The sequence below is a fragment of the Dendropsophus ebraccatus genome, chromosome 12 (assembly GCF_027789765.1).
Source record: "Dendropsophus ebraccatus isolate aDenEbr1 chromosome 12, aDenEbr1.pat, whole genome shotgun sequence".
Classification (NCBI taxonomy): domain Eukaryota; kingdom Metazoa; phylum Chordata; class Amphibia; order Anura; family Hylidae; genus Dendropsophus; species Dendropsophus ebraccatus.
In genome coordinates this window covers 12,795,003-12,866,760 of record NC_091465.1, presented here as the reverse complement: position 1 = coordinate 12,866,760, position 71,758 = coordinate 12,795,003, and the positions used below count along the sequence as shown (strand labels likewise).

At 43.7% G+C, this 71,758-nt stretch overlaps 4 protein-coding genes across 4 annotated transcripts; all 4 read left to right on the top strand.

Annotated features, from left to right (window-relative positions):
* The first annotated feature begins 6,570 nt into the window (after positions 1-6,570).
* LOC138769792 (nicotinamide N-methyltransferase-like) lies at positions 6,571-17,716 on the top strand. Its single transcript, XM_069948477.1, has 3 exons — positions 6,571-6,728; positions 8,496-8,703; positions 17,159-17,716. Exons 1-3 carry the CDS (start codon positions 6,578-6,580, stop codon positions 17,580-17,582), a joined length of 783 nt encoding a protein of 260 aa, XP_069804578.1. The 5' UTR covers positions 6,571-6,577; the 3' UTR covers positions 17,583-17,716.
* Positions 17,717-20,845: 3,129 nt separating this feature from the next.
* On the top strand, positions 20,846-23,915 carry LOC138768630 (indolethylamine N-methyltransferase-like). The gene is made up of 3 exons (XM_069946580.1): positions 20,846-21,014; positions 21,549-21,756; positions 23,492-23,915. Exons 1-3 carry the CDS (start codon positions 20,846-20,848, stop codon positions 23,913-23,915), a joined length of 801 nt encoding a protein of 266 aa, XP_069802681.1.
* A 5,984-nt stretch (positions 23,916-29,899) lies between these two features.
* Positions 29,900-36,184, top strand: LOC138769598 (indolethylamine N-methyltransferase-like). Its single transcript, XM_069948171.1, has 3 exons — positions 29,900-30,064; positions 32,249-32,456; positions 35,072-36,184. Exons 1-3 carry the CDS (start codon positions 29,914-29,916, stop codon positions 35,493-35,495), a joined length of 783 nt encoding a protein of 260 aa, XP_069804272.1. The 5' UTR covers positions 29,900-29,913; the 3' UTR covers positions 35,496-36,184.
* Positions 36,185-48,289: 12,105 nt separating this feature from the next.
* On the top strand, positions 48,290-58,968 carry LOC138769472 (nicotinamide N-methyltransferase-like). Its single transcript, XM_069947979.1, has 3 exons — positions 48,290-48,442; positions 53,746-53,953; positions 57,981-58,968. The coding sequence occupies exons 1-3, from the start codon at positions 48,304-48,306 to the stop codon at positions 58,402-58,404; spliced, it is 771 nt and encodes a 256-aa protein (XP_069804080.1). The 5' UTR covers positions 48,290-48,303; the 3' UTR covers positions 58,405-58,968.
* The last annotated feature ends 12,790 nt before the right edge of the window (positions 58,969-71,758 follow it).

Here is a 71,758-nt window from a genome sequence, read left to right as displayed (position 1 = left end):
TGTCATTGGTCATTTGCTAAAAATTCGCAGATCGCTTCGTGTAAACAGTCTTTCACATATTCATCCTATGTGTGAGATGGGCTTAAGCAATCTTAAAACAATCACAATAACGATTTTATTCTAATGATTCATCTCTTCGTCTATACGCTGTTCATTTTAAAAACCAAACTGTTGCTTCAACAATCGATTGGGCAAATTATCGCTCCGCGCAAACAGACCATTACCTGATGAAGCTGCTATGCCTGCAACCAACATAGATGCTATGTAGCAGGATCTCCCAGTCCCTTCACAGCTTCTTTATTGGCTGATTAATGCCACCAAACATGCGGGAAGGCGACTATCATTTTCATCCGGGCACCACGCAGTATTCGTTCGAGTATCGACTACTTTTGAGTACCATGATACTCAAGCGAATAGTGAGCTCTAATGGGTATACTCATCCCTAATGATTTGCACTCAATACAGAAGATGTCTATGCTGTAGGACAGTAAATCAGTTAAAGTGACTCTGCACCCACAATCTGACCCCCCCAAACCACTTGTACCTTCAGATAGCTGCTTTTAATGCAAGATCTGTCCTGGGGTCCGTTCAGCAGGTGATGTAGTTATTGTCCTAAAAAACTACTTTTAAATTTGCAGCCCCGTGCCCAACGGTCGGGGCTTAGAGTATCTGTGCCCTAACTTTGCACCACCCCTCAATCCCTACTCCCCACCCTCTTCATCATTAGGAATGCCACTGAAACATTTTCTCCTTTCTGAATATTGCACAGGTGCCTTAACAATCCAGCCCATGTGCAGTATTCACACAGCTGATGAATAGGAGACAATCTACCTGGAGCATTCCTAATGATTAAGAGGGCGGGGAGGAGGGACAAAGAGGTTGTCCCAGCCTAATGCATACACAATCTAAGCCCCAGCAGTTGGGCACTGGGCTGCCAGTTTAAAAGTTGTTTTTTAGGACAATAACTCCATCGCCTTCTGAATGGACCCCAGGACAGATCTTGGATTAAAAGCAGCTATCCCAAGGTGCAGGTGGTTTGGGGGGGGGGGGGGGGGGTCATATTGAGGGTACAGAGTTACTTTAAAGTGAACACCACAATGTTGGATCTGTTTTTTTGGGCATTTTATCTTGTGCCTTGATACCACTGCAGAGGTTAATGGCTTGTGAGTGTCGCTCTCCCTTGTGATCACCGTGTAGCAGTAGCGGTTGATGGGTTTTCACAATCCTCATAGGCAGTCGGTGTCATTCCTATTGACAAAGAAATCACAAGGACTTTGCAGATAACATGAGGCTGCTTCATCCGTTTTTTATATTAACTAATTCAACTACTGTTCAAACAAGTGAAAGAATATTTGGAGTCACCAAGCTGAGAGAATGTTTATCCATAGATCCATAGATTTAAAGGGCTTATCCAGCGGTGCAAAAACATGGCCACTTTCCTCCAGTGGCAGACCCACTCTTGTATTAAGGGTTAAAGACATGTCAGTGATGGAAGGGACCAGTTGGTAATCATTTAATTTGTGGTAATAAAGGGCGTCTTTTCTCTTTTTTCCATGCTGTGTGAACATAGGGGGAGATTTATCAAACTGGTGTAAAGTAGAACTGGCCCAGTTGCCCCTAGCAACCAATCAGATTCCAGCTTTCATCCCTCACAGACTCTTTGGAAAATGAAAGGCGGAATCTGATTGGTTGCTAGGGGCAACTGGGCCAGTTCTACTTTACACCAGTTTGATAAATCTCCCCCATAGCCCGTATTACACAATAAGACGCTTCAGGGCTCTATTCCTTTGGTTTGATGGGATAAGTTCTCTATTTAAATTGCTGACACATGCTCACATGATTGTATCATAAAGATAATATGAGAAGTTATTACGCAATCTCCTACTTTTATATATAAATCCGAGTCACGAATCTGTGATACAAGATTACACAATGGCTTCCAGCCCCTATAAGTTTTATTGTGTACACGGCACGGATTCCAGACAACATCTGGAGCATTATTTTTCAGATAGACCTGACAGGGACTTTGAGGAGGATTTCTTGGTATTTTCCATTGAAACTCTTGCAATAACCTTTGCAGATGGTAAGCATGCTTTCTCCAGGTCACATTAAGGCTATGTTCACACTGCGTATATGTCCGGCCGCATATTCTCGCGGCCGGACATATACGCGGTAAACTCCGGCAGGGGATTTACGCTACTTGCGGCCGGCTTCGTATGGAGAGCGAACTTACGTCTATAGTCTACTTACGCTTCCCGAGCGCCCTACGTAGCGATCTGACAGTGGTCTTTTACTTGGAAACCTTCGCCTAGCCCCGGACGCCCCACAGAACCTTTTGGATCGGCACAAAAAGATGGCAAAATGAAGAAATCACCACTACGTACGGGACCGCATGTTACGCTACGGGCGTAAGTTACGGCATTTTCGTCCTCAAACAATGGTCTGGTTCATTTTTTACGGCGCCACGTACGATCCTTGCGTAAGTTCTTACATAGTGTGAACTGTGCCGCCATATATCGTATACTTTCCATTGTACGCAAACTACGTAAGTCTCCGGCCGCTTATTCACAGAACGCGCTACGTCCGGAAACTTACGTAGTGTGAACATAGCCCCCAGGAGTTTTCAAACACATCATTCATAATCCTCAAGGTAAAAGACAGATGCATCCTGGAACTAAAAAGATGGCTGAACACACGGACAGGAACATTTGAGTGGGGACCTGCCACAAGGATTCATGTCAACATAGAGGGGAAGAGGGGAAGTATATGTGCACGTTTTAAGGGAAACTCACTGTTTCTGCTATATGAAAGATAAGAGGCAGATCTGGGAAATGTTCAAACAGTACTGTATATCTTCTATTTATCCTATTCTTTCCAACTCTAGACTATTCACTATTAACCCCTTCTGGACCGGGCTAATTTTCATTTTTGCGTTTTCGTTTTTTTCCTCCTTGTGCTTAAAAGGCCATAGCAGTTGAATTTTTCCACCTACAGACCCACATGAGCCCTTATTTTTTGTGTCACTAATTGTACTTTGCAATGACAAGAATTTTAGCACAAAATATGCTGTGAAACCAGTCAGGGACAAAGAAACTGTGCCATGTACTGTCCTAAGGCCCTATTCTACGGAACGATTATCTTCATAACTTCGCTCCAACAACCGCTCGTTAACAATAATCGCTTTGTGGAATTGGTGTAAATGTGCAAACGACAAAGGTGAAGTTGTTATATTGTCCTTCAAAATAGTTTTTCAGCATGTCGAAAAAAAAATGTTGGTCTTTGAAAGATAATTCGCTAATCTGTTTGTAGAATTAGAAATCTTTTAGTCGTTTGTAAAAAGGTTTAAAAATGTAGGTGTGTTGTATGGTCATGGTCACCCCGGCGAACGTTTTAAACAACCATCTAACGACCACAAAATAATCACGTTCCCATGTGTGTTATAAGTAATCGTTTGCTAAAAAAAAATCGTTAAGTGATCGTTTATGAATGATAATTGTTTCGTGGAATAGGGCCTTTATATATGTTATAAATGACTTACAGAAAGCCCACCTGATTCCAGCGTCCCACCGTGGCTGCACCGACCAGAAGTGCCCTCTGTACCGGAAGTGACGTGTGGCACATGGGTAGTAGTGTGCTACCTCGCGGCTCAATATCCAAAAAGAAATTTCTCTCTATACTGCTCCTGGCGCTATAATAACAATATAACAAAGTTTCCATACTCGATGGGCCAAAATATAGCCATGTTGCGCCAGTGCCGGTATGGATGTTTGTCGACAGCCAACAGAGCTATGGATAATGCATCCGTTGCTCTGCATGATGTCAAACTGGATGGATATAATACACTGATGCTAGTAGATGTGGAGGTACTAAGAGAACCAAATACACTGAGACGAAGCTTCTGAGCAGGCGCAATAAGGTATACACGGAGACTTAGCTCTCACGCAGGCGCATAAAGGAGCCGTCCCCTGGAGGTTCATTATGTATATTACTAAGTGCCCACGCATGCCCAGGGACGGCTCGAAGCTGATCCGAAAGCTAACTAGTGCGCGTGTGTGGCCATGATTGGGAGTGCCGACGAGGCGCTTGACAAGCGCATGCGTGGAGATGGTAAAATGTGATGATCCACTACTGAAATCCGCGGACACCTGCACATGCCATGAGTATCGGACCGCCCTCTATGTTTGCATCAGACGGCTTACTTCGATGTCAGTAAGTAATTGGACTACACTCTCCCACGCCACAGGGGGAGTTTATTGTTGTTTATAGGAGTCATTTGTATTGGCTGTTGTTCGTCCCGCCCCCCCAGTGACGTCTGAAAAGGGGGAGATAAAAGAGGGCGCCGTCCCAGGACACGCCGCCATCTGCTCTATGCTTGAAGACGCCTGTGTTAGGGCAAAACTAGTCACAGGGGCAGCGTTTGTCATTTTTAACAAGCAGCAGAGGACAAGTTTAAATCAGAAAATCCCCTTTAAGGGAACTGCTCATAAACCAATACCCACAAAAGTCAATGAACGGAAAGTGTAATTGTCATTATAACTGTGTTTCGTAAGTTTAACATACCCTCGTCCTCCCCCTGTGGATAGGGGACAAGTAAGGTAAATGGGAAAAAAACCCTGTGCTCCTGCCGCAGCACTGTAACTATGCAGCCACTTTGGGCATTAAGGACCAAGAAAAATTTTTCGTCCTCACTGAGGCATATACATGGCGGAAGACCCCCAGCTGCCATGTAGCCTCATCGGTAGACAGTGATCTCTTTGTTGGACTTGTTATGACTTGATAGTGGCATGTAATGGTCTAAACTACCCAGGGTGAAACATTCCCCTGCAATTCTGATGTGGGAGCTTGCATCAACTTATTCTGTCCCCATCATAAAAATAGACTTATTGGTTGGAATAAAGCCCATTAGTGACCACCATAAAAAAGCGCATTGGAGATCACTCAATGCTTAATATGGTGTTTCTCCGGAAATAAGACTTACCCCAAAAATAAGATCTAGCTTTTGTAGGTTTTGGAGAAGACTTTAACCCCTACAGGACCATGCAAAATTTTGTTTTTGTGCTTTAGTTTTTTTTTCTCCTTGCGTTTAAAAGGCCTTAGCACTTCCTTTTTTTCACCTACAGACCCACACAAACCCTCATGTTTTGTGTCACTAATTGTACTTTGCAATGACAGACTTAATTTTTCCATAAAATTTGCTGCGAAACCGAAAAAAAATTACCAGGCTTATAACACTTTTATCCTTTGGTCTATGGGACTGGTTGAGGTGTTATTTTTTGCGCCATGACCTGTACTTTCTAGTGGTACCTTGTTTGCGTATATTGAACTTTTTGGTCGCTTTTTATTACAATTTTCTGGATTTGTTGTGACTAAAAATGAGCAATTGTGCGCTTTGGCAGATTTTTGCGTTTGCACCATTTACCGTGTGAGATCAATAATGTGATAGTTTAATAGTTTGGGCGATTATGCACGTGGCGATACCCAATATGTTTATTTATTTATTTTTATTTATAAAATGGGAAAAGGGGGGGTGATTCAAGTTTTTATTAGGGGAGGGGATTTTTTATTAATGAAAAATCTTTATTTATTTTTTTTACACAGTAATAAGAGGTCCCCTGGGGGACTTTTATATACACAGCATTGATCTCCCATTGAGGTCAATGCTGCGTATGTAATAGAGCACCGATCCATTAGATCAGTGCTCTATTGGTCTGGTTTGCTGCAGACCAGATCAACAGAATACCGAGCTGGGCCCAGCATCATTCCGACACAGAGGCACGGCTGATTAAGTTAAACGGATTGCCCTTCCGCAATCGCATTGCGGGAGAGCGATCTGCCCACTAGAAACCGGGGATGGGGAGAAATAGCAATTTAGATGCAGCCGTCAGCCATGAATAGCGGCCACAGTGAATATGCTCCGGACGCGATTCCATTCATTGCAACAGAACCTGTGTTTTGCATAATTCATGGCCGTTGATGCAACAATGGTCGCGATTTACACAAAACATACGTTGTGTGAACATACCTGAAAAGTGCTTCTAGTAGGCCAATTTTTTTTTTTTTTTTTACTACTGTGGTGAATTTTTTCTATTTCTTACTGGCTTAGTAGTGAAGCAACCTAATAAACAGCAACCATTACTAAGGAAGGGGTTAGTCCACTTATCTTTCCCAGGTACCAGCCACCACTGTTACCGGTAAGGGTGATTCTTGCATCAAATAATATTAATATTACTGGTCGGTGTACTCAATCTTACATTTATTCTATTGGTCATGGCCAAGCCAGGGCAGCTCACAATAGATCCTTACTGTACAGCTGAGCATATGTTGTTTTGAAAAGTTATTGCAGACTAACAAGATAGAGTATATTTTTCCCATGTTCCATTTAAAATATAATAGTTTTATTATACAGTTTTTTTTTTACAATATAAAGTGTTTATTCAAAGATTAGTAACGTTCCCAGTAATTTCATAACACATATTCCAATGACGGCATCATAAGTGACTCGGCAAGAACTTCTGGTAATTATATAAAGTCAATGAACGTAGAGGCAGTCACCCTATCTGTGGCAGAAGATTACACAATGGATTCCAGCAGCCATAAGCTCTATCATCTACACGGCATGGATTCCAGACAACATCTGGAGCATTACTTTTCAGATAAACCCGATATGGTCTTTGAAGAGGATTTCTTGATTTTTCTCATTGAAAATTTTACAAAAACTTTCTCTGCGGGTAAGTTCATTTTGATGTTTTTAATTTTGTATTTTTTATATTTTTATTGTAAAACAGTGTATACCTTTTTAAATTAAAGGGGTTGGCCACTTTATAGTAAAATTGCTCAGTGTACAGTATTAGTAAGTGTACTCACTGTATATACTGACAGCAGCTCCCTGTGTACCTCATAGAGCTAACATCAGACTCCCCTTCTCCATCCTGTGCTGCCCTGCTCTGTGGGGTTTTGGTCCATAAGATTGCTGACATGGAGGAGCATGTGACCAGGCCCCGCCCCCCCAGTGTCCACCACACAGCCTATATATGTCTATGAAGGACACAGTGGACAGGGCATGGTCACATGCTCCTCCATGTCGGCCATTTTGTGGACTGAAACAAAACAGAGCAGGGCACCCCAGCCTGGTGAAGGGGAGTCTGATTTTAGCTCATCCGGGATGGTCTTTTCAGAGAACGGCCATTCCATGACCCGGCCGGGTCACGGAACGGCTGGTCTCATACGAGGTCTGAACATGGCCTGATGGTGGGTAGGGAGTGCAACTGCTTGAGGACGTTAATGTTTTATCAGAGGAGAGTGAAGGCTACATGTGTGCACAGCTGATCCATGAATTATTTATGAATGCTGCTGGAGATAGCTGATCACTGTACTCGGCTTTTGGCTACCTCCGGCAGCTCCTATAGCGAATGAATAGAGTGGAAGTATGCACATTTGTAACCGTTACTCCATTCTGAGATTAAACGTGTTGTACATTAAAAAAAAAAAAAAAAACCTTTAAAATCAACTGGTGCCAGTAAGTGCCAAATCTTGTGTCTTTCAGTACTTTCAGCTGCTGTAGTGATGTATTGTTTCCAGTCTGACACAGTGCTCTCTGCTGACACCTCTGTACATGTCAGGAACTGTACAGAGCAGCGACAAATCCCCATAGAAAACCTCTTCTCCTCTCCAGACTGAAAAGTATACACCACTTCCTGCAGGACATACAGCAGTTGATAAATACTGGAAGACTGGAGATTTTTTAATAGAAGCAAATTACAAATCTTTCTGGCACATGTTGATTTGAAAGAATCGTTTTTTTTTTTTCTTTTTTTCTTTTTTTTTCTGAACTGTCGCCACCCGCGGTGTAGAGGGCAGCCCTGCAGTTACAGAACTACACAACCATTAAGGGTGCATCCACACGTACAGGATCCGCAGCAGATTTGATGGTGGAGATAATGGAGATTCAAAACAAATCAAATCTGGGCCATCAAATCTGCTGCGGATCTGTTACGGATCCTGTACGTGTCCACCCTAAGGCTATTCACTGAATAGAGGCAGCAGAAAACTGATATGGTCTCTAGCCAGGATTCCTTCAGCCTGCAGCACTACCTACGTAAGTTCCGTGGAAATCACGGCAGTTGTTTCAATGGCCGTGATTTCCACAGAACTTACATAGTGTGAACATAGCCTAAAGCAACATATTAGCAAAAAAAGAAAAAGAAAAGAAAGAAAAGTCCCCAGAATAGCCCTTTAATTAATGCTTTTTGTCCAGATGAGGCTAAGGGGTTTGTGTGACTGAGAAATTGCTAGGGAACCTCTGTGGACACATGAACACATAGTATATTATGTGGAGAAGCCTGCCATGTGATGGACAGGTAATGGCCACTATCTGACAGCTCCTACATAGATGCTGACTTCCTCAGCATGCCCATGGTCTATGATATTGTGTGTTTAGAACATGTATAGCACATTATCCTAATAGATGGTTTAATATTCAAAAAATCCTTCTGCAGGTCATATTAGAGGAGATGTCCTGATTGACCTCAGCATTGGTTCCATGATTCATCATCTCTATGCGCCCAGTGAGTTTTTCAAAGCCATTATCATCCTCAAGGTTCGAGACAGATGCATCCTGGAGCTGAAGAGATGGCTGAACACACGGACAGGAGCATTTGAATGGGGACATGCTACACAGCTTCATGTCGACTTGGAAGGAAAGAGGTGAAATTTTTCTCCTAGTTTTAGGGGAATCCCTTATATTTACAATTAACATTAAAGGGGTTCCATCGGTGGGCCCCGTATCGCAGCTCTCCGGTCGCCGGCCACTTCCAGGTGTCTGATGTGGGCCCGAGACGATACGTCTCAGGTCCGCTAACCCAGTCAGTGACAGGTGGGATCTGAGCGGACTTGAAAAGCATCCCGCCTCCTTAACTTACTGGCTGAGCGGATCTGAAACGTCACGTCTCGAGCCCGCGTCAGACACCAGGAAACGTCCGGGAACTGGGGACCGAAGCGCTGTGATGCGGGACCCGCCGCTGGAACCGAGGAGGTGAGTGGACGTCTTTTCCCTCAGCCACCTCCTCCCTGGTCCCAGCAAAAAAGTGCCCCCCCCGCTGGAGTACCCCTTTAAGGCATCATCTTACCACCTAATTCCTAAAATTCTAGGCTCAGCCTACATCAAATTACTCTCTAAATAACCCAAGTTAACGCTCCATGTCATGCTATAGTACTATGAAGCTATTTAAGCAGCTGAGCTCCCTTCAGAGATGGTGAGTTTCAGCTGTTATCAGTGGTCAATGACTAAAAGCAGAAATTCTGATGGTCATTTTTTACCCCCTAAAATACCACAATCTATCGCAATTGTAGTGTTCAAGTGTGTCGGTGACAACAGCAGCTCCTGTCACTGACCGATTGGAACCCCTGTTGTGTGACTGCTGGGGTCCTGATAGGTTTTCCTTACAGCCACATGGTACATTTTTAGATCTGTTCTGTCCGATTGGCAATCTGTTACTAGAGTCTGCCTGGAATAGCATTGACCAGTATAAGCAATCTAATGATTGCATAGAAAAACCCACTAGAGGGATTAATAAAGAATAAAATAATATCACAATAAAAGCTGAAATCACTTCCTTTTTCCATTTTGCAAATAAAAATGTAAAAAAGAAAATAAATAAATAGTCATATTTGGTATCATAATAGAATAGTATTGATCAGTATAAGCAATCTTATGATTGCTTATAAAAGCCCCTAAAGGAAACTAAAAAAAAAAAAATTCTAAATCCCCCCACCAAAAAAGTTAACATATTTGGTAATATAGTACGCACAATTTTCCGAATCATAGGTATAACAATATATATATATATATATATATATATATCAATCAAAATAAGTAAAAAGTGATTGAAAATTCCAATTTTAATTATATTACAAAAAAGAAAAAGAGATGTTACTGTAAAATAGAAAATCTATATAAACAGAAGTATCATTTAAATCGGATTGACCAGATGATCTGCCGGCCTTCCTGATGTCACTGGACCTTCCCCAAATAACTCTGCCTGACTGGGACCCGCTGTTGCCACTGCCTATTGGCCGCCCGGTCCGTCCAAGCGGAGCCTCGGCTCCGGATGATTGAGGTCGCTACGAGGCTCCACACCGTCGTGTTCTACAGTGCCTTCCCTACTTGAGATGTATCTTTTTCTCCTAATGTTGGCTGGTTGCTTCATTTTGGTTTTGCTTTTTTTTGCAGCTGCATTGTGTTTATTATGTTCGCATTATGTGGTTGCTGACAGAATGTAGTTGGTTTTAGGATTTATTCTGTAGCATAGTCTGCTGCCTCCACGAGGAGGATTCCACGGCCTTCCTTGGCCGCCACCAGGGGGTGTTTTGTTATTTTTGCGCTTACTGTTTGTTCCAGAAAGGGGTGTTGCTTACTAAGATTTTTCATTTTTGGTGCCCTGTCACGGACTCGCAGACCTCATCTGTTAGTCCGTCCCTCACTAGGTTAAGACGCTCTAGGCGTCGTTGCACCCATTTGGGTTTTTCTGGGTAGTGTAGCTCCTACTTGGATTTGGAGGTTTCCCCCTTGGAAACCTTCTATTTCTGACTGCAGGCTCAGTCCTCTGCTCTGGTCCTTCCCATCTTTCATTTCTCTCTTCTTTCTTTCTACCCTAGTCTCTTCTCTCTCCCTCTTTCTAGGGCCTCCCTTTGAGGGTGTGGGGGCGGCGGGGATGGACATCAGGCTGGCGTCTCTCAACGTCAGGGGACTGAATGTCCCACAAAAACGATCGCAAATCATTTACTCCATGCACAGGCAAAAAGTCCATATCCTGCTACTGCAGGAAACGCATTTTAAGACCTCTCAGACTCCTCGCATGAGACTTAATTACTATAATGTCTGGTCCCATAGCACTAATCCCGCTGCCAAATCCAAAGGTGTTTCTATTGCTTTGCATAAATCCCTGCCACACACTCCCTACCAACCAAGGTAGCACTCTGCGTACGATCCTTAGGGCTGCTTCTACTTTTATTGATGGCTTGCTGATCTTAGGGGGCGACTTTAATCTGGTCATGGACCCCTCCCTGGATACCTCCTCCGGCAGAACTGCTGTGCCACGTTTAGAGTATGTGTTGGCACGATCGCTCCTGAGTATGCACACTCTAGTTGACATCTGGAGAATCCTTCATCCTGCGGATAAGGATTTTACTCACTATTCTGACGCGCACCGTACCTATGGCAGACTAGACATGTTCATGGTGGCGCAGTTTGCATTGACCCTTCATCCCACGGCCCACATAGGCACCGCTCTATGGTCAGATCACGCTCCGATCTTTATGTCTTTGCGGCTGCCGGGGCTGGTACCCAGGGAGTGGTCGTGGAGACTGAATGAGACACTAATCCGGGATGTGGCATGTAAGGCGGCCGTGTCCCAGACTATACAGGACTTTATCCGGGACCATGTTTCAGATGATACTGCTTTGCCTTTGCAATGGGAGGCTCTCAAGTGTGTGGTCAGGGGGACCTTGATTCAGCATGGGGCCAGGCTTAAGAGGGAGAGAGGTGCGAAAATTGTTGCACTGCTGGGTCGGGTCGAAGCACTTTCCACGGCCCATAAACGTAATGCCACCACTGAGACCTTGACGGAGCTGACCCTGGCTAGGGAACAGCTCAAGGATTGTCTTGCTAAGTCCTCTTCCTCTCAGCAGGAACGGTATCGTAGCTTCCTATATGAACACGCTAACAAAAGCGGCAGAACGTTGGCTCGGCTAATTCATCCGAGGACGCGGTTCACACACATACCTGGTCTCCTTGACCATCGCGGCAAAGAGGTACATAATCCTAAAGGGATCACTGCTCTTTTCTGCTCCTATTTCTCCTCTTTATACAACATTAAAAGTCGCTTTTCAGAGTTGCCGGTGGAGGAAAGGGAGACTAGGGTGTCTGTTTATCTGCTCGATACGGCACTACCTACCGTTCCTGTGGAGTCGGCTGAGGAGTTGGAGACCCCCTTCACTGAAGGAGAGTTTCAGTCGGCCATCACTGAGGCCAAAGGGGGCAAGAGTCCGGGGCCGGACGGCTTCACTGCCGGATTCTTCAAAACTTTCAAAGAGTTGTTAGTGCCATTCATGACCAAATGCTTCAACAGCGTTTCCATGACCTGTCCCTTCCCTCGCCAATCCCTAGAGGCACATGTGGTGGTCTTGCCCAAACCTGGTAAAGACCCTAAATATTGCAAAAATTACCGCCCTATCTCCCTTATCAATTGCGATCTCAAACTTTATGCCAAGGTATTGGCCTCTCGTTTGAGCCCCCTCATCTCTCAAATCATCCATGTTGACCAGGTCGGTTTTGTTCCTGGTAGGGAGGCAAGGGACAACACCCTTAGGACGCTCTCGCTACTGTCATGGGCTGGCCGTACGGGATCTCCCTTGTGCTTGCTCTCCATTGATGCTGAAAAGGCTTTTGATAGAGTGCATTGGGGATTCCTGCGGTCGGTCCTGGCGGGGGTGGGGTTGGGCCCGCACTTTGTGGAAAGAATCATGGCGTTGTATTCTTGCCCGTCAGCCCGGGTGCGGGCCAATGGCGTACTCTCTAGTCCGTTTGCAATCCACAACGGTACGCGCCAGGGCTGTCCCTTGTCTTCCATGCTTTATATCCTCACGATGGAACACCTAGCTGTAGCCCTTCGGCAGAATCTAGCGATCAAAGGGGCGATATTTGGGCGGGATCACCACAAATTGGCTCTCTATGCAGACGATCTTCTTCTGTACATATCTTCCCCCATCACTTCTCTCCCCTCTATTCTACAGGAATTCCAACGGTTCGGTGTCCTTAGTAATTTCAAGGTTAATCTGTCCAAAACTGAGGGTCTTAACATCTCAATCCCACCCGATGTCTTTAGCACGGTCAAGGCCTCCTTCCCCTTTCAGTGGCGGGAGGACTCTCTCATCTACTTAGGTGTTAGAATCCCTTCTGCTCTTAGCTCTCTCTTCTCTTTGAATTACACCCCCATGCTGAACAAGGTCCTTTCGGAGATGTCCTCATACTTCTTGAAATCGGCTTCCTGGTTTGGGCGGATGGCTATTGTGAAAATGGACATTCTCCCCAAACTACTGTACATTTTCCAGACCGTCCCCATTGTTGTGCCGGTGGCCTTTTTCAGGACTCTACGTCGAGCTGTCTCGAAATTTGTGTGGGGCAAGAGCAGGCCACGGATTAAACATGCAGTTCTCACGCAGTCCAAATCTTTGGGCGGCATGGGTCTGCCTGATTTGCGCTTCTACCACGAAGCGGCGGTTATGCGTGGAGTCCTGGACTGGGTGCGCTATAGAGGCCTGAAAAGGTGGGTAGACGTGATGTTTTCTTTGTGTCCGGTTAGCCCCTCCGCTCTCCCCTGGATACCCCCCGGGGACCGATCCGTTCTTCCAAGCCTTCCTTTTCTAGTGTCACATACGCTCTGCGTCTGGGATAGATGGGTCACTAAACGGGGGTTATCCACTGTCCCTGGGCCGCTCTCCCCAATACTTTAAAACTCGAAATTCCGGCCCGGATGGCAGGCACACACGTTCCTGTTGTGGGACCAGTTTACATGTCCTAGAGTACGGGATTGCATGACGGGTGGAGCTGTATCATCCTTGGCCTCCCTTCAAGCCCAGTCTACAAGGGGCCTGCTATCCTGGCTGGAATATGGTCAGTTGGTTTCTTTCATCCGGGCCCTCTTTCCGCGGGGCACCCACATACCTGCGCTCACTGATTTTGACAACCTGGCTGTCTCTGCTTCTCCGATCCCACATTGCATTTCGGTTATCTATCAGATCCTGATCAGTACTGTCAGTCCCGATAGAGCCCCCTTCTTTGCTAAATGGGATGCCGACCTTGCTACCTCGTTTGATGCTCAGTCTGTCCGGAAGATGTGCGAACTGACTCATGGTATCTCAAAGTCTGCTAAGGCTAAAGAAAAAAACTACAAAATCATCTCTCGGTGGTATTACTGTCCGGCCACCTTGCATAAAATGTTCCCTGAGACATCTGATCGCTGCTGGCGATGTCTGACGGACGCTGGTGACATGTTGCACATCTGGTGGGCCTGCCCGGGAATCCATGATTTTTGGGACAAGGTCTTAGGAATATATAGCGCATATTCTGGACAGACTGTCGTCAATTCGCCTCAGTTAGCCTTGCTGTCTAAAATTCCCGGCTCTCTTTCTAAGGCCAAAAAGGGAATCCTGCGACATTTTCTGACCGCTGCACGCTTAGTTATCCCCCGACATTGGAAATCCCCCCTTGTGCCCACCATAGCAGAGTGGATAGGTGAACTCAGGGACCTTGGCAGAATGGAGGAATTGGTGGCTGAGGCCCATGATAGATCAGACAAATTCGAAAAAGTGTCGTTTCCTTGGCGCCTATACATGGACTCTGAGGAGTTTCTGGCTCTTATTCGATAGCCCCTGGCGTGCAGGGGCTCTGGGTTTTAAGGCTGCTAAGCTGAGCCAGCGATGGTGTCCATTCCCCCACCCCATGCCCTCTTCTTCTCCCTCTCCACTTTACCCTTATCTCTTGCCTTCCTTTCTTACATTCTCTAACCTTTTTCTTGGAGTTTGCATTTCTATAGTTGTTATTTTATGCTGTTGCCTTATGGTGTCTTTGGGCACCCTGCCTTGTTCTTATGACTGTTGACGGTTTCTACAAATTCCTTTTGTTATAATGAAAACTTGACACCGTGTGACTTGCAGGTCACGTTTTGTTGCTTGATTACTGAACCTGTATCTGTTACCTGTGCACGATTGTCAATAAAATCAGATTACACATAAATCGGATTGACCTATAGAATAAGGTTTTACTATAAACTGCATTACATTGCAGTGAGACCCCCTAATATTACTTAAATTCTTCACTTTTTTCGAGGCTTATCCCAGAAATAATATTTTTTTGGGTTTGAGCATACATTTCATAGTAGATTGAAAGGAGTCATTACAAACTCCAATTGTTCCAGAAAAAAACAAGCCAGAGACCGCAGCTAGTAGCGGGCATGGTCCAATTGCCGTGCTCGCCAATTAGCTTTTTAAATGCAGCTGTCAAAGTTGACAGCAGCATTTTAAAAGCTTCTTTTCCGGTCCCCGGTCTAGTGGGGGGGTGGTCTAGCGGTGGTCTTTACCCGGCCAGGGTCTGCGCCATAATGACGCTGATCCCAGCTCGGCTTTCTATTGCTCTCGGCTGCAGCAGCCGGGAGTGATAGAACACAGATCTCATTGATCTATGCAGTATATTTATACTGCATAGATCTCAATGAGAGATCAAAATAATAATACTAGAATTCCCCCAGCAGGAATAACTCTAACCTCAGGGGGAAAAACCCTAACCCCAGGAGGAATAACCCTAACCCCAGGGGGACTTCTAGTATGTGTATGTATTGTTTCACCCCCCCCCCTTCCCCATTTTATAAAAAAAAATAATAATAAATAAATAAATAAACCTATTTTGTATTGCCCAAACTATTAATTTATTTAATTCCTGAACTCTCATGGTAAATGTCCTAAGCGTAAAAAAAAAAAAATTCAAAGTGCAAAATTGCACATTTTTTTGCAATCAAGGTACCATTAGAAAGAACACATCATGGCGCAAAAAATGACACCTCACATGGGCCCATAGACCAAAGCCTAAAAGCGTTATAAGCATGGGAATAGAGCAATTTTAAGGAACATATTTTTTAACAGGTTTTAATTTTCTGAAAGCCATCAAATTAAATAAAAGTTGCACAAGTTACATATCGTTGTAATTGTAACAACTTGAGGAACATGCATAACAAGTCAGTTTTACCCTAGGGCAAACTACGTAAACACGAAACCTCCCCAAATTAAAAAAAAAAAAATGTTTTTGTTTTTTTTTTAATTTTACCACACATTTAAAAATTTTTTCTGGTTTTGCAGTGTACTTTATGCAAAAATTAAGCCTGTCAATGCAAAGTAAAATTAGTGGTGCAAAAAATAAGGGCTCATGCGAGTTTCTAGGTGAAAAAATGCAAGTCCTATTGCCTTTTATACACAAGGAGGAAAAAACGCAAACATTTTAATTGTTTCCAGTCCTTAAGGGGTTAAGGGATTAATGGGGTCAGTGCAAATGATAACGTATAAGCAGGTGCTTTGCTGAAGGATTGAGATGACTGAAACTTGTGCACGCTCTGGTTCATCCGAATCTGAGAATCTACGGCATTTAATTACAGGTGGCTAAAAAAGTTGGATTCAGCCATAGGGAGTTCTTGAAAACATAGATACAGATTATGTTTTCTAGAGCTAGAGCTATAGAGCTATATTTAACCTTAGAGCTACATCCAACTTCTTCAGCCACCGGTATAAAAATGCGACACTCTAATATCCGGATGAACCTGAGCGTGCTCAAGTTTTGCTCCACTCTATAGTTCTGCAAAGCACATGCTTATATTTTTTCATTTGGACTGAATGTTCTATTAGCTGTGGTAAAAACAATTCAATTCCTCAATACAGTTCAATTCTTCCTAATGTACAGTAAAATGTGTGTTTGGAGAAAAGCAATCCTCTGTTAGTGAAGACTTCAAAAGAGAAGGATTTAGGGTTGGTAATTTATGACACCTCACAATGAGTCACCAGTGCAGCCAGGCAGTAGGGGAAGCTAATCGTATGCTGGGCTGTATAGCTAGAGGTAAAACCAGTAGGAAGAGGGAGATTGTCTATGTAAGGAGCAGCTACCGGCACTGCCACCTCATGCGGTCTGGTTCATGCGTAGGAAGATAGGAGTTGTATTAATGGTAATTGTACAGCTCTGGTGGCGCTCACTTTGCGAGTTGCAGTATAGCAAGTTTGTAATCATTGAAAAGAGAAGTATGCCAGGGTACTCACCAGTAAACGTGCTGTAATGTTTATTATATGAAATTCATTGCAGGTTAAAAAGCAGGCAGCAGAGAGGACACAGCACCCTCAGCAGACTGCTGTTTCACGTTTCCACGCTTCGTCAGTCACTGACGAAGCGTGGAAACGCGAAACAGCTGTCTGCGACACACAGCTAGCTCAGCCCATCAAAATATTTTATTCTTCTTTGATTCAATGCAAGTTTATCCAAAACTACTGGTGGCCAATTGTACGGGTCTAACTGTCCTTGTTATGTTGATTGTTCAAGAATCTCTTCATTTTTTCACCTTATTTTCAGTGCCGAGTTACAGGACAAAGAAGGAAAAGTGAGAGAAGCGGCTCAACATGTTGCAAAATGTGACCTTAATAAACAAAATATAATGGATCCAGTGGTCTTACCGCCAGCCGATTGTATCATCAGCTGTTGGCTCCTAGATGCCATCTGCGAAGATCAAAATGATTACATCAGATATATCAGGAAGTTCTCAGAATTGCTGAAACCTGGAGGACATCTCATAATATTTGGGTGTTTAAATGTAACATATTACACAGTGGGGAGAGACAGGCTCCGTGCTCTCACATATGATGAGGATTTTGTCAGGAAAGCTCTAGTTGGAGAAGGATTCGTCATTGATAAGTGTGTAACTAAGAAGAGAACGGGTATCAGTGACCTTATTGACCATACAGGTGTCATATTCGCTGCAGCTCACAAGGAGAAGTAGGTCGTAGTGATGAGTGAATAGTGAGATATTCGAATATTCAATATTCGTACGAATATCACGCGAATATTCGAATATTCGATCGAATATTCGATCCCTTTAAAGTCTATGGGAACAAGTATTTGATCAGTGAAAAACATCTAACAAAACCGGAAGCTAGGGGATTTGAACGCATATCAAATATTTATCGAATATTCACGGGATATTCGTACGAATATTCGAATATCTCACTATTCGATCGAATATCTATTCTATCGAACAGTATTCGCTCATCACTAGTAGGTCGGAATGGAAACTTACTAGTCTGTATGTCAAGACTTTATATGTAAAGCTTTAAATGGCCTTTATGATCTTAGTTACGAAGGCTGTCTGTAGACAATCTGGTTAATTTAATTATTTGTGTTTAGTGCCTGCTAGAAGTAAATACAGAAATCTATAAATGTTAGTATTAATGGATGGTGTATCATGTATGCCAGAAGAGATTTTTAAATTAAATAACTCATATCACTTGTCACTCCCAGAGTTTGTGGTCCAGACTCGACTACTTTTTGTCCTCTGATGTTCTGCTCAGAAAAAAATAAGTGAATAGCAGACATAGTAGTCACTAACCATTCACCAGTCTTAATAGAGGTAGAGGAAAACGCCCCGTGAGGCACAAATTTATACAAATTTCATAAAAAGCAACACAGAGGCCATCAAATCCGCATGGGTGACTGCAACGGCAACATATAATTTGTGGCTAGAGTGTCTATAAGGCTTCTACAGAGATAGGGTTGCCACATAATACTTTAGACATGGTAATAATACAGGCAAACCGCTGGTGTTTTTGGCAAAGGGTAGAAAGGCTCCCCAACATATTTTTAAAATGCAAGATGATAGAAGGCAAATCCACAAAACATCGGACAAGATAAACAGACTTTTGAGACAGTATTCTAAGCAGCTGTATTCTCAGAATACAATAGACATCACCAGAGGGGTTACTTTCCTAGACAGAGTGCGTATGACAGAGATGTCTGAGGAGGATAAAGCAATTCTTAATGTGACAATAAAGAAGATACAGAACAATATATGAAAAAGTAGCATTATCAAAAAGCACAAGGACCGGATGGATATCCTAGTGAATTTTATAGATAGAAGAGATCCCATCAGTACTAGAAAAACTGTTTAAAGGAGAAGTCCGGCCAAAACTATTTTTTAATATGTTATTACTTACGGAAAGTTGGACAAATTTCTAATGTATATTAATTATGGGAAATGCACATATACGGCTATTTCCCTTAATTTAGTAGATCAGGGAGACTTCAGATTCTCTAAAATACCGTGACGTCACAAATCGGGGGTGTAATTACAATGGAGTGTCCAGCAGGGGCGCACTATATATAGAAGTCAATGAGTACCATTGACTTCTATATATAGTGCGTCCCTGCTGGACACTCCATTGGAATTACAATGGATGTGTATGTAAATGTAATATACAGTGTTTTTGATTGAATACATTTATGAAATATTTTGGGGAGCAAGTGTCCTTGCTCCCCAAAATATTCCATAAATGTAATCAATCACTACATTTGGATACTGTAAGCCCGCCGAACCGCTGCTGTCGCTCTGGACTACACTGAACTACTACTCCCATTACCTGCTCATAGCATGCGCAGGTGATGGGAGGTGTAGTAGCTTTGTTATGGCTATGAGATCATCGCCGCCGCCACCACTGATGCTGCCGGGCGCCGCTCATCACTGCAGCCATCATCCCCCTCCGCTCCCCCCTCCTGCTTCTTCTGGGATCCGGCAACTTTTCACTATCTGATGGCTGACTCCCTGCCCGGCCGCCGCTCTCCGATCACACATACCGGGTCCGGGTGCTTCCTGGTGTCCCCGGCCAGAACTTGTGATCGGAGAGTGGCGGCCGGGCAGGGAGTCAGCCATGAGATAGTGTAAAGTTGCCGGATCCCGGAAGAAGCAGGAGGGGGGAGCGGAGGGGGATGATGGCTGCAGTGATGAGTGTATGAGGCTATTATGTAGTTTAAGTTAAATGCACTGTAGTGCAGGAAAGGCGACAATGTCCGGGAAATAATTAAGGGCTTTTATATGCCCGACATGGTGTATTTATGGGGTACTGGTACTGGTTGCCGGTTACCATCCTCTGAGTCAAGGGATCATCTATAATGTTATGAGCATCACGTCTATCCCCCATCCCAGGAAGTAAAATCCCCCCTCCCATGTCCCAGTTTAAGAAGGGGAAATACACCATGATGCTATACACTAATGCAGGCATGTCCAAACTTTTTTTGAAGAGTGCCAAATTTGATGAAGTGAACATGTGCGAGGGCCGACCATTTTACATGCTACATGCTATATGCTTTATAACACAGGCAGATAATAGCAAGCTGGATACCTGGGGGGCCGTAAAAGTTCGGAACGCGGGCCGCAAATGGCCCTCCGGACGGACTTTGGACATGCCTGCACTAATGTATTTATTAATTCTATATAGTTACAGTCTGAGTGATTTGCTATGTTCAGACGCTGTATGAGACCGGCTGTTTCGTATTCCGGCCGATACTGCAGTACCGGCCAGATGATCTTTAGCGCTGCTGAGTCCTGATGCGGGCGCATCCATGCGCCCCTGCATCTGAACTCTCCACTTAAGTACCGGCCGGATTATCTTTCCGGCTGGATGATCTTTCCGGCCGCAGAGCTCTGATGCTGGGGCATCAGCGCGCGCCCACATCAGAGCTTCCCATAGCACACAGTGAACCGAGTGGCCGGAGCCGCTAGCTTCACTGTGTGAACTGACAGGGTTTCCTACGGCCACAATTCATTGAATTGCGGCCGCAGAAAACTGACATGTCAGTTATTTGCGGCGCTGCACGGATCCCGGCCGGACTGTATACGATGTGTATACGCTCCGTCCGGGATCCCATAAAGAAACAGGCAATGTTCACATGCGCATAAAGTACGGCCGTTGTTGCCAATGGCAACAATGGCCGTACTTATACGTAGTGTGAACATAGCCTAACAGTGGACGGCCATCCATTTCAACAGTATGTGAACATGGCTTTTCTGTGTTTTCAATCCACTCCTGGTTTTGGTTAAACAATACTGGCCATAATACTGAGCAAAAATACTGTGTGGGAATGGAGACTTAGGTCACATATACACAGTGTATTTGGTCGTTAAACAGTGGCTGTTGTTGCAGAGTGCAACAACGGCAATTGTTTAACAGCACTTCTTCTGTCAGGAGCCAGCCATGATGCTCAGCTCCCGACATGGCCGGGTGCAGGGAGTACGCCGACAGCATCCCTAGCTACCGGCTACCCGCTAGGGACACGTGGGCTAATGTCTGGTATCTTGCCGTGGCTGGGGCTTACCTGTCCCCAGCCGAGCAGCTTAGGTGTATTAAATTAGTGATCATGCAGATAACAGCCAGCACTTCTAGTTAGCTTCAGTCTATGCTGCAGGGCTGAAGTCTCAGTCCCCAATCATGGGGCCTGGGGCTGGGACTCCGGCTTCTGTAAAACCACTTTATGAAACCATATCCCTTTGCCTGCGATAGAGCTTTATACATGAGTTTACTCTTGACCTAACACTTGTTCCTGATTTGTATTCCTGGTTTCCCAAATTTTAAGCTTTTGACTGTTTGACTAGCTCCGTGGATTACGTTCTTGTACCGCACTGACAGCTAGTTGCTTACCCGGACCTCTGACCACATGTTTTTGTGTTTGTTTGTCCTGTCCTTGTTCAGTGTCGCACCTGCATAGGTTAGGGACTTTCAAACAGTTGTCCACTGCGGCTTAGGGCAGTCGAGCCAATTAGGGATAGCGGGGCGGGTGTCAGTGCCAGGGTATCACCTGTGCAGTGTCGTCCAGTTCCCTAGTCTTTCTAGCAGCTTCATTATGTCTTTTTTTTTTTTTTTTTAACACGTATCGCATTTTATCCTAGTAGTTTAATATTCATAAATTATATTTGCAGGTAACATTAAAGGAGATGTCCTGATTGACCTCAGTGCTGGTTCCTTTGTTCATCATCTCTATGCGCCCAGTGAGTTTTTTAAACACATCATAGTGTTGAAGGTCAATGACAGATGCATTATGGAGCTGAAGAGATGGCTGGACACACGGACAGGAGAGTTTGAATGGGGACATGCCACAAAGATTCATGTAGAAATAGAAGGAAAGAGGTGAAGTATTTCTCCAATTCGCGTTCAAACCTGCCAACACTGTTATCTAGCTAGGAGACGTAAAGAGTCAAAAGGGGGTGTAAACTTAGGCCACACCCCCTTTCCCCCGGCCGAATTCCCTAAGAGGTGCACACCGAATTCGGACAGCCGGGAGCCCCAACCTGCACCCAGCGTACCAAATCTACACCTGCTTTTTGTGAGCAGGTGTAAATCATGACAACTGAGGTGCGGGAGGAGGCCTTGCCGCTCCTTCTCCCTGGCATACGCCCCTGCCATACCTTTCATAAGTGTCCCCCAAAGAGTCTTTCTTGATCTCCTGAGGTGCAGCAAGCTGTAACACCTACTTGTCCCCCCTCCGATATATGAACCTGCTTGGGACTTCCAGAAGTCAAGAAAGCAGGGATGGGGGAGAGAGAGGAGGCATTATAGCCTGCTGCAGATCAGGAGCTTTAGGCTATGTTCACACAACAACTTTCAACGGTCGCCAAACAGTGCCAAACAACGGACATTATTTAACATAACCGGCCATTCTTTAACATTCTTTGGCAGCCATAACATAATTTTGGCAACAATGACGGCTTTTGTTACATTAATTAGGTTTAGGTTGAATGATTGTCACCTTCAACACCCTTGGGTGTGACTATTTTTGAAGGTAAAATGAATTTTGTAGAAAAGATGGTGAAAGGACGGCTAAAAATAAAAAAATAAATATGCATAAACAAATTAAAATAACGGTCATTGTTTGCTAAAAATTGGCCCCCAATAAATGTCCTGAGAAGAAGAAGGATTACTACTGTACTTAAAGAGGACCTGCCACCCCCTGTGCCGGGGTGACAGGCTCCCTACCGGGAGCGGGACTCGTCCAGATGAGATAGGTATAAGGGCATCTAGCTGGGGGTTGGGAGCCTGTCACCCTTTTTCTGTTCATTGATGTGTAATAGTGTGTAATAGGGTTGATATTCCCAAAAGTTTTTGTAAAAATAAAAAATAATTTAGTTTTACTAGATAAGTAAAAAAAAGAAAAGGGCAGCTTAATGTCTCCAAATGTAATCGAATTTCATTAAAACAGCCCAAACTGTAGTAGTTACCTAACTGGGATTATTACAGAAGGGTGAATTTGTTTACGCATGTTGTTGTAAAAGTGTCAAAAATGTAAAAAAACACAATAAAAAAAGTCAATCAGCCAGTCACTCACGCAATTTCCGCCATTCTCTGTCCCTATATCACTCTGTTAGTCTCTCCCTGCTCTGCTGTAACTGCCGGCTGCCATCCTGCTCTCTCCTCCACACACAGCCGACTGGCCACCTCCGTAAACGAACCGCCTTATATAGAGGGGGAGGTGCTGACATCACAGAGGGGCCTGCAGCTGATTGGACGGGCACCAGGGATTATGGTAATCCCCTTCTCCCACCCAGTAATACTCCAGACAGCATGTGCGGTCGCCAAATTTTTATTTATTTTTATTTTTTGCCCATTTTCTTAACAAATTTGGGTGAATTTGCTTTACAGAATGAACTAAATTGACAGCAAGATTCACAGAGAATCTTGATTCACCAGATTCGCTTCGCTTACCTCTAGCAGTTGCTTCTCCCCTACAGATGTCAAAATTGAACACTACTTTTCTGTTCTTATTTGGTTAAATTCATCTTTATTGTTGTCTATTTGTTGAGTTTCCATGCTGTCATATTCATGTTAACTATGGAACAGTCTGGTAATTTTTTTCCATTTTTTTCAGTGCCGAGTTACAGGACAAAGAAGGAAAAGTGAGAGAAGCGGCTCAACATGTAGTGAAATGTGACCTTAATAAACAAAATATCATGGATCCGATAGTCTTACCACCAGCCGATTGTATCATCAGTGTTTGTTTTCTAGAAGTTATCTGCAAAGACCAAGATGATTACATCCGATACATCAGGACGTTTTCAGAATTGCTGAAACCCGGAGGACACCTCCTATTATTTGGGGCTACAGATATGACATATTTCACAGTCGGGAATGACAGGATCCATACTTTCCCATATACTGAGGATTTTGTCAGGAAAGTTCTAGTTGGAGAAGGATTTGTCATTGATAAATGTGTAACTAAGGAAGCGACAGGTATAAGCGACCTTATTGACCATAAAGGTGTCCTATTCATTGCAGCTCACAAGGAGAAGTAGGTTGGAATAAAAACTTACATGATAAGGCTAGGTTCACACTGCGTATGAGTCAGCTAGCTTTTTTCGTAGCGATCTAAAATATGTCATTTACTTGGAAATCTTCGCCCAGCCCAATAAAACTCACAGAACATTTTTGATCCAAAAATCAAGTTCAATTTGACTGAAATAAATACTTTGTATGGGACCGCACTGAAATCCACGGCCGTGAGTTTCAACATTTCCGTCCTCAAACAATGGTCTTGTTCATTTTTCACGGCGCCGTATACGATCCGTCCGTAAGCTCATACGTAGTGTGCACTGTGCGGGCGTATATCGTATACTTCCCAGCTAACGCATCAACCTCGAAACTACGTGCGTATATTCGCGGTTCGCACTACGGACGGAAACATACGTAGTGTGAATGTAACCTAAGTCAATATGACAATAGTTTATATGAGATCAGTAAAATAAATACCTCCAAGGACCCACATACATTAGATTACATGTTATGAATACGCATCCCTATAATTACTTTAGACCTTTAATGGCTCAGAGAACAGTGCAATAAAATGAAGCACATTGCATTTAACTGTTTGTGTTCCTTATGTGGGTGGGAGATTTATCACCTGATACTGTATCTGTGGTAAATTAAACATATTGGGGGACATTTATGAAAGTATCAGCTGAGGTGTACACGAGGGAGAAGGTGCAGATTCAACCCTTCTCCCTAGCGTATGCCTGCCTGTTGGTTGGGCAGGAGGGGCTCGGGGGGGTGTAATGGGTGGCAAGTCAGGGAGGAGGCTGGCAGGCGTAAATCATGATCCTGGAAGCAGGTGTAGATTTAGTACGCAGGGCGCAGGTTCGGGCACCCAGTCAGCAGGATTCACAAAGAAGCATGCGCCTCTTAGTATATACTGACGTGGAGAAGGGGGAGGGCCCGATTTACTACCAGTGTACGAGTACGCCGGTCTTCATAAATCCCCCCCATTGAGCATTTCATATAATATTTAACATTTACTACAAGCAGTGACCAAAACCAGACCATATTAAATGAGGTTTGGGGCAGATATCTGGGGCAGATAGCACCTGACACAGACTTTTGTGCCTTAAAAGGGGCCAATCACTTATAACAGATCCTATATACTGCTCGCCATTTCAATTCTTTCGGCAGGCTGTGAAATCCTCCTGACCATAGAATGGAGTCTATGGCACGGGCGGAGATTAGAGCTGATCTGTTTGAGAAAAGTTGGTTCGAGTCATATATCTGCTGCAGAACATCTTTGGGAGCAAACCTGTCAATCACTTGAGACACCGCTGACACACACACACACACACACACACACACGCACATATACACCAGTGTTACAGACACTACAGTATATACTGTATAGCCACAGATACATGCACACACTGACATATATCCACAGATACAAACATACACTCACTGACATATACATATATACACAGACACATACTGTATGTAAACTCACTGACATATACATATACCCACAGATAGATACATACATACATACATACATACACTCACTGACATATACATATACCCACAGATACATACATACATACATACATACATACATACACTCACTGACATATACATATATACACAGACACATATGTACACACACTGACACACATACACAGCACTAACAGCTCCCAGGGTAGAAACTAGAATGGAGTGTCCAGAAGGAGGTGGAAAGGACCTTTCATGACGTTATGCCCATCCTTACACAGAGGTATTGAGGACCTTTGGGTCATTTGATAAGGTCCTTTATCCTTCTCTTTCTGTGTGTACAGGACCTGGCAGGTCCTGCTCCTCTGTCCCTCTCCTGTCCCTGGGGCTGAAAAGTACAGTGCCGGGTCCTTCTTCCTATGCGGGAGCGGGGATGCGGTGGTGGGCTGTCAGTGGCATACCTAACATGAAGGCAGAGCAGGGCTTTCTGGGGCCCCCTTCTTGCAAGGGCCCCATAGCAGTCGCCTTCCCTACCTTCATGGTAGCTACGCCACTGACTCCTAGCGGCCTGCGAATTTATCATAAGTCACACAGATAGGTAAAGTGCTGTGGAATCTGTGTGCGCTATACAAATAAAAGCATTATTATTGTTAAGGCCATGTTCACACTATGTGAGAGATCGGCTTTTCCGTGACCCGGCCGGTCTCTACAAAGATCATCCGGATGATCTTTCCGGCACAGTCTTCTGATGCAGGCGCATCAGCATGCGTTCGCATCAGAACTCTCGTAGCACACAATTAAGCAAGAGCCCGAAGCTGCTCACTTCATTGTGTGAACTGACATGTCAGTTGTTTATGGCGCCGTATGTGCATACGCTCCGGCCGGGATCCCATACAAGAACATTGATTCTAAAGTGCACATTACACCCTAAGGCCTTGTTAACATGGCGTAAGATACCGGCCGTTCCGTGACAGAATGGCCGGAGTCAGAGAAGATCATCCAAGCCGTTACTGCAGTATTGGCTGGATGATCTTCACTCCTCATGAATTGGGATGCGAGCGCATCCATGCGGGCAACTCAATTTGCCTCTACACACAATAGAGTGCGCAGCTGGAGTTGCACGCTCCATTGTGTGTGCACTTACATGTTTTCTGCGGCAGAAAACTGACATGTCAGTTTTTTAAAGTGCCCCTAGGGATCCTGGCTGGAGTGCATAGAGTCCAAAGATGGCAGCACTACGTACAGTAAGTTCCGTAGTAATCACGGCCGTAGTAATAATGTTGCTAGCACTGTAGAAGAAGCTAATTTTTCGGTAGAGTTAGACATAGTGGAGGAGATAGCTGATGGCCCAAAGATAATGAAAATATCGGCTATCACAGTACATTTAGCATCACAGGAGTCTAATAGTGATGAGCGAGTACTAAAATGCTTGGGTGCTCGTTACTCGAGACAAAAATTTCCCAATACTAGAGTGCTCGTTTCGAGTAACGAACTCCATTGAAGTCAAAGGGAGACTCGAGCATTTTTGCAGGAAACTCAAGTTCGGTTGAGGGAAGGTCGTGTGAAAAGCTGTCAACCTCAGAAATAAATGGAAACACCACGGAAACAGCAGGGACAGCATGTATGCATGCCTCTGAGGCTGCCTAATGTACCATTATGCCTAATTCTGGGCAACAGCCAAGGTTAAAACAGAGGGACAGCAATGCATTCTGGAACCTGTAGTACTGAGTACATCTGCTCAACCAGGAAATATAGACACACAAAACAGAACAAAAAACACAAAACAAATGGATTTATGGTAGTTTCAAAACTGGGATAGATAGGTAATAAATAATGCTATATGCTTCTGCAGAAGTTTCATTTTTTCTTGCCTCGATCCAGAGTTCCCCTTTAAGAAAAAATAAGAAAATATTAAATTAAGAAAAAAGTACAATATATCTATACATGGTGTCTCAGTAAGGAGTGGTGTGGTACATCATAGTGCAAATGTTTGGGGAAGAAAGCACACATCCTTCTAAACTATCAAGTGGTAAGTGGTAAAAGTAAACTCAAACTGTGCAATCAAACAACAACAAGCAATGAAAGTGTAGAACTTTAAACTTTTACAATGTGAACTATGAACTGAAAACAGTCACCCAACAATAGTGACATCCCATTCCCTAGTTGACTAATGTGACAATTCTAAGTGCTAACTGGTTTAAGTGCTAAAAAACAAGCATGAGCACAGCTAGATAGATTTCTCTCTCATACTATGCAAACTTACAATATGTATATATCCCAACAAATTAAACTGAAGGGTAACCATCATTTCCAAATTTCTGACATGTCACCAAACTTGTTAGGGTCCAATGGCTGGCCCTAACCCTACTTGCTTAAGTAGGGGGCAGAGGGCCCTCAGCAAAGTGCGGCATATGTTCCTTCCTGATCATCACTTCCCGGATAGACAAACAGAAACAAAAAAATGACAACCTGACCACCTCTGCCCTATTTTGGAAAGTGTTGGGGGTAAGGAGGCTGACATGTCAATATGAAAGTTATAGTCAGGTCAATCGTTCTATAAAGTGATAGTTACCCTCCCCTTTAAGGCACAAACAGCAATAATAAACCATTAACTGTGGCTGTGTGTATCCTAAACGTCATTTTTGTCAACTCCATTTCCTCACTCTCCTCCTCACTTTGAGTTACATCCATGACAACAACCTCACTGTCTGACAACCGGGTCTCATCGTCATCATCAGACACCTCTTCCAGCCCCGCTTGTAAGTCCCCACTCTCCCAAATCACCCACTGACTGCGTGAGCTGCATAGTTTGGGCATCAGGACAGATCGACTGCTCCGGTTGCTCTGACTCAGGGAAGGGTCCAGAAAATAGTTCCTGGGAGCATGATGGTGATGGTGGTGGATCTGAATCCCTTCTTTCCTTGGAGGGGCCAGGCTGTGGGGAAGGAGGCTGAGCTAATGGCTGGACCTAGATACACGCTGTGATACCCCCTTACAATGAGCAGTGAAGTTCTATGCAGGATGTACTACAAATCCCAGCAATACAGTGTAGTACCCATTAGTTTAGGGGGGGGCTGTACGGTACTATCTGGTACTGGCTGGACCTAGATACATGCTGTGATACCCCCTTACAATGAGCAGTAAAATTTTATAAAGGTGTACTACAAATCCCAGCAATACAATGTAGTACAGCAGGACCACCAGCCTCAAAATCAAAAAAGAGTACACTGAGCACTTCTTAGGGGTCTGTATGCAACACCTAATGTCCCCTTTCTGCCAGCAGTCGATCACCACAGTTTGCTGGTTAAATCATGGTAGCAGCACTGCAAGTCCCAGCCAGCAGTCTGTATTAATACAATTAAAAAACGCTTTTAAGCCCTGAAAAGGGCTGTTTGTTTGTATTGCTAGTATATACCGTGCCTACTGGAACGCTAAATCCTACACTGACACTCTCCCTGACCACCAGCAGCTCTGTCCCTGATCTCTTCCAGCACACGTCTGAAGCGAGTACTGCCGGTGCTTTATATGGCCGGGTCATCTGATCTGGCCAACCAATTGCTGCTATCGACATGTATGGGTCCCACATGATCGCAGGATGTACCAAAGAGTCTCCTGCATGTTTATTGGCTGAGAAATAGCGCCCAAACTTACAGGAAACGGATGATGAGATTTCCTCGAGTATCGTGAGGTGCTCGTCCGAGTAACGAGTACCATTGAGTACCCTAATACTTGATCTCGGACGAACATGCTCGCTCATCACAGGAGCCTAATACATCACCATTACAGGTTGAGGATGAATCTCTGGAAACACAAGACCCCTTAACCCATTCTCCTGATGAGTTTTTTTTTTTTTAGCGTTCCCTCCCTTGCAGAGGGACCTCAGTGACACCTGTAGAACAGATTCTACCTCAAAAGAATACTATTTTATGATATCTAAACCGAGGGTCACAACGAAAAAGAAGGGGGGAAAGAGAGGGTGTAGAGGAGGACGTGGGATCATCGGGTTTGCACAACTATCCCAGGCGAGAGTTTCCAACTTCTCCACTTGCAAAGATTGGAGCCATATGGTTTTACACTATGGAGCGCTCTTTATCATTTCAATATTAAACACAATGGGGCATTGCTCTGTTCATAGTTTCCGGGAGGATTTTCAAGCTGAAATTAAGAAAACCTAAATAGGTGAGTGGGTTAAAGCATATCCTTGCACCTTGTATCCCCACCCCCACCCCGATACTTACCATACTGCACCCAGAAGTGCCCGTGTTTGTTGTTTTTTGTTTTGTTTTAAGATTGTAGAGTGGAGAGTATGTTGCCTCTAAGAAGCTATTTTAGACCACCAGAACATGATTTTGTTTTCACCCATTGTTCCTTTTACAATACAACAGAGTTTTCTGAAGATAATTAACTTTTCATGTAAAGTATTCCCACAGCTGTCCCATAACTTGTGACAATCACTCATGATCACTGACGTGATTGTGAATTGTAATTATATAAACTGTAGCATCCAGTGTAGAGGCAGTCACCCTTTCTGAGAAAGAAGATTACACAATGGCTTCTTGTACCCGTAAGCTCTATCATGTCCATGGCTTTGATCCAAGACAGCATCTGGAGCATTACTTTTCAGATAAACCTGATATGGTCTTTGAAGAGGATTTCTTGATATTTCCAATTGAAAATCTTACAAAAACTTTCTTGGAGGGTATGTACGCTTTGGTGTGTTTAAATGGGCACTGTCGTTATTTTTTTTAAATTTATTACATGTCAGAGAGACATTTCTACAATCTTCAAAAATTTGCTGAGGTTGATGGTCATTCCAAAAATGTTGTTTACCAGTTTGTATTACCATCGTTTCTTGACCTCTTTCAACTTTGTTGTGATAAATTGGAACTGAAAGGGATTATCCAGTGCTACAAAAACATGGTCGTTTTCTTCCAGAGACAACACCACTCTGTTCTCTGGAAAAATGTGGCCATGTTTTTGTAGCGCTGGATAACCCCTTTGAAGGGATTGTGTGGGGAGAAGAAAATGGCTCAAGCCTTCTGCTTTCTACAGGTGCACTTTTTGTAAGTATAACTTCTGAGACAGGAGGGGACAAGTGTGTATCCTGATCATCATGCATGGATGAAACCATGCCCGTTTGTGATGACCAATAACCGCATGATGTTGCCGCACAATCTGCAATATTGTGCAGCTACTGGACGTTGCATTTGACTGTGGCTTTGCCGAAAACCAACAGTTTAAATATACACTCTCTTCCTCTCCTTCCGCCCACTATGTATAGCTCCCTGTCCGCTCCCAACTGTCCCGGACTCACCTGTCCGCCGGTCCCATCAGATCCTCTCCCAGCAGAGCGCGCACTCCCATCATCCTCCGGCGCGGGCAGCGGGGTACAGAGACGCAGACTGTGCCAGATGTGCTCTGCACCCCGCTGCCCGCACCAGAGGATGATGGGAGTGCGCACTCTGCCGGGAGAGGAGCAGCTGGGACCGGCGAACAGGTGAGTTACTGCTTTGTTGTTTTTCTGGTTGGGCCACACTATATGAGGCATTGGCTACTATGTGGGGCACTATATGGGGGCATTGGCTACTATGTGGGGCACTATATGGGGGCATTGACTACTATGTGGGACACTATAATGGGGGATTGGATACTATGTGGGGCTGGAGGGGGCGATGGAGGGGGCAGGCTGGACGAGCGGAGGGGATTCAAAATATTTTTTTTCTATTTTACTCCCCTAAAATCAAGGGGTGCGTCTTATCAAAAGGTGCGTCCTATAAAGCGAAAAATACGGTAATTCAAAAACACCAGGATTGCTGATTTATACTTAATTATATGTTAGAAGAAAAAAAATATAAAAAGCAATCAGTGTTTCTTTTACTTCAATAAAAATAATAATAATAATAATAATAATAATAATAATAATAATAATAATAATAATAATAATAATAATAAAAAATTGAGATCATGGCACAATAAAATAACACCCCAACCAGCCCTGTAGGTGGAAAAATAAAAGCACTATGGCTCTTAGAAGGACATCTGGGCACCAATTACCTCGGTCATAAGGGGTTAATGCTATTTGGCAGAATTAAGAAAGATTACTAGAGAGGAAGAGTTAAAAAAAAAAATAGCAAGATCCAGGGAAAGCTGAAGGTAAGCTGATGCATAGGGAAAGAGGCTGAGAAATCAAGAGATAGGGAGAGATTGGCATCTAAATAAAAAAAAGGAGATATAGAGAGAGTTAGGGAGATAAAAAAAAAATAGGGAGAGAAAACTTAGAAAAGAGTCAGGACAGGTAGCATTGAACCAGCTCCTGTCCCGTGACTGAGAATAAACGCTACACGTTTCTGCTCTGCTAGGTGCCGTCAACCCTGTTTAGCCGCAACCAAATAACCAAATCAATATTTTTTTTCACTATTTTTGCACTTTTATTCACTATATTTTATTATTATTATTACTATTATTATTTTTCATTTTTCATTTTTTTTTTATTCTTTTTTTTTTCATTATTTTTGGACTTTGACTTTTTCCACTTTTTTTCATTGCAATAGAAACTGCAACTAAAAAAAACTATACCCTATCACACTCCCACTATTGTAGCGGCAATTATTCAGCCGTTATAGCAAGGTTCGTTTTAGGTTCGGTTCGGACGAAGCCGAACTTCATGAAAGTTTGCCGGATCAACCTTTTCAAAAGTTCGCTCCTCCCTAGTTGTTGTTGTTATTATTATTATTATTATTATTATTATTATTATTCCACCATATCTAACACCCAAAGAACATTTCAATATTATTTATGCTTTCCTTCTTATTTTATATCTTGATAGATCTAATACTGATTTTACCAACTTGTATCACAGTTTATCTATAATTTATGTTTGCAGGTCATATTAGAGGAGATGTCCTGATTGACCTCAGCCTTGGTTCCATGATTCATCATCTCTATGCGCCCAGTGAGTTCTTTAAAAATATCATAATCCTCAAGGTCAGAGACAGATGCATCCTGGAGCTGAAGAGATGGCTGAACACACGGACAGGAGCATTTGAGTGGGGACATGCTACACAGCTTCATATCAACATAGAAGGAAAAAGGTAAAATATTTCCCCAGGTCTATGGGGAATCCATTGTCCTTGTTTCTATTATAATGTTATAAGCTAATGAAGGAATTGTTAAGGTATCATCGTCCTGCCTAATTCTTACAATTCTAGTCTTAGCCCAGATCAAATAAATGGGGGGCAGTGCTGAGTATAATCATATGCTCGACTAAAGGATGTGTATCAGAGGCTGTTGTCAATGGTGTTTATTCTCAGCAGGAGGTGGTTACAAGTGGTGGCAAAAAGGATATGTATTAGGTCATATTCTTTATAATATGCAGTGGTGTAGCTACCATAGAGGCAGGGTAAGCAATTGCTAAAGAGCCCCTGCAGGAGGGGGGCCCGGGGAAAAGGTAAGAGCATGTGTACTTCTGCTTAACCCCTTATGTTCTGCAGTGTGTTATTGACCCAGTGTTTACTTACATGCTGCAACACAAAAAAAGGGTTACAAAGCAAAAGACAAAGAGATCTCCTCTGATAACCTCTGACCTCTGTTCTTCAGCGGCAAGTAGGAAAATGTGCAGAGCTCCATGCAGAGGTAAGGGGTTATCAGTGCACCGGCAGTAAAGCAGAGATATCCTTCTCTTCTGAACATTGGGTCACTTTCACACGGCAGTACATAAGGGGTTAAGCAGAAGGTAGTCCCCTCATGCAGGTAAAAACAGTGGACTGTCATAGCAAGTAGCCATTGGCTCTCTGCTCTGCCAGTCACTCTTGTGGCTACAGCCAGGATTCTGCCTCTGGCCACAAGAGATTTTATTTTTTGGCCACATCAGAGCATATACAGTGGTGCCTTGGATTACGAGCATAATTAGTTCAGGGACCGCACTTGTAATCCACTCTTAAACTAAATCAAATTTTCCCATAAGAAATCATTTAAATGCAGACAATTGGTTTCACACCCCAAAAATAATGATTTTATATTCTGAATAACATGTAAAACAAATGAAACAAACAATGAGAAACAGCCGCAGTTAGATACAGGATAGAACTGCAGATCTCCATAATGCAGGAAGAATAAAGAGACTGCAGGGAGTATGAAGGAATGAGCAGGGCAGATGTTGGCACATACATGCAGCGCTCTCTGTCCGGGGAGAGAGCTTCGTTACAGCTATGGAGAGATTACCTCCACAGTCCTGTCCCCTGATGCAAGCCACAGCCTGAAGTGGATCTACTATGATTTGGAAGTTGGGGGAGACTTCCTGGGTCAGAGTACAGGGCTGTAGACTTCACTATTCAGACCATGCCCCTTCTCCATTCGCGCTCCCACCCACTACAGGGAGCTCTTAAACCAAAGCAATGCTCTTAAACCAAGTCACAATTTTAAAAAACTCTGAGCTCTTAAACCAAAACGCTCTTAAACCAAGGTGATATGCTTGGCTTTATATATATAATGATATGCTGGGCTTTATATATATATAATGATATGCTAGGCTGTGTATATATATATTATGGTATGCTGGGCTGTATAGCTAGTGGTATAACCAGTAGGAAGAGGGAGATTGTGATCCAGCTTTATAGAGCTCTAGTGAAACCAAAACTGTCTGTTTTGACCCACTCACAGCAACCAATCCCAACTCAAAATTTATGTCTTAACTTGCTTCTGCAAATAAAAGTTGAGCTGTAATTGGTTGCTGCGGGTGGGTCAAAACAGAAAGTGTTGATTTCAGGCAGATTGATAAATCTCTGCCGATGTGTCCAGTTCTAGAAATGTCACCTACAAAAAGATATTCATAAGCTCGAAGGTCCAAAGACGAGCTACAAAACTAGCGTTAAGTAAAAACTTTCCCTTAGTCTAGAAGAAAACGTTAGTCTTGAAGAAATAAAGGAATATGATTGTTAGTTGGTCTGTCATATCCCATGCAATACTATCTATATATTAATACTGGGGGATTGTTGTAATAAACTTACCAAACTGCCATTCCACGTTTGCCATAATGGCGACATTGGCATAGGGTGGTTTGCTGTCATGGGACACGTTGCCCAGTTGGAATCTGCCATTTAGGGAAGATTGGCAGTGACGGTTGTACTCCAATTTTCTATTCTCCTTTGGTTAATGAAATTCAAATAATCACCATTATAATCTACAGGGTACTATTACATGGAACAATAATCGTCTCCATGTAATAAATACAATGATCAGCGGAGGACAACGATCATCAGCTGATCGTTGATATAGGTTAGAACCTATATTCGTCAGGCGCCAACCGCGCATCGCTACGTGTAATAGCGGTGCGTGGCTGGCGACTTACAATATACATTACCTATCCACTCTCCAGGGCTGCTCCTGCGGTCCGCTTCTCCCTGGGTCCCGTGTGCTCTAGCTTCAGAACGGCCTGTAACAGGCCGCTCAGCCAATCACAGGCCGCGGTGGTCCCGGCCTGTACTTGGCTGAACGGCCTGTCAGCTGAACGCCCACTATGACATCGGTAACGATGTCCTTGCAGTCCCTGTTAAATGATTATCTGGCCGTGTAATAGGCCCAGTAAACGAGCGCCGATCTAGCAGATCGGCGCTCATTTACTGCTATTATCGGGCCCCCATCGACCCGTGTAATACCACCCTATGTCTAGCTGTTGAGTTTCCATGCTCACTTTTTCCCTTTCTTTCAGTGCTGAGTTACAGGACAAAGAAGGAAAAGTGAGAGAAGCCGCTCAACATGTTGCAAAGTGTGACCTTGATAAACAAAATATAATGGATCCAGTGGTCTTACCGCCAGCCGATTGTATCATCAGTGTTTTCCTCCTAGATTGCATCTGCAAAGACCAAGATGATTACGTCAGATATATCAGGAAGTTCTCAGAATTGTTGAAGCCTGGCGGACACCTCATATTGATTGGAGTTATAAATATGACATATTTCACAGTTGGGAAAGACAAGATCCATGGTTTTGCATATGATCAGGATCTTGCCAGAAAAACTGTAGCTGCGGAAGGATTTGTTATTGATAAATGTGTTACTAAGAAGGCAACTGGTATCAGTGACCTTGTTGACCATAAAGGTGTCTTATTCATTGCTTCTCACAAGGAGAAGTAGGTCTGTGTAAAACGTACAAAAGTTAAGGCTATGTTCATACAACGTACATTTTATGACAAGAACAGGCATTGTTTTCAATTAAAACAATGGCCGTTCTTTTCATAATGAAATGGGTTGCTTTGAAGTCAATGCAAACAACGGCCATAGTATGATACGGCTGTCAAAGTAATGAGCATGTCAATTATTTTTGGCTGTTGTAAATTGATTTCAATGCAAATTTCACTGTCGTTGTTTGCTCGTTGTGTCAACATAGCCTAAGTCTGCAAGTCAAGAGCCTATCTATCTAGCCAGCTAGCTATCTTTAGAAATGATATAATAATTATATCAGACCGTCTTCTATGGTCTTATTTACCTAGATTTTTTTATAGACTAGACAATCTGGTTGATTTAAAGCGACTCTGTACCCACAATCTGACACCCTCCCCCCCAAACCACTTGTACCTTTGGATAGCTGCTTTTAATCCAAGATCTGTCCTGCGGTCTGTTGGCAGGTGATGCAGTTATTGTCATAAAAAATTAATTTTAAAATTGCAGCTCCGAGCCCCTATTATTGCTTTGGACTTTTAATGACCCTGAGATCTAGCTTGTTCACTATGGACTCATAAGAGCCTGAAGTTTAGGGATCAGTTACTTTTGCATTATTCTTCTTCTCCTTTAATGCTTTATATGAATAGTGCAATAAAGTGAAGCATATAGCATTTAACTGTGTTCTTTATTAGCACAAAAGCTTTAACACTTGATATATCTGAAGTATTAAACACTTTAAGTGGGATGTTCAATGTAATATTTAACATTTACTACAAGTAGTAACCAATTCATACCACATCAGTGTGTTGGCAGGTATCTGCTTTTGCATCTGGAACAATATTTTGTGCAAGAAAAGGGACAAAAAAGCTACAGCAGATTCTGTATTTAGCTAAAATTTATAAAACACTTTTCAGTTAATCTCAAACATCCTTCAGTTCCTGTATAACCTCCATCGACCATTGGTAACATTGTAAATTATTGGATCACATGTTATGACATCAATCTAGTTTCCATATTTTAAAAAGTAAACCTAACAAAAATAGTTATTTAAAAATCAATATAGGAAAGGTTTATGATTAGTGATGAGCGAGTACTAAAATGCTCGGGTGCTTGTTACTCGAGACGAGTATTTCCCGATACTCTAGTGCTCATTTTGAGTAACGAACCCTATTGAAGTCAATGGGAGACTCAAACTTTTTTGCAGGAGACTCAAGTTTGGTAGAGAGAAGGTCGTGTGAAAAACTGTCAACCTCAGAAATTGATGGAAACACCACGGAAATGGACAGGAAACAGCAGGGGCATCATGTATGCATGCCCCTGAGGCTGCCTAATGGCACTATTATGCCAAATTCTGTGCAACAGCCTAGTTAAAACAGAGGTAGGCATAGGGACCACCCAAAAACTCAGCCTGACACAGCATGGCAGTGAGGACACAGGGAACCATTAAAACAGAGGTAGCATATTATGAAACAGCCAAAAATTCAGCCTGACACAGCATAGCGGTGAGAACAGAGTTAACAAGGTAGAAGCGATAGCCAGTCAGCCTTCCAAAAATTATACCAGACCTAGCATGGCAGTGAGCACACAGAGAACCATTAAAAGTGAGTGAGGAAGCAAGTGAGCCTCCACAAAATTAGGCCAAACACTGCATGGCATTGAGCACACAGAGAACTCCTGGGAGCAGCAGTAGCCAACATGCAGGCCAGGCAGGAGCAACAGTAACCAACATGGAGGCCAGGCAGGAGCAACAGTAACCAACATGGAGGCCAGGCAGGAGCAACAGTAGTTAACATGGAGGCCAGGCAGGATCAGCAGTAGTCAACATGGAGGCAAGGGCAGGCAAACCAGTAGTCAGCAGTAGTCAACATGGATGCCAGTTAAGGCCCAGCAGTAGCCAACATGGAAGCAAGGGCAGGCACAGCAGTAGTCAACATGGATGCCAGTTAGGGCAAAGCAGTAGCCAACATGGAGGCAAGGGCAGGCACCACAGTAGTCAGCAGTAGTCAACATGGATGCCAGTAAAGGCCCAGCAGTAGTCAACATGGATGCCAGTTAAGGCCAAGCAGTAGCCAACATGGAGGAAAGGGCAGGTACCACAGTAGTCAGCAGTAGTCAACATGGATGCCAGTAAAGGCCCAGCAGTAGTCAACATGGATGCCAGTTAAAGCCAAGCAGTTGCCAACATGGAGGCAAGGGCAGGCACACCAGTAGTCAGCAGTAGTCAACATGGATGCCAGTTAAGCCCAGCAGTCGCCAACATGGAGGCAAGGGAAGGCACAACAGTAGTCAACATGGATGCCAGTAAAGGCCCAGCAGTAGTCTAAATGGATGCCAGTTAAGGCCCAGCACTAGCCAACATGGAGGCAAGGGCAGGCACACCAGTAGTCAACATGGATGCCAGTTAAGGCCAAGCAGTGGGCAACATGTAGGCAAGGGCAGGCACACCAGTAGTCAGCAGTAGTCAACATGGATGCCAGTTAAGGCCCAGCTGTAGCCAATATGGAGGTAAGGGCAGGCATACCAGTAGTCAGCAGTAGTCAACATGGATGCCATTTAAGGCCCAGCAAAATGGAGGCAAGGGCAGGCCTAGTAGTAGTTAACATGGATGCCAGTAAAGGCCCAGCAGTAGTCAACATGGATGCCAGTTAAGGCACAGCAGTAGCCAACATGGAGGCAAGGGCAGGCACACCAGTAGTTAGCAGTAGTCAATATGGATGCCAGTTAAGGCACAGCAGTAGCCAACATGGAGGCAAGGGAAGGCCCAGCAGTAGTCAACATGGATGCCAGTAAAGGCCCAGCAGTAGTCAACATGGATGCCAGTTAAGGCACAGCAGTAGCCAACATGGAGGCAAGGGCAGGCACGCCAGTAGTCAACATGGATGCTAGTTAAGGCCAAGCAGTGGCCAACATGTAGGCAAGGGCAGACACACCAGTAGTCAGCAGTAGTCAACATGGATGCCAGTTAAGGCCCAGCAGTAGCCAAAACATTCCCTGTATTATATGACTCCCCACTCCCCCCCCCCCCCCCCCCGTTGTTTTGAGTTTGAATTGGACTTTGAATTGGACTGTAGCAGTTGGGGTCAGTTTAACTGGTTGACTTGCGGAAATGCGCACAGATGCGGCCCACATTGTTGAGCAAGTCAGCCCCATTGGGGTAAGTTTTATGGAACCGCAGCAACATTAGGTTGAAGACGTGGGACAGGCATGGTACATGTGTGAGGCTGTCAAGTTGCAGAGCTGCCACCAGGTTTGGTTCCTTGTCACACGCAACCAAGCTCACCGCTAATTACACACGAACCTGGGTGATGACAACTAACTGGCTAGGCCAGCTGTCAGTCACCATCAAGGGTACACCTAATGCCTCTCGACCGGTGGTGGTGAGGCCCCTGGCCACAGCTAGACCAAAAAAAATAAAATAAATAAAACAGCTGGCTGGTTGGCGGGGGCGCGATTGGCGGGCCCCCGGTAACCAGTCCCGTTACTTCGCAGATGTAGTGTGACGTCAGAGCATGGCAGTGAGAAGAACTATTAAAAGTAAGTGAGGAAGCAAGTGAGCCTCCCAAAAATTAGGCCAGACATAGCATGGCAGTGAGCACACAGAGAACCATTACAAGTCAGTGAGGAAGCAATTGAGCCTCCCAAAAATTAGGCCAGACACAGCAGGGCCTTGAACACACAGATAACCATTACAAGTCAGTGAGGAAGCAAGTGAGCCTCCAAAAAATTGGAGTGAGTCCAGGGGCTGGGATATGTAGTGGACATGAACCCGGGTGCTGACAGCTAACTGGCTAGGCCAGTTGTCAGTCAGCACTCACCATCAAGGATACACTTAATGCCTCTCGACCGGGGGTGGTGAGGTCCCGGCTACACAAAAAAATTAAAATAAAACAGCAGGCTGGTTGGTGGGGCGTGATCGGCGGGCCCCCGGCAACCAGTCCCGCTCCTCCACAGACATAGTGTGACGTCAGAGCATGGCAGTGAGGACACAGAGAACAATACAGTCTTCTCAAGAGGCCACGGAATTTGAGCGAATACACTTTCAATTTTTTAAAGGGTCTCTAAGAGACAGCAAGTGCGGTAGCCTGTGTATTAAAAAGACCTGGTCAATCCTGCCTTCAAAAAGGCTACTATAACATCCAAGGAAGGTAGAAGGTGCTGTTCAGCAGTTTGAGCACCGCCTGTTGACGCTTACCCACAGCAGTGCTGCTGTGCCTAAAACTAAAATAGCCGGATTATGGCTAGATTTAGCCTCACATCCTCATGCAGTTGTGCGTGAGAGGCATCTCTTTGGAGGTAGGGAAGAACAATAACAATACAGTCTTCTTAAGAGGCCCCAAGCTAAAAAATGAAAGGACGGCAGAGAACACCCGCAAGTTGACATCCACAGATTATATGGTACGAAATGAACAACACAAGGATGCTAAATTAGGATCCACCTTTATCACTGTCTGTTCCTTTGAACAGTGGCGTGTATCTTGGAGATACAATAGATGACCAGACAGCCCTGCAAAATTGAGCTTGAATTGAAGTCGATTTGATTTTAAAATTTAAATTGAAGGTTAGAAAATAAAAAAACATAAAGTGGCCATTAGCAGCCTTTAGATGAGGCAGGTGTGGAACCTCACAAAAAATAGGCCTGACACAGTAGAGTAAGAGTAAAAAAAAAAAAACTAAAACAAGTGGCTGGTTGGCGGGGGCGCGATCGGCGGGCCCCCGGCTACCAGTGCCTCTCCTCCGCAGAAGTAGTGTGACGTCAGAGCATGGTAGTGAGGACACAGAGAACCATTAAAAGTGAGGCAGCAAGTGAGCCATCCAAAAATTAGGCCTGTCACAGCATGGCAGTGAGGACACAGAGTTTCATTAAAGCAGAGTTAGCATTTGAACCAACCCAAAATTTAACCTGACACAGCATGGTGGTGAGAACACATGGAACCATTCAAACACCGGTAGTATATGGACCACCCAAAAACTTAGCCTGACACCACAGACCCAGACCAAGATGGACAATACAATTATGGCTAGATTTAGCCTCACACCCACATGCAGTTGTGCGTGAGAGGCGTATCTTTGGAGGCAGGGACAATAATAACAATACAGTCTTCTTAAGAGGAATTTGATTTGAATGAATGAATACACTTTCAATCCTTTAAAGAGTCTCTAAGAGAGGGCAAGTGTCTATTAAAAAGACTTGGTCAATCCTGCCTTCAAAACGGCTACAACATCGAAAAAAGGTAGAAGGTACTGGTGAAAGGATGGCAGAGGACACCCCTAAGATAAGATGACATCCACAGATAATATGGTTCGAAATGGACAAGACAAGGAAGGTAAATTGAATTTGACTATGAAATTGACTCTAGCAGTTGGGGTAACATTCCCTGCATCATGTGACTCCCCACTTCTCCCCCCACCGTTGTTTTGAGTTTGACCTCGTCCTCGACCCTTACCCCTGGGGTTCACCATTTTATGTTCACTGCACAGTATGGAACTTAGATAGGCCTTGCGTATAAAATACAGAAATCAGGAAAAATACTTGTGCTCCCACGAGTTTAGGGGGGCTGTACGGTAAAATCTGGTACTAGCTGGACCTAGATACACACTGTGACACCCCCTTATAATGAGCAGTGAAGTTCTATGCAGGATGTACTACATATCCCAGAAATACAGTATAGTCCCCACGAGTTTAGGGGGGGGCTGTACGGTACAATCTGGTACTGGCTGGACCTAGATACACGCTGTGATGCCCCCTTACAATGTGCAGTGAAGTTCTATGCAGGATGTACTACAAATCCCAGCAATACAGTGTAGTCCCCACGAGTTTAGGGCGGGGCTGTACGGTACAATCTGGTATTGGCCAGAACTATACACACACTTTCTGACACCCCCTTACAATGAGCAGTGAAGTTCTATGCAGGATGTACTACAAATCCCAGCAATACAGTGTAGTCCCCACGAGTTTAGGGGGGGGGGGGCTGTACGGTACAATCTGGTATTGGCCAGAACTATACACACACTTTCTGACACCCCCTTACAATGAGCAGTGAAGTTCTATGCAGGATGTACTACAAATCCCAGCAATACAGTGTAGTCCCCACGAGTTTAGGGGGGGGGGGGGGGGCTGTACGGTACAATCTGGTATTGGCCAGAACTATACACACACTTTCTGACACCCCCTTACAATGAGCAGTGAAGTTCTATGCAGGATGTACTACAAATCCCAGCAATACAGTGTAGTCCCCACGAGTTTAGGGGGGCTGTATGGTACAATCTGGTACTGGCTGGACCTAGATACACGCTGTGATACCCCCTTACAATGAGCAGTGAAGTTCTATGCATGATGTACTACAAATCCCAGCAATACAATTCACTGTGCCGCTATCTGTGCACCATTTTCTCCTCATTCAGCGTGGTTTATGGACAGTTATCTCAGTGTACCTCAGTGTACCATCGTCTGCCTGCATGCTGCCAGTTTGATTAGTCGCTGTGCAGTGTTCTGGACGCCATTGTCTCCTCACTCACTCACTCACTCACTCACTCGCTAACACAGTGTATCATTTCCCTGCATGCTGCCATTTCGATTAGTCCCTATGCTGCTTTCTGGACACCATTGTTTCCTCACTCACTTTTCTGTACAGACAGCTATCTGACAAGCAGTGAGATTAGTGATATTACATAGATATGCATTGAGATTAAGGAGATTAGTGGGGTGTTTATCAAGGTTACACTAGCATATTTGCAACAAGCATTTTCCTGTCCATATAAACCATTGCAGCCACAGCAATACTTAGCTTTGGGATTGAAGGCTGTATATTGGATTTGCCATTACAGACTTAATTTTTGCATAAAATATGCTGTGAAACCAGAAAAAAATTATATGTGCGGTAAAATTCAAAATAAAAAGTAATATTTTTTTATTTAGCTGGGGTGGGGGTGGGGGGGATGGGGGTTGGCTGGTTCGCCCTATGGTAAAACTGACATAATACCTATGTTTGTCAAGTCGGTACAAATACAATGGTCTGTATTTTGCATAACTTTTATTTTATTTCACAACTTTAAAAATTCAAACCATTTAAAAAAAACTAAATGTTCCTTAAAATTGCTCTATTCCCATCCTTAAACGCTTTTATCCTTTGGTCTACTGGGCTGTGTGAGGTGTTATTTTTTGTGCCATGATCTGTACTCTCTATCGGTACCTTACCTGCATGTATGCGACTTTTTGATCTCTTTTTATCTCAATTTTTCTGGATTTGATACAACCAAAAATGCATAATTTTGCACTTGTTGGCTTTTGATTTAATAAATAGTTTTGTGGTGAGTGTACCAGGGTAGCAGCAGCAAAGCGGGGGGAAAGTTGGCTAAGTTGGAAGCACCCCTTGGGCACTTGTCATGGTTAGCCAGGAGTGGGACCAGCTGGGGGAGAACACATTGGGGGAGGCATTTCTATGGGGAGAGTACATGGGGAAGGCATTACTATGGGATGATATCATGGGGGGATTACTATAGGGAGTGCTTATGGGCAGGGGCATTATTATGGGGAGAGCGGAGTGGGAGGGGGTATTACTATAGGGAGAGCACATGGGGAGGGGGCATTACTATGGGGAGAGCACATGGGTGAGGAATTACTAAGGGGAGAGCACATGGGGGATTACTATGGGGAGGGGCATTACTATGGGGAGAGCAGATGGAGAGGGGGTATTAGTATGGTGAGAGCACATGGGGAGGCGTTACTATGGGGATAGCACATGGGGAGCATTACTATGAGGAGAGAACATGGGGAGGAGGCATTACTAAGGGTAGAGCACATGGGGATGGGACATTACTATAGGGAGAGCACATGGGGGAGGCATTACTATGGGGAGAGCACATGGGGCAGGCATTACTATAGGACAGCACCTCTGGGAGGCATTACTATGGGGAGAGCACATGGGGGCAGTCATTACTATGGGGAGAGCACATGGGAGCCTTAGTATAGGGAGAGCATATGGGGCAGGCATTACTATGGGGAGAACACATGGGGCAGGCATTACTATGGGGAGAGCACATGGGAGCATTAGTATAGGGAGAGCACATGGGGCGGCATTACTATGGGGAGAGCACATGGGAGCATTACTATGGGGAGAGCACATGGGGCAGGCATTACTATGGGGGAGAGCAGTCCCAACAACACATATACAGAAATTAAAGTGGGCACTTCGACATGGTCTTTAAGCGGCTAAGTTGCCTCAATGCGTGTTTTGGGCTTGGTCACTGTACCGATGGTGCTCTACTCAAGCAGTAAGGTCATTCGGCAATTAAGAAAATACAGTGGCACTCACCAAATCCATAGAAACAATCCTTTTTTCAGGTCAGATACAGAGCAACAAACAGGTGCATTCCACAGGAAGAGTGACGATCGTTTCGCGCTACTGCGCTTTGACTGGCTCACACTGATTATGTCATCAGGTGCAGCTTAAATAGGTCACTATAAGCTGAACGCCCGGAATATATCATTTTCATAACAATACATGTGCAAAGAAAACTAAATACTGTATATCCACACAAAATATTAAACACAGTCTACAGACTTTGCTACAGAAAAGCAGGCATTTCCATTCTGTCATTTAAACCTGCTGGTCCCGTGGCTCTTCAGCCGTGAAGAGGGTTTCGACAGACAAGCAGCTGAACTCTCTACAGGTTTTTTTTAGCTAGGAAGTATCCCCGAGCAATAGTCTATGAGGGTTAGGAGAGGCAAAAGGAGTACCTCAGAAACATCTGAAAGGAAAAAAATAATGAGGCTCTTAGTGACAATAATCAGTTTGTGTTTACTTTTACTCACGCCCCTACGGACAAAACCATACAACAGGCAATCAGACGCCATTGGCACCTTGTTGAAAGTGATCATGACTTGGCAGAGACAGCGAAACGACAGCCCCTGTTTTCATACAGTTGACAAGTTGAGACATAGTAGGTGACAAGCATTACTATGGGGAGAACACACAATAAGATATTACCGCAACATAATAATTACATGTTATCATTATGCCCTTGCTAAATAAAACCCTTTATACCAATATAACAACACTATACAGGGGAAAAATAATACCACCATAGAGTACTTTGACCATGTATTACAACCACGGATGCAGAACATTGTTACCTCCATACAGTGAGCATACATCCAGTGACTCACAAGCAACATCTTCTCTGGACTCTTTTATTTCAGTACCGTGTTCACCTCTATACAAAATTCCCAATGTAGTATTTAGGGCCTCAATTTGGGCCCTCAAACAGTACTTATGCCTCCCTTATGCCCTCACATAATAGAATTGCCACCATCGGTGCCCCCATATAGGAGATTAGCCTCTTTGCTCCTTCATATACTAGCCAGGTGCCCCCTCTGTGCATCCATATAGTAGTTTGGCCTCTCTTTGGCCTCTGTGCAGGGATCCCCCCCCCTCCCCATGTAGTAGGTAGGCATCCCTTATAGGTGATTGCCCAGTATGTATTATTTCCCATGTAATTAATCTTACCTGTCAGTTAGCACCCCCTTCAGACAGTTAGCACCCCCCTCCAGCACCCCTCTCCCAAATACATATCAGCCTCCTCCCCAGCAGGCTTACCCCTTGGCTTATCATTCTGACAACAGGTAACATAAAGCAGCACCTCTGTGTGTGCTGATAGGTCAGAGGTCAGCAACCATACCTCTCCTCAGTGTTGTCCAGTGGTGGTCTGAGGACTTCTTTGTAAGAAGAAAAAAGCTCTGGGGATCCAACTGGGTATAGTGGGTAAATGTATTAGGAGGAATGCAGTATGTGACGGTAGGTGTAGGACCAAATCAAAGTTTTCTGCTACCTGAGATGAAACCTGAAATGGTGCCCCCCCCCCCCTACACCCCCTAGTGTTCATACCACCCCAACAAGTCCCCCCCTACACACACACACACACACACAACCACCACCACCACCTCCACCTTTCAGCCTATTGAAAATCATAAGTAAGGCGTGTGTGCAGAATCCCAGCAGCTTATAACAATAAGTAAACACACAATTGAGCTCCACCATAAATTGCCCTGCCCAAGTCTTACCTTCCATCCTTGGTGAGGGCAAGAGCGAAAAAGTTTCAAAGTTTCCAAATCCACTAATGTGTGTAAATTGTAAAAGTGTGTAAACAATTCTTCAATCTTTTTTGCTTCTCCAAGAATAAAAACACCTGACATATACAAGAGTCAATGCATTGTGACTACTCATGGTGATCTTATTCATGGTCATACTACCATTACACCTTGTGCTCCATGTAAAGGGGTAGTGATCTCTTCTCTGCAGAGTGTTTCCAGTCCTGACTTCCTTGCATTCAACCTCTGTGTCCAGCTATCAATGGCAGGTCATAGGGTCAATGAAGTCAGTGGTGTGTAGCAGACAGTATAATTACGGTCACTCCATAAAACATGTCACCCGTGGCAATAAACTCATTTGGCAGGGTGTAAATGTTTGAGTGAATTTGCTGTGAGTGTACATATATAGCAGGGGAGATTTATCAAGACCGGAATACTCTAACGTTGGTCATAAATAATGCCCCGCCCCCATACAGTCCACTGGATTTACTAAAAGATACACGCTCAGGAGCAGGTGTAGATTTCTGCCATGGTTTATGCCTGGTTGCAAGTATAAACCATGATAAATCAGGTACAGGAGGAGGCCACGCTTCCTCTTCGCCTTGTCGCACCCCCTTGTCGGCCCGTCAGGCAAGCAGTCCTTACACCATGGAGGTGCAGATTTTTGTTTAAGCTTACTGGTTTGGGCAAAATCTTTGCCTTTTCCATTGCACATGCCAGGGGCAAAGTGAATAAATCTGCCCCATTTTATCCCAGTCAGTTCCATAGAGCGTGGCTGTCCATAACTTCTGCTTGGTTAAGACCAAGCTGCTGGGACTGTACATTGAGCGGCAGCTATTATTACTGGCAGCATGGGGTCATAAGGGGTTAAATAGAGAAAGCTTTACTATGTGCCTTTTGTATTTTACAGGTATAGTTAGCTGTTAGAGGTTGATGGGTCTCCTGAATATCATGCGCTGTCAGTGTTTGCTGAAGATGACTTCAAAAACTGAAAAACATTCTGTATTCTTATTGACAAAGAGATCATAAGCAACCAGATGATTATATGACATCTCTTTATTCATTTATAATATGTATTACTTTACATGTTTTATGAACTTTGCAAAAAAAAAAAAAAAAAAAAAGATCTTTATATAGATTTAGTATTGAAAGGGGTTTTCAGGGACTTGCTAGGCTGGTAGGGGACACAGCCCAATCTGATGAGTCTAGTGAGTGGTGATGGCCACAGTACAATATATGAATAACCTCTTACTTGTCTTCATTACTGGTGAGCTGCAGTACCAAGATGTCCACAGTACGTCTCCTCAAAGGGCGGGTTCACACTACGGAATGTCCGCGGAATTCCGTCAGCTGTCCGCCCGCACGGGCACGCGCTTTTCCACCGGCTCCATAGACACCATTCTATGAGCCGGCGTATTCCGCGATCCGCTGAAAGAAGTGACATGACACTTCTTTCAGCGTATAGCGGAATACGCCGGCCCATAGAATGGTGTCTATGGGGCCGGCGGAAAGGCGCCCAGATGTGCGGGCGGACAGCTGACGGAATTCCGCTGACATTTTCCGCGAGAATTCCTCAGTCTGAACCCGCCCAAAAGCTGCTCAAAAGCAAACTTCTGAGAGCAGCTTGAATGATATTGTAAAGTACAGATATCAAACTTGTGGCCCTCCATGTATTGCAATCGTATAACTCCCACCATACATGGACAGTCTAATCCAAAGATTTAGCTTTCCAGGGACAATGGGAATTGTAGTTTTGTAGAAGCTGGAAGTATGTTGTAGAGGATTGTAACTGATCACTGATTATTACTATATGAATTGAAATCATACAACTCTACATGATTAGGAGGTCTGCAATGAGCTGTATGTATATATTACATTCTAGGACAGTAATGGCTCTTTTTAGACCATCTTGATCTCATAGTATATCAAAGACCTTAAGAAAAATTTCATTTGACATATTGCACTTTTAGCCTATTTTCACATGGTTTTTCCTCTATATTTTTTAAAAGAAAAAATTTCGCTGTTTGGCCGTCCATCAGTGCAGTGACAGCTATTGGTACTCTGGTGGTCTTATTGCCCTTTGGCTGTGTTTTTAATTGAAAAGTCTATTTAATTAAATAGTAAAAATGATGAAAAGACAGGGAAAAATGAAAAACTCTGTGTGAACAACTAAAAAAAAATAACGTCCGCTGCTTGCAAAAGACGTCTGAAAATAATTGACATGATCATTATTTTTACATCCGCGCAGACAACGTCCATCTTTTTATACACTGTGTGCAGGGACGTCTGCCCTTCCATTGACTTCAATGCACTGCATTGATGACAGGTACTTTTAATTTGATATCTTTCTTTTATTCTGTTGGGTGGTGATCACATCGGTGCACCCTACAAAAAATCCCAACTGAATGGGGAAGAATATGTTATTTCTAAGAACAGGATTTCTGGCAGATTGGGAATTTTTTTCTCCCATTGTTCGCTTTACAATATAATATTGTAGATTTTTCATAAGCTCAATAATGCTCCATGTAAATCCATAGCAAGTATTCCCATGACTGCCTCATAAGTAACTCATGACAATCACTCATGACATGATAAGGTATTATTACCGATTCAAATTCCCTTCTTGGTAATTATATAAAGACCTGTAGCATCAGTGCAGAGAGAGTCACCTTGTGAGTGATGCAAGATTACACTATGGCTTCCCATAAGCACTATTGTGTACATGGCTTCAATTCCAGACAACATCTGGAGCATTACTTTTCAGATAAACCTGTCTTTGAGGAAGATTTCTTGATATTTCCCATTGAAAACCTTACGAAATTGTTCTTAGAGGGTATGTATGCTTTAATACTTTTTATTTTTTACTTTTTATTTTTTCTTGTTCTTTTGTTATAGAATAATATTTACCTTTACAAATTAACACGAATCTAATTATCTAGTCTAATTCTTAAAGAACAATTAGAAGTGGGACCCAAATCTCTGTTCAGAATGCACAGGCGGTTTGCATGCGTAACAGCTGCTAAATACACTTACTATGAGAGCCGCTGGAAATAGATGAACGCTGCACTTGGCTATTTCCAGGGCACGGTGTCACTGTCGTTATAACTTTAATAATCTAAATAAACAGGTGATGTGATATAAAGCATATTTGCAATTTACAATTATTATTATTATTAGTTATCATGCTTCATAACAAAGCTATACTTACTTGTATCCAGGTCCAGGCTCCTGAAGGCAGATTTTTAGTCTTGTGCTGGTTTAAAAAAAGAGACCAAATGCAACTCCTGGGCAATACAGAGAGTCACAGCTCAATGCGTCCATCAATCACATGACTGCCTTCTCTGCAATGATCAGGACTTCCTGAGTTTGGTCTCTTTTTTTTCAACCAACAAAAGACTAAAAAGCCTTCAGGAGCATGAACCTAGATATAAGTAAGTATAACTTTGATGTAAAGCATGATAATTAAAAAAATAATAATAATGTAAATTGCAAACACATCTACTGTTATATCACATCTACTAGATCAGTGCCCACTTGCCAAGCCTATGACATGGCTCGATAATCATGCCGCGGGGCTGCATAAACATTGTTAATGATGTCTGTGCATCCCTTGCTTTAATGTGTAGGCAATGGCTGATTAAAGGGGTACCCCAGTGTCAGTATATAGAAAATAAAAAAGAAGTTATTCTTAGCCCTCCACACTTCCCCGATTACATAGTTACATAGTTACATAGTTAATACGGTTGAAAAAGACACATGTCCATCAAGTTCAACCAAGGAGGGGATGGATACATGCTTCTCAGATGATCGGTGTGTTTATTAAATAGGGCGATAGCTGCCTGATTTGGCCTGATTCAACAGATGTCAGGCCGCTTTGTGTAACAGGTCTTTAGTCTTTTATTAAATATTGGGCTGGAGTCACACACTGTAAAATAACTCTATATATGTTAGTCCACAATAGAGTAGCACAGCTGCTATCATCCCAATAGTTACTCGATGAAGGCCATCACATAATGCAACAAGAAATGAAATGTTGCAGCACTCCCTATACTGTAGGTCATATTCAACTGGGGCAAAAAAGTATGTAACGCTTCAACCCTATCAGAAAGCCTTTCTCATTCTACAATAGACTTAATACTCCGTATACTTTTTTGCCACTTTTTAAAATAAACTGCACCATTTGAACATGTCACGGCCGCGGCGGCGTCCCGCGTTCCGGGCCGCCGCCGCGACCGCTTCCTGCCCCATGCAGCAGCCGGTGTCCATAGTCGGGGACCCGGCGCTGCTATCACCTCGGCCCCGGGGGGCGCCTCACCTCTCCACGCTCCTGTCTCCCGCTGTGCCGGCCGGCGCGCGCGTCCCCGCCTCCTAGGGCGCGCGCGCGCCGGCTGTCTCAGATTTAAAGGGGCAGTGCGCTCCTAATTGGTAGTTGCACCTAATCACTCCCCTATAAATCCCAGCATGCCCTGTCCCCTGGGTTGGAGCCTCTACATGCTTCCCATAGCGTTTGGCCCAGCTCCCTGTTGTTCCTGTGTCCTGTCCGTTACCTGGTCCCAAGTCCCTGTTCCTGAGTCCTGTCCGTTACCTGGTCCCAAGTCCCTGTTCCTGAGTCCTGTCCGTTACCTGGTCCCAAGTCCCTGTTCCTGGTTCCTGTTTCCCTGTCACTCCACCTGTTCCCGTGTCCAGCCTGTCACGTGCGCTCTCACCTGCAGACCATTGCCTGTGCCATCTCCTGCCACGCCTCGCCTGCCGACACCAGCAACCAAGCCAGGGGTAGCGACCTGGGGGTCGCCTGCCGCAGCAAGTCCATCCCGCCTTGCGGCGGGCTCTGGTGAAAACCAGCGGCCCCTTAGACTCCGCTCCCTGGTGAGGTTTGTGCCATCGCTGGTGCCGGCCCAGTGGATCCACTACTCCAGGCGTTACAGTAGGCTCCAACCATGGATCCCGGCGAGGTGCCTGATCTCCGTGATGTCGCCAGAGTGGTCACTCAGCAGGCGCAACAAATCCAGAAGCAGTCACAGCAGATCCAGCAACTCACTGCCGCCTTACAGCAGCAGACTACTGCCCAGCGCACACCACCTCCTGACGCTTCTTCTTCACTCCGACTGGCCCTCCCAAGCAAGTACTCTGGGGACTCTAAGTTGTGCAGAGGATTCTTGACTCAGTGCACCATGCACATTGAACTTTTGAGTAGTCAGTTTTCCACCGAGCGCTCTAAAGTGGCTTTCATCATCAGCCTATTAGAAGGTAGAGCCCTGGCCTGGGCCACGCCACTGTGGGACCGTGATGTTCCAGTTGCTGCCAATCTCCGGGCCTTCCTATTCGAGTTTCGCTCCGTCTTTGAGGAACCTGCCCGTGCTTCTTCAGCCGAGACTGCTCTCCTCAACCTCTCTCAAGGCAGCTCCTCTGTTGGTGACTACGCCATCCAGTTCCGCACCCTGGCAGCCGAATTGGACTGGAACGAGGCCGCCCTATTGGCCACCTTCAAGAAGGGCCTGTCTAGTCGTGTGAGAGACGTGCTCGCTGCCCGAGACCTGCCTACCTCCCTGAACGAACTCATTCTACTGGCCACCCGAGTTGATACTCGTTTTTCGGAGAGGGAGGAGGAGGTTCGGCATGAACATTTACTAACCCGTTCCCGTCGCCATCCCCAGCTGGCGCCGGTTTTCCAGAATCCTGACCTTTCGATGTCCCAACCCTCTCCTGAGATTCCTATGCAGGTGGAACGGGCTCACCTGACGCCTGATGAAAGAATCCGGCGCCTGGAGCAGAATCTCTGTCTCTATTGCGGTGGTTCCGATCACTTCCGGCTGGGATGTCCCCTACGTCCCCAAACATCCGGAAAATGCTCGCACCTAGGTCCGGTGGGACAGGTGTCCCTAGGTGTGAATGCCACCATTCCAAGTCTGTCTATGCCAGTTTCCATCCGGACTCTCTCAGGACGAAATCATCAGACTACTGCCTTCCTCGATTCTGGGTCAGCAGGCAGTTTTATTGCGGCAACATTGGTCCAAAGATGGCGGCTACCCGTGACCCGACTAGCCAGGCCCCTGACTATCTCCTCGGTCACGGGCGAAATTCTTACCGACCGTGTGTACTACCAGACCGCATCTTTAGTCCTCCAGGTGGGTCCTTCACATCAAGAAGAGATATCCTTCTACGTCCTGCCCCATTCTTCCCCCGCGGTCCTCCTGGGACTCCCGTGGCTACAAGAACATGCCCCTCAGCTGGACTGGAGAACCGGGGAGATTCTCACTTGGGGTCAGGACTGTTCCCACCAGTGTCTCAAGTCACCTCAGACCAAGTGTATTATGTCATTTCCTGTCCCGGCCAAGCCTCTATCCGGCCTACCGGCAGAAGACCAAGACTCGGCGGATGCCTTCTCTGCCGAGGTGTACCCTCTCCCCGTACCCAAGACTAAGGTCGTGTCCTCTCACCACCGGAAGAACTTACAGAAGGTCCTCGTCCACAGACCCACAGTCCCTTGCCATGTTTTACCGCCTGATCGCCTAGCACCAGTCGTCACCTCCTCGCTTCAGAGAGTACCCCCCGGAAAGACTCATGTTCACCCTGCGCTTCGAAGAGGTATTTTGAAGTGGGGTCATTCCTCGTTGGAGGCCGGGCACCCTGGAGTCCGTAAGACCGGCCAACGGATCTCTCGCCACTACTGGTGGCCTAGTCTGTTTCAAGATGTCAAAGACTTTGTGGCTTCCTGTGCCATCTGCAGGCAAGAAAGAGGGGGAGGCCAAAGGGGGGGGGTACTGTCACGGCCGCGGCGGCGTCCCGCGTTCCGGGCCGCCGCCGCGACCGCTTCCTGCCCCATGCAGCAGCCGGTGTCCATAGTCGGGGACCCGGCGCTGCTATCACCTCGGCCCCGGGGGGCGCCTCACCTCTCCACGCTCCTGTCTCCCGCTGTGCCGGCCGGCGCGCGCGTCCCCGCCTCCTAGGGCGCGCGCGCGCCGGCTGTCTCAGATTTAAAGGGGCAGTGCGCTCCTAATTGGTAGTTGCACCTAATCACTCCCCTATAAATCCCAGCATGCCCTGTCCCCTGGGTTGGAGCCTCTACATGCTTCCCATAGCGTTTGGCCCAGCTCCCTGTTGTTCCTGTGTCCTGTCCGTTACCTGGTCCCAAGTCCCTGTTCCTGAGTCCTGTCCGTTACCTGGTCCCAAGTCCCTGTTCCTGAGTCCTGTCCGTTACCTGGTCCCAAGTCCCTGTTCCTGGTTCCTGTTTCCCTGTCACTCCACCTGTTCCCGTGTCCAGCCTGTCACGTGCGCTCTCACCTGCAGACCATTGCCTGTGCCATCTCCTGCCACGCCTCGCCTGCCGACACCAGCAACCAAGCCAGGGGTAGCGACCTGGGGGTCGCCTGCCGCAGCAAGTCCATCCCGCCTTGCGGCGGGCTCTGGTGAAAACCAGCGGCCCCTTAGACTCCGCTCCCTGGTGAGGTTTGTGCCATCGCTGGTGCCGGCCCAGTGGATCCACTACTCCAGGCGTTACAGAACATGACTTATAAGGAGAGTTGCAACAATCCCTTTCCCTCTCCTTCTCTCTCTCCATCTATCTATGGAAAGTGTCAGTAAATGCACAGGCAAAGGGAATAGAGCAAAGCCTTTATGATTAAATTTGAGCAAGAATATAGAGTTTCTAGATTTAGTATTGGAAATTTTCCCTTCAAGATTTTTAGAACCTTCATAAATTTGTTCAGTATCATGGATATTCTAAAAATTCTGTTGTGGGAAAATTGGGTTTAAATTTGCTATTATCTGCCAATCTGTGCTACTGTCATTTCCTGACCTCTTCTAAATATATTTAAAGGGGATGTACCACCAGGTACATCCTCTTTAACCTGAACCCACTGATGGAACGGCGCCGGCCCCAAGAAGCATGAGCCTCTTAGTGAATCCTCCTGGGGAAAAGGGGGCGGAGACTCACTTAGCACTTTTCCCGTTAGCTCTTCTCCCCCTCCCTACTGACCTAAACTTAACCCTATCCGCCACATACTTGTTCCTTACTTAACACTTTAGGCCTACACTCCCAGCTAACTTAGTCATGCTGGGCCTCTGCTATGTCTGCGCCCCTGATCTGTGCCCTTCCTTTCTAGTAGATGTTTCAATATTCGTGGATTGTTTTTTCAGGTGACATAAAAGGAGATGTCCTGATTGACCTCAGCGCTGGTTCCATGATCCACCATCTCTATGCAGCCTGTGAATTTTTCAAACACATCATAATCCTCAAGGTCAGAGACAGATGCATTATGGAACTAAAAAGATGGCTGAACACACGGACAGGAGCATTTGAATGGGGACATGCCACAAAGATTCATATAGACGTAGAAGGAAAGAGGTGAAGTATTTTCATTGTCATTGTTGCTAATATAAGATGTTAAGCTGATCTAGGAAATGTTTAGATATAATCTTTTTGCCTAATTCTTACAATTCTAGTCTCAATCCAGTGCAAAGGTCAGCAGCATCTAAGCATGTGGTTGACTGAAGGAAGTATATCAAAGGTTGATATTAAGGCTATGTTCACACAAAGTATTTCAACAGCTGTTACTTGATATTTAAAACCACTGGTGCTATTTTGAGTATAAAGTAATGATTGTGGTTTAACATACTTTGGTGGCCGTCATTGCAATGACATTACAATTCTGGTAAGGGTGACCACATAGAGGTCTATGGGGGTATCCAGAATTCAGTTTCTGTATGAAGTGTTACCAAGTATGACCCGATTTACATGTACATGATATACAGTCAGTAATCTGGCTGTACAGTATATCAAGCAGGGCAGGTTCTGCGTCATTTTGGCAACAGGGCGTATCTTGATAAAAGCGTCTTTTATCAAGATTTGGGTTGCTAGAAAGCAGTGTGGGTATTACGGCATAGAGCAGTGTTGCACCCCTACCAAATAATGTTCTACTGAATACAAAAACATCATTCAGTGACTCACAGGCGACCTCTTCTTTGATCTGAGGCGTCACTTACCTTTTCCTATCTATCTGTCCCAGACCTCCATGATGATTTCCTGCAGCTACAATTTGTCTCTTCAGAACCTGCCAAACAAACATCTCAGGCCTCCGACATTTCCAGCATCTTCCTTTCCATTTCCCCTCCTATAGGTTCCCTAACTGTAGTAATTGTGCTGTTTGGTTCAGTAAAGTCAGTAGGTAACTGGGTTGCCCCATGTATGTAGGATCCTCTACTGTGCTCTCACATATGAATAATGTCCCCTGCTGGGCCCTGGGCCCCTTATAACAATAATGTCTCCTGCTGTGCCCTCCATTTAGTAATAATGCCTCCTGCTGTGCCCTCCACATAGTAATAATGCCTCCTGCTGTGCCCTCCATATACAGTCATGGCCAAAAGTTTTGAGAATGACACAAATATTATATTTTCACATGATCTGCTGCCCTCTGGTTTTTATGTGTGTTTGTCAGATATTTTTTATCCCATACAGAAATATAATTGCAATCATATTATGAGTAACAAAAGCTTATATTCACAGTTAGAATGAGTTAATGCAGCAAGTCAATATTTGCAGTGTTGACCCTTCTTCTTCAGGACCTCTGCAATTCTCCCCGGCTGCTCTCAATCAACTTCTGGACCAAATCCTGACTGATAGCAGTCCATTCTTGCACAATCAATGCTTGCATTTTGTTAGAATTTGTTGTTTTTTGTTTGTCCACCCGTCTCTTGATGATTGACCACAAGTTCTCAATGGGATTAAGATCTGGGGAGTTTCCCGGCCATGGACCCAAAATCTCTATGTTTTGTTCCCTGAGCCAGTTAGTTATCACCTTTGCTTTATGGCAAGGTGCTACATCATGCTGGAAAAGGCATTGTTGATCGCCAAACTGCTCTTGGACGGTTGGGAGAAGTTGCTTTTGGAGGACATCTGGTACCATTCTTTATTCATGGCTGTGTTTTTAGGCAAGACTGTGAGAGAGCTGGTTCCCTTGGCTGAGAGGCAGCCCCACATATGAATCGTTTCAGGATGCTTTACAGTTGGCATGAGACAAGACTGGTGGTAGCGCTCATCTTGTCTTCTCCGAATAAGCTGTTTTCCAGATGTCCCAAACAATCGGAAAGGGGATTCATCAGAGAAAATGACTTTACCCCAGTCCTCAGTTAGTCCCTGATGTTTTTTCTGGAGAGAAGTGGCTTCTTTGCTGCCCTCCTTGAGACCAGGCCTTACTCCAAGAGTCTTCGCCTCACAGTGCGTGCAGATGCCCTCACACCTGCCTGCTGCCATTCCTGAGCAAGCTCTGCACTGCTGGTAGCCCCATCCCGCAGCTGAAACACTTTTAAGAGACGGTCCTGGCGCTTGGTTATCTTTCTTGGGCGCTCTCGAGCCTTTTTGGCAACAATGGAACCTCTCTCCTTGAAGTTCTTGATGATGCGATAGATTGTTGACTGAGGTGCAATCTTTCTAGCTGCGATACTCTTCCCTGTTAGGCCATTTTTGTGCAGTGCAATGATGACTGCACGTGTTTCTTTAGAGATAACCATGGTTAACAGAAGAGAAACAATGATGCCAAGCACCAGCCTCCTTTTAAAGTGTCCAGTGGTGTCATTCTTACTTAATCATGACAGATTGATCTCCAGCCCTGTCCTCATCAACACCCATACCTGTATTAATGGAGCAATCACTAAAACGATGTTAGCTGGTCCTTTTAAGGCAGGGCTGCAATGATGTTGAAATGTGTTTTGGGGGATTAAGTTCATTTTCATTGACTTTGCAAGTAATTGCTGTTAAGCTGATCACTCTTTATAACATTCTGGAGTATATTCAAATTGCCATTTTAATAACTGAAGCAGTAGACTTTGTAAAAATTAATATTTGTATCATTCTCAAAACTTTTGGCTATGACTATAATAATATTGCCCCCATTGTGCCCCCATATAGTAATAATGCCCCCTGCTGTGCCCTCCATATAGTAATAATGCCTCTTGCTGTGCCCTCATATAGTAATATTGCCCCTATTGTGCCCTCCATAAAGTAATAATATCCCCCTGCTGTATCCTCCATATAGAATACAGACATGTCAGATCAGTGGCATACAGCTGTAGCCGTTCGGGAGATCACTACGTCATAGTAAATCAGAGGTAAAGGGTTAAGGGTGAATATATATTCCCGATGGGCTAGGTTATAAGTGTGTTCTATGCAGTGACCTAGAACCCCTTTTCTGTGCTGCTGATATGCAAGGGCGTCCCATTATTTCAGTTTATTCATTATCTTTGGGGTATTTTTGTGTGTATGATCATTCACCCTGCTAGCCTGCACTACACCATCGTCTGCAGACAACCCCCCCCCCCCAAGTCACCTCACATATCCCATGCAACACTAATATATATATATATATATATATATATATATATATATATATATATATATATATATATTTATTTGTAGGACTGTTATAATAACGTATAACATACCTAACCACAATGATGTGAGTAACCCTCTGGCTTTAATGATATCAAGGATAAGTGTTGGTTGCTAGAGAATAGATTGCTCCTCAATTTTTTCGTTTTTTATGTCTTTCTAGGTTTGGTTTGCATATAAGGGGAATAAAAACCCTGGGCTAATCACAGGTTACTGACAATAAGCAGAAGATTAAAACTGGAGTATGATCTTAGCAGGCACCCGTTATTGTGTGCCTTGTGCCCTTCACCCATGTTTTATTAGTGTTGAATTCCCAATTGGTACTCACCTCTGGCTTGTTCTTTCACCCCTGATATTGGTTGTGGTTTTGTACTGTGCTACATTTTTGGTATTGCAATGGTATTGTTCTTATAGTATCCTACCCTTTGGCGCCTCCCTCACTGGACTGGAATCTCAGTGCCCAATCAGATCCTGGGGCTGGAACTCCAACCTCCATAAACTACTCCCTTCATCATCCCCCTTGCCTACGATAGAGCCTCAGTACCTGAGTGTAGCTAAGCTTGTATTTTGTATCCTGATTGTATTCCTTGGTTTTCCGGATTTCTGGCTTGGCTTCAGACTATTCAACTGACTTCCGATTTTGTTCAGCACCGTTTGTTATTGACCCAGCTTGTTCACCCAGAGACTATTGTGTTTGTTTTGTCTGGTCTACTTTCTACACGATATCGGGTTAGGGACAGTGGCCCAGTCACCTGCTGCCACCTAGGGAAGTTTTGGTAAGTAAGCAGGGACAGCGCGGTGGGTGCAAACACAAGGGCGTCACCTGTCTTCTGTCCTTCTGTCCCCGTACCTGACAACTTCTCTATTCTTCTTCGGTTAAATTCAAATTAACCACCATTATAACATATATTCTAGCTGTTGAGTTTCCATCCTGTCTTAGTTATGTGGACTGTGGAAAAGTCTGTTAATTTTTCCCCATTTCTTTCAGTGCCCAGTTACTGGACAAAGAAGCTAAAGTGAGAGAAGCGGCTCAACATGTTGCAAAATGTGACCTTAATAAAGAAAAAATCATGGATCCAGTGGTCTTACCGCCAGCGGATTGTATCATCAGTGTGTTTCTCCTAGATAATAGCTGTAAAGACCAAGATGATTATATCAGATATCTCAGGAAGTTCTCAGAATTGCTGAAACCTGGAGGTCACCTCATATTAGTTGGAGTTGTAAATATGACATATTACACAGTCGGGAGAGACAAGTTCCATGGTTTCACATATGATGAGGATTTTGCCAGGAAAGCTCTAGTTGGAGAAGGATTTGTCATTGGTAAATGTGTAACTAAGGAAGCGACAGGTATAAGTGACCTTGTTGACCATAAAGGCGTCATATTCATTGCAGCTCGCAAGGAGAAGTAGGTAAAAAAAAAAAAAAACCTTACAAGTTAAGGCTATGTTCACACTATGTAAGCTACGTAATAATCACGGCCGTTGTTGATTATTTGCAAAAACGGCCGTGATTACTATGTAGCTTATGTAGTGCTGCCTTCTATGGAATCCTGGCTACAGGAATAGGGGCTTAAGTCTGCAAGTCAAGAGTTCATATTTAAAGCTTTAAACATAATATAATAACTATACCAAGCCTTCCTCTATGGTCCTATTGACCTAAATTAAATAATCTGGTTAATTTAATTGTTTGTGTTAGTTTATGCTAAAAGTATATATAGGAATATATAATTGTTACTCTTTAGTATTAATGTGTGATGTATCATGGATCCTAGGGGAGATTTAAAAAATAAATATCTCCATGGATGGTTATGCTTATAAGATAAAAAAGTTAGGCTATATGTTTTAAACATATTTGGGACCCCTTACTTTGGATCTATATTGGCCCTGAGGTCTAGCGTGTTCATTACAGGCTCATAAGTCTTGGGATCAGTTGCTTCATCATTGTTATTCTTCTTATTATATGTTTTATATGGAAAGTGCAATAAAGTGAAGCCTATCACATGTAATTGTTTATGTTCTTTATTAGGACGGGAGCTTTATCACTTGGTATATGTACAGTATTAAACATATTGGGGCTGATTTACTAAGGTGTTTTACCGTCGGTTTAGTTTTCTGACACATTTACTAAAGATGGGCGGTACAACCAGTGTGTTTGTGTGTGTGTGTGTGTGTGTGTATGTACAGATATAGTGCGTGGGTCTGACTTTGTCTACATTTGGTTAAACCATAGGTTACCATTAACCTGAAAGAGGCCAACCAAGTGTTCTTTTGGCCTCCTTTGGGGTGTTATGCCTTAGCATACTTTCTTTTTTAACCCCTGAAGAGAGAGTCCAACCAAATTGAAAAACAACATGCATTTACCTCCCCGGCTGCATCGTTGTTGTCCACTCCTCCGCTCTGGTCCCCGAGTCCTCAGCTGTTTATTTGCCTAAAGTGGACGTGATGTTCCAGGTCCGCTCACTCAGTCAGTGTCTGTAGCAGTCTGTCCAGCTGAGTGGGCCTAACATGTTGCGTCTCAAGTCCCCACTTTGTCCTCTGGTTTCGGAGGCTTTCTGGTCTAAGTGGAAGACAGTGGACACCAATGTTGGATCTGGGAGGTAAGTACAGTTTTGAAAAAAATGTCCTTGCGCATAATTTTCCTTTTAAGATATATATATATATATATATATATATATATATATATATATATATATATATAATTACTACATTCAGAAAAAGCAAACAAGGGTAGCACATCTATCACATTGCATCATTATATAGCCTAGTATTAGTGTAAACCATATATGAATTGCTTTTTTCACTCCAAAACACCAAGATTTTGACACAAATGCACAAAAAGGGGCAATTTTTATGTTTTGATGGGTAGCTTTTTTTTTGCGTCAGGATTGTCCTAATAGGGGGTTATCTCCGTTCAGAGCCATCCATTAAAACCAATGCAAGGATTGATGATAATGTTATACTCCTACCACTAGTGATCAAAGAATTAGAAGGAGTAAATGGTTGGAGCTGATTTTCATCCCAGTCAGTTCCATAAGGTGCGGCTGTCAGTCTCTTCTACTTAGTTAAGACGAAGCTGCAGGTACTGTACATTGAGGGGAAGCTATAGTTACTGGCAGTGTGGGGTTATAAGGAGTTAAAGGAGAAATCCGGATAAGAAAAATGTGTTATCTATTAAAGTGCATTAAAAGTTATATATATGTGTCTATACAATGTATGGCTATGTTCACACTATGTAACTGTGCGGCTGTATTTTTTATGCGGCTGTAAATGTGCGGATGAAACTACGGCCGTGGGAAAAAATAGACATGCGGCTCAAAACATACGGTCATTTACTTGGAAATCTGGTTCAACTAAAAATAACAAATAAAATCTTAAGAAAGTGATGCAAACACCTCTGGATGCATCTGGGAAAGCAGGGAAACAGTTTATATGAATCGCTATTACCGGGGTTTGCGATCCTCTGCAGTAATGCCGATGCCTCTCATGGTTAATATATTAAATTAATAAAACACATTTTCTTTGTAATAAAGTTCCTTTTGTTGTTCAATAATTTAATTCTAACGAATCCATCATTTTGCAATTAAATATACTGTTAAAATAAATATATATATATAAATAAATGTATATTTATATATATATTTATTTTTTGACAGTATATTTAATTGCACAATGATGGATTCGTTAGAATTAAATTATTGAACAACGAAACTGAATTTATTTCAACGAAAATGTGTTTTATTAATTAAATATTAATTAGTACAGGAAGCTCCATAAGCCGTTAATTCATATTGCCGGCAATAGAGCATTCTGTACTAATCATCACTTTACTTTAATGAAAACATCAAATGTTTCTTCTAATTATGTTATGACAATAGCATTATTAGAAGAAACATTTAGAATTATATGTGCGCTCAGCTGATTGGCTGATCGGCTAAGCGCACATATAATGAGCCGGTCCGCAGTACAGTGACTTCATTGTGCGATCTGTAAAGATGCTGCATACTGTAAGGAGCACAACACCGCTCACAATGATGGGTGTTGTGCTCCTGTTTGTGTGTTTTTTGTGTATTTCTCCCTTTTTTGTTTTTCAGATATCGATATCCAGGGGATTTTTTTTTTTTTTTTTTTTCATTTAAATAACCTTTATTACAATTTTAACCACACAATCGTTAAAAGCCACTACATCGATGTCTATATGCCACCACTATTTTGCTACATCTTAAACCAAATATCTTCTTGGGCATTTCACCTCATATCTATTTGCAAGAAGTCAACATAGCATTTTTCCTTCCGGAGGGTGCGTCTCCATGGTCGTCATCAATTCACTACCTTTCTTTTATCTTTTCTCCTCAACTAGATATACCTTAAACCTTCATGTCTCAGCCGGTCCCCTCCAACGTGCAGGGGGCCGCAGGAGAGCAGAACCCACCCCCACACACCCGGGCGTCCCCCCCGTCCCCAGGCCCCTGCCTCCGCCGGACTCAGAGGAAGTACAGCCACCAGCGTCAAATAAACATTAAAAAAAAAAAAAAAAACACACCAAACTATAAGCCTCATTATTCTCGTGTCCGACCTTGTTCTTACTTCATACATACCAAATACCATTTAACCCCCTCTGGGAGCTCAGCCCTCCACGGTACCAAGCCACCATTGGAGCATTTTCCAAACACTCCAACACCACCGCCCACATATATTATATAAACTTGTGGTGTTACTCTGGAGCAGACTATCCGGATACCAACAAAGAATTCCTTCATTGCACCATCTCACCCGCTCCAGTATATTATCTCACATTAACTCATCAACCAGCGGACCTCCAAATAATAATAAAACAATACAAAAAAAAAAAAAAAACACAGCACAGTGACACCCCTCCTCTTCCTCCAACCGAGACAGGAGCCCGAGCCTCACGACATGGGACCCCAAGCCATGTGACCAAGGCCCTAACCCCCACAGCCTCCCCGCCCCGTTATCGGAGACCAACCAGGACACCTATCCCCCATCTCCACTTCTACCATTTCTCATTGGCGCCCAGGAACCGCACCTCCCGGTTACAATCAACATCTCTCCTATTACATTTTCTACATTTTACATTTCAGAGGTGCCCAGACATAATCTTAACACTACTACCCCACCCCCTTCCCCCCTACTATCCCCCCACCCCATCCCACCCACCCTCTGGGTGCAGAGACAGAAAAACCAAAAACAAACTAAAAAAAAAAAAAAAAAAGGAAGAGAGGCCAAAACCCCTCAGCCATCTCCACCTCTTAAACCAACCACCAATCGCCTCCTCTCTTGTTGGTCCATCTTACGCAACCACGGCTCCCAGATCTTACAAAATTTCTCCCTCCTCCCTCTTTTTACCATCAAACAAAACTCAAAATTAATCATCCTTCTAACTTCTAACAAAAACTCCCCAAGGGTGGGGCTTTCTCTAGACATCCATTTTCTGGCCACCATCAGCCTCATTACCATCAAAAGCTTCCTTACTAGAATATTCTTATTTTTCCCTGGGCGGACATCACTCCATACCCCCAACAGCCACCTCCTTGCCGGTTCCCAATCTTCCAGCTGGAGTCGGTCTTTAATAGCCTCTAAAATTACTTGCCAACTTCTCTCCGTTTTCCTACATTCATAATATAGATGAAAGAAACCGACCCTTGGCATATTGCAGCGGGGACAAACTATTTCTTTATTAGAAGCCATTTTAGATAACTTACTTGGTGTATAATATAACCTATAATTAATAAAAAATTGTGTAGTCTTGTGCGATGCATTAAGTGATATGTTCTTTCCCATATCCCATATATCTTTCCACTCTTCCTGTGTAATTTCTCCTATATCTGCTTCCCACTTAGCTCTACTTACGTGAGTGCCTGCCTCCTTCTTCCCTTCCTTTACCAACTTAACTATCCTAGCCATCACCCTCCTTTTAGAAGTGTCCTCTATCATATAATCAATCCACTGTGAATCTTCTTCTAACAAATTATCTGTGTGACCTATTTCCATACTAACTTGTCTCAGTTGCAAATAATAAAAATAACCATTTCCTCCAATCCCATATTCACCCTTTAACTCTTCTAATGAGCGCAGTCGCCCTTGTTTAAAAAATTGTATCACATACCTCAGATTATATTTTTCCCAAAACCTCCATTCGTGATTTCTTCCCAACTCTTTGAACCTAAGATTATTAAACATTGGTGTACACCTAATTACTCCCTCCAAACCCAGTGCTTTTTTAGTTTTTCCCCAAACTTTGCGCATCAAATCTAACAATGGCCATCTCCCCCTAGACCTTTTACTCAACTGTCCTGACTCCAAAATTTCCCATACATCCTTCAATCCCCATTTATTCAGTTCTACCAAATTCTTTATATATGAGAACTCTCTCCATCTTTTCATATACTGTAATTGGGCCGCTAAGAAGTAAGTTCTAAAGTCAGGAACCGCCAAACCTCCTTTATCCTCATCCTTATATAAATACTCAATTTTTATCCTGGGTTTTCTCCCTCTCCAGACCAAATCCCTCACTATGGCTTCCAGCTGCTTAAATATTCTTTCTCCCAACCATATTGGGCTATTGGACCAAACAAACAGAATCTGTGGGAGGATGAAACTAAACCTAATTTAAGAATAAAATCCACCTTGTCAATCCCAAGGAATGTTCTTTTTTTGTATGCAAATGTATATCTTCAAAATTTATTTATTTTATATTTGAGTTACTAGAGTAAATTCCTAATATATCTAGCAAATTGGTTAAACTGTTACTTATACAGGACTTAGACATAGGGGGATTCTTCAATGTTTTCAATGTGTATGCTTTGGTGTAAAATTGTCACAACTGTCACAATAATGAATTCCCACACATAGAATGAATTCTTTCTGGCTGAAGCTACCACTGGAGGGAGCTAAGGAGCTTAGAAATATTACTAATCGCTATATACAAGTACTACTAGAATGAACTAAATTTAAACTGAAAAGAGAGAGAAAATATGTAGCTTTGAAACAAGAACATGAAGCTCCAGTATCGAGCAGTCTTATGTAAGATTCTCCTAATTACCTATAGCAACCAATCACAGTTCAGCATTAATTTCTCATATGTCTTTGCTAACAGAAACGCTAAACTGAGATGGTATTCTATGGGCAACAATGAGAATTTTACGGTAAAATGCCCTAAATTTTCCTCATAGTTTAAAATAGCTACTTAGATCCCTTAGATTAAATAAACCGAATGGTTAATGCCTTGTAGGCTGATTTCCCACTACATTTTTTCAATTCATCTTTTTTCATCTGTCTGCAAAAAACGGATGAAATCCGGATTAAAAAAAAAAAAAAGGATGCATGTTTTGATCCATTTTTCCATTAACTTCCATTATTTTAAAAAAAGGATCAAAACGGATTTTTTTTTTTTTGTGTACCTTAACCCTTAGACGACCCAGGGCGTATAGTGACGCCATGGAAGTCTGTCCCCAGACGACCTAGGACGTAACTGTACGCCCTGGGTGTTTCTCCCGCTATGAAGCGTGCTCCGGAGCGGAGCGCGCTTCATAGCAGGTGGGGGCCGGCTGCAATCAGCAAATCAGCAGGTCAGCCGGGACCTCACCGGTAATGACACGCTGCAGCGATCGCGCTGCCGCGTGTCATTAACTCCTTAAACGTTTAAGTGTCCCCTATCACTTACCGATCGGGACCCCCGCAGTGTGACTGTGGGGGTCCCGATCGGTAAAACGGACCGCCGGAGGTCTCTCACCTGCCTCTGTGCGGTCCGATCGGCGATCTGCTACACTGAGCCTGTACAGGCAGGCTCAATGAGCAGATCGCCGATAACACTGATCAATGCTATGCCTATGGCATAGCAATCATCAGTGTATAAATCCAAGTACTGGATGTAAAAGTCCCCCAAAGGGACTTCAAATGTGTAAAAAAAAAAAAGTTAAAAACACTAACACACAACCCCAAAACCCCTCCCCCAATAAAAGTTGAAATCACCCCCCTTTCCCATTATATAAATAAAACATATAAAAATAAATAAATAGATAAACATATATTATACTGTAGCGTGCGTAATTGTCCAATCTATTAAAATATTACAAGCGTCATTGCGAATGGTAAACGGCGTAGACGAAAAGAGGGAAAAAAGTGCGCGGATTACCGATTTTATGTTACATTATATATAAAAAAATTTTTTATAAAAAGTGATCAAAACGTCCGATCTTCACAAATATGGTATTAATAAAAACTAGAGATCATGGCGGAAAAAAATGACACCCCATACAACCCCGTAGGTAAAAAATAAAACTGTTATAAACGTCACAATAGTCCCATTTTATTTATAATTAATTGCCAAAAAAAAGGATTTCATTTAAAAAAAATATATAACATTAGAGAATCTGTGTAACCTGCATATGGTTGTGTTCGGACTGACCTATAGAATAATAGTATCATGTCGCTTTTACCATACAGTGCATTACGTAGACACAGGAACCCTCCAAACCTTACCATATTGCATTCTTTTTTATGATTTCACCTATTTATATCTTCATAAATAATATATTTGGGATTCCGTCATACATGTTATGGTAAAATGAATGACGCCATTACAAAGTACAACTATTCCTGTAACAAATAAGCCATTACATGGCCTTGTAGATAAAAAACTGAAAGTGCTAGAGCTCTTAGAAGAGGAGGAGGGAAAAACGGAAACACTAAGATCAAAATTTGCGCGGTCCACTGGGTCATTTTGGGCCTGGTCCTCAAAGGGTTAAAAAAAAAAAAAACAGATCTGTTGTGATCTGTTTTTTTTTCTTTTAAATAATGGAAGTGAATGGAAAAACGGATCAAAACAGATGCACACAAATGCATCCGGGGTTTTTTTTCTATCTGTTTTTTTGCAAAAAATGTAGTGTGAACCCAACCTAACACTTCTTACATCGCTTGCACATAACAAAAAGGAAACATATACTAAGAGGCACTACATAGGCTTTGATATGCTTGCACAATATGATTTTTACTTTAAAGGGGTTGTATTTTATAATCAGCGAAGCACATCCAGCAAAGTTGGATTTGAAGCGAATTTAGCAACAGTTCAAATGTTTAACAAATCAATTTTTAAAAAAAATTGTTAACAAAATTTGCAAAAAATGTTTTTCACTTGTCCACTCTCCCCTGGTGTCCTTTTCCATGCCTTAAGCCACTTAGGCGATCACTGACTGAGAGATAGCACTGCGCCAGTGATTGGCTGAGTGGGCTGTCACTCTCAAGGCAACAATCACAGCCAGCTCAGCAAATCACTGGCCGCGGCTCTGTCCTTAGTCAGTGATTGTCTGAGCGGGAGGTTAAGATGGCTGAAGATACGGAGGAGGACACCAAGGGAGCGCAGATATGTATGTATAGATTTTTCCGGTTCGGTTCGCGAAAATTGTGAATTTTGCCGCCACAAAATAAATTTTGCTGGTGGTGCATACAAAACAATAAACATGTTATAATTACCTGCCCGCGCTCCCTCGGTGTCCTCCTCTGGTATCACCAGTGTCTCCACCAGTGTCTCCCACTGACCATAGAGTCTCCACTCATCTCGGAAGCCAATCACTGGGAGCAGGGCTGTGTTATATCAGTCAGTGATTGACTGTCACTGGAAAGTGGAGGCTCTGCAGTTACTGTAGCTGAAGACACAGGCGAAACTAGAGGACATCAAGGGAGCAGAGACAGGTAAGGATTAGTGTTGAACTGATAAGTCAAAATGTTTAAGTTTGGCAACTGGAATGCTCGGCATATGATAACCAGTGGCTGCGGAAATTGGATGCCACCCTAGGGCTGCCAGGAAAACATGGACATGACCATAGGTTGTATACATGTTTTCCTGGCAGCCCTAGTGCAGAATCCAATTTTTGAAGCCACCGGTAATCAAATGGCGAGCCGATTTTGACAGATCAGCTCAACACTAGTAAGGATAACATGTTTTATATGCACCATCGGGAATATACATTGCGTTTCTGTCCATCCTGGTTGAGCATAGGCTGTATCCCAGTTTTCTAGGCGTTCCTTACGCTGTATCCACCCGCTGCACGGAGCCGGCAGACAGCGGGAGTCAGATGCCGAGATTTCTGGTTCGTACGAACCAGAAATCTGTCAGGTTCGCTCATGTCTACTGATCATCACAGTCCTCCACCCATCACAATCAGTAAAATTTGTGCTGCACCTGCTTCTGGCTGTTCAGAGATGGTGGATCACTTAGGGGATTGGGGGATCCAGCCGCGCCTCCTGTAACATCACACCTTGCCCCCTGTCTGCAGAAGCATGAAAGCTTTGGCTCCTAAGGCGGGAGAGCAGAAGGAGCAGAAGACAATGTGAATTGGCACAGGATTTATGTATTTCAAAGGATTTATTTAGAGTTAGAAAATGTATGGACCCCACAGGTGTTTGAGGAAAAAAATTTTTTCGAAACAAATTTCTAATTTTTCAGGACACAAGGGTAAAAACACACGAGAAGTTTTTACATAGTTTCTTCTGAATAAAGCAGTACATTTTGCTTAAACAATTTATTTGAAATACATTTTTTATTTATTTAAATCTTTTTAAATCTTTTCACCGTATGCCAAAGATCAGAGTAGAAATTAGAGAATTGTTTTTAAAAATCAAGTCTACCGATTTACTAATTCCCCCCCCCGTAAATTTTTGATCCTAATCGGAAAGAAAGAAAAACTTTAAAAACCAGCTAACCTATAAAGGCTATAATAGTGGGTCTATTACAGAGTACATTGGAGGTGCTGTGACCGTGAGAATAGCAGACATGCACAATGTCAGCTGCAGCAGGATGGTGGACATTTGCTCACACAGCTTAGCTGATGAAATTAGCAGAAGCAGAAGCACACAGTTGAGAATAAAACCCACAGTGGAGGAAGACCCCAAAGGGTCTAGGATAAAAACTTTTAGATGTCAGTGGAAGAAGCAGCAGGAGCAGACTGTTTGACCCTAAAAGGCCTAGGATAGACAATTTCAGATGGCAGTGAAAGCAGCAGATGGAGCACTCTGATTCCAAAAGGGTCAGCAAAGACTTTTTGAGGCTATGTTCACACACAGTATTTTTGCTCAATATTTTGGTCAGTATTTTTCAACCGAAACCAGAAATGGTATGAAAACACACAAAGGCTATATTTACACACTGTTGAAATTAAGTGGATGGTTGCCATTTATTGGGAAATAAAGGCTGTTATTTCAAAACAACGGCTGTTACTTCAAATAATGGAAACTATTTGTTTCAGGGTTGTGCTGAAACCTGGTGTGAACTGAACCTGCTTTTGCTTCTGTGTGCCACACCCGCTTGCTTCTCTGCTACCTGGCAATGCGGGAGTTAATCTGATTTCCTAGGAGACTTGATCTTTCCAGCTGAGTAGTTCTTTAGACTGACAGGAATCTCTGCCTATCTGGAACCTGGATATCTGAGCGCCGGTCCAATGGGGATTCGGACTGGGCTCTGGTTCAGTATAAATAGGAAGCTAAGACAGAGTTCCAGTGCTGGTTATTAGCTTAATACCCTGATCCCAGCTTCCCTTGTCTACTCCTGCGATCCCCACTCCTAATCCCTCTGTTTTGCTAGACTTGATCCCTGACCTCCTGCCTGACTTTTTGACTACCCGTTTGCTTGCTGATTTTGTACTGCTTTGCCTGTTTGGATTTTGGACCCGGCCATTCTTTTGTGTTGTTTGTCCGTCTTGTTCCGTGTGCATGTATTTAGCGCAGGGAACGTCAACGTGGTTGTCCACGGCCACCTAGGGCCGACTGAGGCAAGTAGGCAGGTGACAGTGGGTGGGTTCAGATCTAGGGCCCACTGTCTCTTGTCTTGTCTACGCCTGCCAGTCCTGACAATTTGCCATTAAGTGATGGCCATCCACATAATTTCAACAGTGTGAACATAGACTTTCTGTGTTTTCAATCCACTCCTGGCTACGTGACCATAGCCTTAGATGGCAGTGGAACAAATACCCTAAAGGGCATAGTATAGGCACTTTTAGTTGCCAGTGGAACCAGAAAAATGAGAACTTTGACCAAGGGTCTAGCAAAGTCGCCAGTAGTAGTGATGAGCGAATAGTGAGATATTCGAATATTCGATATTCGTACGAATATTCGATCTAATATTCGATCCTATTAAAGTCTATGGGAACAAGTATTCGATTAGTGAAAAACATCTATTTGACCATTTGGATGGTAAAACCGGAAGCTGGGGGATTTGAACGCTTATCGAATATTTATCGAATATTCGCGGGATATTCATACGAATATCGAATATTCGAATATCTCACTATTCGATCGAACAGTATTCGCTCATCATTAGCCAGTAGTTATCCTGCTGAGTTGAGGAGCAGCAGGAGCATCAGGAGCAATGGTTGACACAGAGGGGAATGAGTAAGAGCAACTGCTTAAGTCACCTGACACTGAGGAGCCCCGATAGTGTAGGGGAGCGCTAGCAGATGTGGTGATTGATGGATCAAGCTGCAAAACCACATCTTTGCCACGGTTGTCCAAGGCAACCCTGTGGTGACATACAATGTGTGCCCACATTAGAACATCAATGGGCAGGGTTGTGCAAGGACTGCTCTTCCTCCTATTACTGAATCTATTATGATCCATTGGTGAGGTTGCTTATTGGACCTGTTTTTATTGTACTCATAAAACTAAGTGTATATCTTTACCATTATATTTGCTGGACTCTGTCACTTTACATGTTCCATATGTATTTATGATTTGTTATTTATCATTCTAGTGCATATAGCATGGCACACACTTCCTCTGTGACTTTACTATGTGATATTTAAGGGAGGAGGTTGGGGGAGGCATTACAGTGCAGGCGTGTAAGCGTGTTCTTGGCTAGTGAGGTGGGTTTGATATTTGATCCCCCCTCAGGTTCTTACATTTTGAATATATATAGTTTATTTTTAGTCTGCTATTTTCAATAAAGTACTCTTGGTACTGTATAGTACAAATTTACATTGGGTTGTGCATACTTTTTTTTTTTTTCTTTTTTTTTTTTTGTGTGGCTGTGATTACATTAGAACCCTGTCCACACCTCATTCTCTGGTGGCACAGATTGCACAGAGGATGAGGGGTTATCAGATCAGTGAAGCAGAGATCTCCTTGTCTTCTGCTTTTTAACCCTTTTTTTGTTCTGCAGCATGTAAGTGAACGTTGGGTCACTTTTACACAGCAGTACATAAGATGTTAAGCAGAAAGACACAGGATGGCTCTTATCTTCCCTATGCCTCCCTGGGCCCCGCTCCTGCACAGGTCCCATAGCAGCTGCCATGCTAGCCTCTATGGTAGCTTCACCACTTCACCCTACGCTGGTATGTCTGTCACTGTCCATACCTTTACAAGGGTCAGATACCATAGAGTTTGCCATAATGAGTATGTAGTTGTAAAAAGTTGTAATATGCAAGGATATTTGCAGCTAAAATTTTATTCACCCCCAAAATGGACTATAGCAAATGTACCCACAGCTAGTAAAGTATACCCCTCTCTGTATAATTAGAACGTTGTAAAATGTTCAAATTATTTAAGTCTATCCTTAACCCTGCTGTGCAGCTAATCCATTTTTCCCCTGGCTTTTCCTTCTGCCAATCCCTTCTGCCAATCCCTGTCCCCTCCGTATATTTCTGACTTAAACCCCTCCCGCTACCATTCCTTAGGTGACCTTCGATCCTCCAACATCCTCTTTTTTTGCTCCTTGCTCCTCCTTATTCCTACCTCTCACAACAACCTCCAAGATTTTGCCCAAACCTCCCCCATACTTTGTAACCCTCTACCCCAACACATTTGGCTCTCATCCACCGTCAAGACTGTCATAAGTAACCTGTAAATCTATCTCTTCAAACTAGGCTTCAACCTACAATAATTCTGCTCCACACTTTGACTGCTGCACTTTGTCTTCTGTCTCTCTCCCCGTACCTTATAGATTGTAAGCCCTTGTGGGCACGGTCCTCTTTCCTCGCGTACCAGTCTGCCATTTATCCTATTTCTGTATTCTTGTAACGTTCCTGCTTGTTAACCCCTATGGCTTGTATAGCGCTCTGGAATCAAGGGTGCTTTATCAATAAATAAATAGTAAAATGTACATATTTTCGTGCAACAAAACAGCACTTGTATTCACCCCAGCAAAGGATAATAGTAAATGTCCCCACAACTATTGGGGGGGGGGGGTACCCCTCTCTGAATAATAAGAGCCTGGTAAAATGCACAGATATGCTCTACCAGGGATCAATCAAGTTCATGGTTATCCCCTAACACTATTGCAGGGGCTTATAATCTGTCCTATAATTCTACTATAAGCTTTGGTTATGTTATTACAAAGGTAAAATGACCGGGATTAGAGTAATTTTGAACCCATCCATTGCTATGATGTGCAGTTATTAATCAAACCTTCTTAGCTGTCTCCTGACTCTTAGAGGTTAAGGTAGGCCAGCCAATGTTGGGTTAAGGGTTAAGGATTTAAAGTTGACTTTTATAGGTGTATTTTGCTGTTCTAGGTGATGGGGTCTTATGATCCTCATGTGGAGTCGGTGTTTGCTGACAATAACTTTATCAAACAAAATATATAGTTTAATACTATTGACAGAGAAATCACAAGACATCGAATGACAACTTGACGTCTCCTCCCCCACTTTAAATATTTAATACCTGAGCTACTGAAAAAGAATTTCTCTTAGTATTCACTTTCTATTTAAAGGCTCAGTAAGACTAAAGTTTTTTTTCCTTGAAACTAAACATATTT

What these genes read in the sequence shown, in the direction of transcription:
- LOC138769598 (XM_069948171.1), top strand. Translation starts at nt 29,914, where the DNA reads ATGGCTTCTTGTACCCGTAAGCTCTATCATGTCCATGGCTTTGATCCA. An exon ending in TACAAAAACTTTCTTGGAGG is followed by an intron (nt 30,065 to 32,248) that starts GTATGTACGCTT and finishes TTATGTTTGCAG; the next exon opens with GTCATATTAGAGGAGATGTC. An exon ending in ATCAACATAGAAGGAAAAAG is followed by an intron (nt 32,457 to 35,071) that starts GTAAAATATTTC and finishes CCTTTCTTTCAG; the next exon opens with TGCTGAGTTACAGGACAAAG.
- LOC138769472 (XM_069947979.1), top strand. Translation starts at nt 48,304, where the DNA reads ATGGCTTCCCATAAGCACTATTGTGTACATGGCTTCAATTCCAGACAA. An exon ending in TACGAAATTGTTCTTAGAGG is followed by an intron (nt 48,443 to 53,745) that starts GTATGTATGCTT and finishes TTGTTTTTTCAG; the next exon opens with GTGACATAAAAGGAGATGTC. An exon ending in ATAGACGTAGAAGGAAAGAG is followed by an intron (nt 53,954 to 57,980) that starts GTGAAGTATTTT and finishes CATTTCTTTCAG; the next exon opens with TGCCCAGTTACTGGACAAAG.
- LOC138768630 (XM_069946580.1), top strand. Translation starts at nt 20,846, where the DNA reads ATGGCCGGGTGCAGGGAGTACGCCGACAGCATCCCTAGCTACCGGCTA. An exon ending in GATAACAGCCAGCACTTCTA is followed by an intron (nt 21,015 to 21,548) that starts GTTAGCTTCAGT and finishes TTATATTTGCAG; the next exon opens with GTAACATTAAAGGAGATGTC. An exon ending in GTAGAAATAGAAGGAAAGAG is followed by an intron (nt 21,757 to 23,491) that starts GTGAAGTATTTC and finishes CATTTTTTTCAG; the next exon opens with TGCCGAGTTACAGGACAAAG.
- LOC138769792 (XM_069948477.1), top strand. Translation starts at nt 6,578, where the DNA reads ATGGATTCCAGCAGCCATAAGCTCTATCATCTACACGGCATGGATTCC. An exon ending in TACAAAAACTTTCTCTGCGG is followed by an intron (nt 6,729 to 8,495) that starts GTAAGTTCATTT and finishes ATCCTTCTGCAG; the next exon opens with GTCATATTAGAGGAGATGTC. An exon ending in GTCGACTTGGAAGGAAAGAG is followed by an intron (nt 8,704 to 17,158) that starts GTGAAATTTTTC and finishes CCTTATTTTCAG; the next exon opens with TGCCGAGTTACAGGACAAAG.